This window comes from Notamacropus eugenii, chromosome 5 (genome assembly GCF_028372415.1).
Source record: "Notamacropus eugenii isolate mMacEug1 chromosome 5, mMacEug1.pri_v2, whole genome shotgun sequence".
Lineage (NCBI taxonomy): Eukaryota > Metazoa > Chordata > Mammalia > Diprotodontia > Macropodidae > Notamacropus > Notamacropus eugenii.
In genome coordinates this window covers 440,287,750-440,359,838 of record NC_092876.1, presented here as the reverse complement: position 1 = coordinate 440,359,838, position 72,089 = coordinate 440,287,750, and the positions used below count along the sequence as shown (strand labels likewise).

The following is a 72,089-nucleotide window of genomic DNA, read 5'->3' as shown; positions in this document are numbered from 1 at the left end:
AGGCTCTTTTCTTTTGATCAAGGCTTTCAGGTAGTCCCAAAATTTTTAAATTGTCTCTCCTGGATCTATTTTCCAAGTCAGTTGTTTTTTCCAATAAGATATTTCATATTATCTTCCATTTTTTCATTCTTTTCATTTTGTTTTGTGATTTCTTGGTTTCTCATAAAGTCATTAGCCTCCACATGTTCCATTCTAATTTTTAAAGAACTGTTTTCTTCAGTGAACTTTTGAAACTCCTTTTCCATTTGGCTAATTCTACTTTTTAAAACATTCTTCTCCTCATTGTCTTTTTGAACCTCTTTTGCCAATTGAGTTAGCCTATTTTTAAAGGTGTTATTTTCTTCAGCATTTTTTGGGTCTTCTTTAGCAAAGTGTTGACCTGCTTTTCATGCTTTTCTTGCATCTCTCTCATTTCTCTTCCCAGTTTTTCCTCCACCTCTCTTACTTGATTTTCAAAATCCTTTTTGAGCTCTTCCATGGCCTGAGACCACTGAATATTTATTTTGGATTTTTGGGATACAGAAGCCTTGACTTTTATATCTTTCCCTGATGGTAAGCATTGTTTTTCCTCATCCAAAAGGATGGGAGAAGATATCTGTTCACCATGAAAGTAAACTTCTGTGGTCTTATTTTTTTCCCTTTTTTTTGGCATTTTCCCAACCAGTTTCTTGACTTTTGGGTCCTTTAACAAGAGTAGGGTATACTCTGGGGACCCGTAAGATATCAGTTCCTCCAAGGTGGCACAATCAAGTGTGCACAGGTCTGAGTGCAGGGAGGGATTTTTGTGCACAGAATCTTAGCAGAGTTTCCTCTCCACAGGCACCTGACCTCCAGTTCCACCAAGCTAGCACTGGGGAGGTGGGATTCAGTCAAGCTGTGGGGGCAGTGCCACCAGTCAGCGTGAGATAAAGACCACCACCCTCACAGCCTTTACGCAGGGCTGAGGTAAGACTCAGCTCCTCAGTGCCCCCAGGGGTTTTTACAATCCAGCAATGGTCTCCAGGCTGCTGTAGGGGCTGCTGTGAGAACTGCTAATGTCTGCCCGATGTGGCCTCTGCAGCTGCTGCCTGAGGCCAGAGCTATGGGAAGGCCCTTCTCCCTTCCCAGACAACTGAGAAAACCCCATCACTGACCTTTGTAGGCTGTAGGTTGAGAGATCTGCGAACTGGGACTGGGGATTCAGACTGGAGATTCTGACCCCCCCCAGGGCTGTTCGCCTAGCTGTGCACCATGACCAAGGCTGGGCTGGATTGTGCTCCACGTTCAGTGCAACAGATGTTTCCTGTGGGCCTTTCAGGTCACCCTGGGCTGAAAATCTTCTCCATTCTGTTGTTCTTCAGTTCTGCTGCTCCACAATTTGTTGAGTGTCCCTCTCTACAGGTATTTTATGAGCTGTGTGGGGAGAGCCTGCATTTTTGTGTCTTTCTACTCTGCCGTCTTGGCTCCACCTCTAGAGTCATATTTTTACAGAATTTTTGAGGGGATTTTGGGGAAAGCTCTAGCAGGTTCCTGCCATTTTAGAGGTTCTGCCTCAAAAGTGAAATGACTCATAAGAAAAACAACATATGTAGAAAATAGATTAAGAAGTGAAAATACAAAAAACAATTGAACTAACTGAAAATTATGACAAAAAGAAAGAACCTTGATAAATTAATGCAAGAAGTAATTCCATTGTCCTGAAGCAGTGGAAGGGGTTGGGGGTAGAATTAGAAAAAAAAAATCCATCAATCACTACTTAAAAGGGATTCTATGAGGAAAATTCATAGGCATATCATAGTCAAATTTGAAACTCTGAGCTCAAGATTGAAATATTAAAAGCATCAAGTTATAAAGAATTTAAATATGATGGAGCCACAATTAGAATAAAACAAGACCTATCAGCAGAGACATTAAAGGACCACAAGTCTTGAAGCCCAATATATAAAGCAAAAGAACTGGGGTTCTGACCAATTATATCATACCCTGCAAAGTTATGTATTATCCTGAATTTTAAAAAAAATGAACATTTGATAAACTCTCAGACTTTCAAGACTTTTTAAAAATTCTTGAACTTAATAGAAGATTTGACATACAAGAATCAACATGTCTTGTAAATGACATTACAAGAGACTCATAAGGACTGACAGTTTGCTTTCATATATATATATTTATATATATATATATTTAGTGTATGTCTACGTTTCTTATTAGTTATTGGGTCACTCATAACAAAGACTGGGGTAAGGATGACGTTGATATTAATTTAAAAAGTGAAATAATTTAGGAATTATTAAAAACTGTAATTATTTTATATAGCTGAGGTTCAAGAGTTTAAGGGAAATACACACACACACACATACATATATATACATACATATGCATATATATTCATATATATATATATATATATATATATATATATATATACACATACCTACACAAAAATCTTCCAAATTCAGAGGAAATAAAATGGCAGGAGCATAGGGAGGGGAGATAAATGAAGAGTACTTGAGGGGAGGAGGAACAAATAAGTAAAAGGGGAGTATAGAAGGGTGTTTAGATTTATGAGAATGAGAGAATAGGGGAAGGATCCTTGGAGGGAGTAGGCAAATAATAGGAGGTCAAGGTAGGGGGTAGAAGTAAAGTAGAGGAGGCAGAAGGAATAAGAAGCAAGAGATATGCACAAACATAAAAACAAAGATCAGGAGTGGACTATTTTTAGGAAAGTTTGTGTTTATATATATATATGTATGCATATATGTATATGTGTAGGTGTATATCTATAGCTATAAAGAAACATATCTAAACTTTATGTAGTCTTCTCAAGGTGTGGGGGAGGGAAAAAAGAATAAAGTAATAAAAGTGCACAGGAGAGAACAAAAGAAAACTCACAAGGAAGGAAAGAAAAGACAGACACAATGGGTATTATTCACCAGACAGGCTTACTTTTTTTTTTTTTTAATGTTTAACAATCACTGCCATACAATTGTGATTTTATCCCCCCCACCGGCCCCCCACTCCCCCGTTCCCTCCCCACGACTGCATACAATTCTGTATAGATTCTACATATACTTTCCTATTGAGTATATTTTCACTATAGTCATGCTATGTAGTCAGACTAAGATAAATGAAAGAAATCGTATAACAAATCAGAACATGATACACAAACACATACACATACACAAACATGATCTGCTACATTATGTGAGTGACTTCCATATTTCTCTCTCTGAGTGTGGAAGGCATTTTGCCTTGAGAACCACCATTGGGATTTTTTTTTTTTGTAAGAAGTTGTTGTGTTATTACAAAAATCTAAGTCTACCAGAAAAAACTCTCACACACTGTGGTCGTTGCTGTGCATAAAATTCTCCTGGTTCTGCTCCTTTCACTCAGCATCAGGTCATATAAGTCCTTCCAGGCCTCTCTGAAGTCTTCTTGTTCCTCATTTCTTATGGCACAATAGTACTCCATTACATTCATATACCATAATTTATTCAGCCATTCCCCAATTGATGGACATCCCCTTGACTTCCAGTTTTTGGCAACTACATAGAGTGCTGCTATAAATATTTTTGTACATGTGGGACCCTTTCCCATTTTTATGATCTCTTGGGGATATAGTCCTAGTAGCGATATTGCTGGGTCAAAGGGTATGCACATTTTTGTAGCCCTTTGGGCATAGTTCCAAATTGCTCTCCAGAATGGTTGGATGCGCTCGCAGCTCCACCAACAATGAATTAGTGTTCCAACTCTCCCACATCCTCTCCAGCATTTATCATTTTCTTGTTCTGTCATGTTTGCCAATCTTATAGGTGTGATGTGGTACCTCAGAGTTGTTTTGATTTGCATCTCTCTAACCAATAGTGATTTAGAGCATTTTTTCATATGATTATAGATAGCTTTAATTTCTTCTTCTGAAAATTGCCTGTTCATATCCTTTGACCATTTATCAATTGGGGAATGACTTGTATGATTAGACATTTGAGTCAGTTCTCTATATATTCTAGAAATGAGGCCTTTATCCCCGAGCTTAGCTGTAAAAATTCTTTCCAAATTTACTACATCCCTCCGTATTTTGGTTGCATTGGGTTTGGTTGTGCAAAAACTTCTCAGTTTAATGTAATCAAAGTTATCCATTTTGTATTTCGTAATGCTTTCTATCTCTCCTTTAGTAAAAAATTCTTCCCTTCTCCATAGATCTGATAAATGCACTATTCCTTGCTTCTCCAGTTTATTCATGGTATCAATCTTTATACCTAAATCATGTACCCATTTGGACTTTATTCTTGTGTACGGTGTCAGGTATGGGTCTATGCCTAATTTCTGCCACACTGTTATCCAGTCTTCCCAGCAATTTTTGTCAAACAATGAGTTCTTATCCCAGAAGCTGGGGTCTTTAGGTTTATCAAACAGAAGGTTGCTATATTGCTTGCCTACTGCATCTTGAGTGCCAAGTCTATTCCACTTGTCTACCTCTCTGTTTCTTAGCCAATAACAAGTGGTTTTGATAATTGCTGCTTTATAGTAGAGTTTGAGGTCTGGTAACGCTAGGCCACCTTCCCAAGCATTTCTTTTCATTAGTCCCTTTGATATTCTGGACCTTTTGTTTTTCCAAATGAATTTTGATATTATTTTATCCAGCTCTAGAAAGTAATTGTCTGATAGTTTAATTGGTATGGCACTAAATAAGTATATTAATTTGGGTAGAACTGTCATTTTTATTATATTGGCACGGCCTATCCATGAGCAACTAATGTTTTTCCACTTACTTGAATCTGACTTTATTTGTGCAAAAAGTGTCTTGTAATTGTGTTCATATAATCTCTGGGTTTGTTTTGGCAGGTAGACTCCTAAGTATTTTATACTGTCTACCCTAGCTTTAAATGGGATTTCTCTTTCTATCTCTTGCTGTTGGACTTTGTTGCTAATATATAGGAATGCAGAAGATTTGTGTGGGTTTATTTTGTAACCTGCAACTTTGCCAAAGATGTTTATTAATTCAAGTAATTTTTTACTTGAATCTCTGGGATTCTCTAGGTAAATCATCATATCGTCTGCAAAGAGTGATAACTTAGTTTCTTCTTTGGCTATTCTTATTCCCTGAATATCTTTATCTTGTCTAATTGCTACAGTTAACATTTCTAGTACCATATTGAATAATAGTGGTGATAATGGACAACCTTGTTTCACCCCTGATCTTATTGGGAATGCATCTTGCTTATCCCCATTGCATATAATGCTTGCTGAAGGTTTTAGATAGATACTGCTTATTATTTTATGGAAAGTTCCCTTTATTCCTACATTCTCCAATGTTTTTAGTAGGAATGGATGTTGTATTTTGTCAAAAGCTTTTTCTGCATCTATTGAGATAATCATGTGGTTTTTGTTAGCTTTGTTGTTGATGTGATCGATAATGCTAATAGTTTTCCTAATATTGAACCAGCCCTGTAGTCCTGGTATGAATCCTACCTGATCATAATGTATTAATCTCGTGATAAGATGCTGTATTCGTTTTGCTAGAATCTTATTTAAAATTTTTGCATCTATGTTCATTAGGGAAATTGGTCTATAATTTTCTTTCTCTGTTTTGTCTCTTCCTGGTTTGGGTATCAAAACCATATTTGTATCATAGAAAGAATTTGGGAGGACTTTTTCTTCTGCGATTTTCAAAAATAGTGTATGTAGTATTAGAATTAGCTGTTCTTTAAATGTTTGATAGAATTCACTTGTGAATCCATCTGGCCCTGGAGATTTTTTCCTAGGGAGTTCATTGATGGCTTGGTCAATTTCTTTTTCTGAGATGGGGTTATTTAAGTATTCAACTTCCTCTTCTGTTAATCTGGGCAATTTGTATTTTTTAAAATATTCATCCATCTCATTTAGATAATCGAATTTGTGGGCATAAAGTTGGGCAAAGTAGTTTCTAATTATTGTTTTAATTTCCTCCTCATTGGAGGTAAGTTCACCCCTCTCATTTTTAATATTAGTAATTTGGTTTTCTTCTTTCTTTTTTTTTAATCAGATTGCCCAAAGGTTTATAAATTTTATTAGCTTTTTCATAAAACCAACTATTGGTTTTATTTATTAATTCAATAGTTTTCTTAATTTCAATTTTATTAATCTCTCCTTTGGTTTTCAGTATTTGTAATTTGGTATTTACTTGGGGATTTTCAATTTGTTCTTTTTCTAGCTTTTTCAACTGCAAGCCCAAGTCATTGATCTCCTCTTTCTCTATTTTATTTATGTAAGCATTCAAAGATATAAAACTTCCCCTAATAACTGCTTTTGCAGTATCCCATAAGTTTTGGTATGTTGTCTCACTATTGTCATTCTCTTGAATGTAATTGTTGATTGTTTCTATGATTTCTTCTTTAACCCAACCCTTCTTTAGAATTAGATTATTTAGTTTCCAATTGATTTTTGGTTTCTCTTTCCATGGCCTTTTATTACATGTAATTTTTAATGCATTATGATCTGAAAAGGATGCATTGATTATTTCTACCTTTCTGCACTGGATTGTGAGATTTTTATGTCCTAGTACATGGTCAATTTTTGTAAATGCTCCACGTACCACTGAGAAAAAGGTATATTCCTTTCTATTCCCATTTAATTTTCTCCAAAGATCTATCATATCTACCTTATCCAGAGTTTTATTTACCTCCTTAACCTCTTTCTTGTTTATTTTGAGGTTGGATTTATCGAGTTCAGAGAGGGGGAGGTTGAGGTCCCCCATTAGTATAGTTTTGCTATCAATTTCTTCCTTCAACTCCCCCAACCTCTCCTCTAAGAATCTGGATGCTATACCGCTTGGAGCATACATGTTTAGTAATGATATTGCTTCATTGTCTATGGTGCCTTTTAGCAGGATATAGTTTCCATCCTTATCCCTTTTGATTAGATCTATTTCTGCTTTTGCTTTGTCTGAGATTAGGATTGCTACTCCTGCCTTTCTTACATGAGCTGAAGCACAATATATTCTGCTCCATCCTTTGACCTTTATCCTATGTGTATCCCCCCGTTTCAAATGTGTTTCTTGTAAGCAGCATATTGTTGGATTATGGCTTTTAATCCATTCTGCTATCCATCTCCGTTTTATGGGAGAGTTCATTCCATTCACATTCACAGTTATGATTACAATCTGTGTATTTCCCTCCAACCACTTTCCCACCATTTGTGCTTTTAGCTCTCCCGTCTCCCTTCCCCTCCTCAATAGTATTCACTTTTCTCCCCCTCCTCCTGCAGCCTTCCCCTCCTTCTTTTAGCCCCCCTCCCTTTTACTCCCCTTTACTCTTATTGCTTCTTTCCTCCCTTTTAGCCACCCTCCCCTTTCTTCCCCCTTCCCCTCCTACTACCTATAGAGCTAGTTAGGATTATCTACTTAAGATTATTGTTCCCTCCTTTGAACAAATCAGATGAGAGTACCTCTCAAACAATGCTCATCTCCCTCCCCTCCTTCCCTCTACTATAGTTTTGTACTTCTTCCTGTGATATAATTTGCCATTTTCTGCTTCCCCCTTTCCACACCTCCTATTACATTCCCTTCTCATACTTAAATCATATTTTTGACATGACATCATTTACTTTATGCCCGTTCCCTCTACATATATCCCTTTTATCATAATAGCTGCACAGTTCTCAAGATTAACAGGTATCATCTTCCCTTATACAGAGGTAAACAGTTTGCCCTAATTGAGTAGCAAGTTTTTGTTTTTTCCCCTCTGTTTACCTTTTTATGATTCTCTGGAGACCTGCATTTGAAGATCAAATTGTCTATTGAGTTCTGGTGATTTGGTCAGGAATCTCTGGAAATCCCTTATTTCGTTGAATGACTTTCTCCTTGCCTGAAATGTTATGCTGAACTTTGCTGGGTAGTTGATCCTTGGTTGAAGTCCCAACTCCTTTGCCTTACGGAATATTGGGTTCCAGTTCTTTCGATCTTTTAATGTAGAAGCTGCAAGGTCCTGTGTGATCCTGACTGTGTGTCCTTGATATTTGAATTGTTTCTTTCTGGCTGCTTGTAGTATTTTCTCCTTCATTTGATAGCTCTGGAATTTGGCAACTATATTTCTTGGGGTTTTGAGTTTGGGATCCCTTTCGGGGGGGAACGGTGGATTCTTTCGATGACTATTTTGCCCTCTGAGTCTAGTACTTCTGGGCAGTTTTCCTTGATGATTTCCTGGAAGATGTTGTCCAGACTCTTTTCTTCATCATGGGTTTCTGGCAGGCCAATAATTCTTAAATTTTCTCTCCTGGTTCTATTTTCCAGGTCAGTTGTTTTTCCAATTAAATATTTTACATTTTCTTCTATCTTTTCATTCTTTAGATTTTGTTTGACTGATTCTTGTTGCCTCATTGAGTCATTAGTTTCTACTTGCCCAATTCTAATATTCATCGTATTGTTTTCTTCCGTTAGCTTTTGCATTTCCTTTTTCATCTGATCAATTTTCCCAATTAGGTTTTGGGTTTCCTTTTCCGTTTGATTAACTCTTCCTTTTAGGGAGTTATTCTCTCCAGTTAATTTTTGAACTTCCTTTTCTATTTCTTCAGTTTTCATTTTCAGAGTGATGTTCTCATCAGTGAATTCTTTTTTTATAATTTTAAAATCATTGGCCAGTTTTTCTTTTATAACCTTCTTCAGACGTTCCAGGTAATCTAGTTGTGCTTGCGAGAAATTCATAGTCCCATCTGAGGTTTCAGATGGAAGTACAGTCTCAGCTCTGACTTCTTTGGTGTTTGTGTTTTGGTCCTTATCCCCATAGAAAGATTCTATGGTTTTTTCACTTTTCGTCTGCTTTTTCCGATTCATGATGTTGGCTGAGTGTAGTAGCTTTTGGTTCTTTCAGTCAGAAGATACAGATCTTTTAAGTTGGGCTGCTGTGTGGCTAGGCTGAAAGCAGGCTTTTTTTTTTTTGTTTCCCAGATCAACCCTGGGGTTAGCTTGTTAGGTGTGTGGGAGGGGTGGTCTGGTCTCAGGAGATCTCCTCAGCTGACTTGAGGCAAAGGCAAGGTCAGGGGATGGTGATCCCAGCTTCCCTATTGTCTTCCCTTTTCCCCTGGAGGGCTGGGGTACGCCTAGAAGTTAATGCGTGTTCCCGCCCCTCCTGGAGCTTGTCTCCTGGCTCTGAGACTTGCCTGAGTCTCAGTGCGAATTTTCTCTGCCCTGGGTCGTCTGTCCCTCCAGATCGCCTCCTCCACAGTAGGAAGAATCCCCCCTTGCCACTTTTCCAGCCTCTGGTGTTGTGAGACCACCCGCCCCCTTCTACTGTTCCCGCTGATCCAGGATTAATCTGGGGAAGAATTTTATGGTTCCCTCACAGTCATCAGGGGGGAGGAGAGAGCACTTACTGATCACTCCACCATCCCAACTCCTGGAAGTTCAAGTAGCTGACCCACCAAAGTCCAGTCTTCAGGCTGAAGGTTTTAAGGGCTGCTGCGCTGATATCTGGCGCTCTGCGGCTCTCAGCGACTCGGCTTGGCTTATCTCCTGTTCCGCTGGTCTCGCTCGCCACTCTCGGGCCCCTCAGGTCCCCTCCACCCTGTTGCGGCCACCGCGCTGCGCTGTGCGCCGGGGTCTTACCCCTGTGGAACAGATCCCTCCCATGGACCCTCCAGTCCATCCTGGGCTCCGAATCCGTCAAAGTCCGTCACCCACTGGATTCTATACCTCCAAAGTCTGGTCAGACTCTCCCCCCAGAGATATCCAGAGGAGTTTTTCCAGGAGCTTGGGTGAGTCGTTGCTTTCACTTCGCCATCTTGGCTCCGCCCCCCAGACTTTCTTGAAATGAAAATTTCTTATTACCTATTTTCAATCCTCTCTTACCTTCTGCTATGCACATGACATACTTTCTTTCTTCCTTCCTTTCTTCCTTTCTTTCCTTCCTTTCTTCCTTTCTTTCCTTCCTTTCTTCCTTTCTTTCCTTCTTTCTTTCTTTCTTTCTTTCTTTCTTTCTTCCTTCCTTCCTTTCTTTCTTTCTTTCTTCCTTCCTTCCTTCCTTCCTTCCTTCCTTCCTTCCTTCCTTCCTTCCTTCCTTCCTTCCTTCCTTCCTTCCTTCCTTTCTTTCTTTCTTTCTTTCTTTCTTTCTTTCTTTCTTTCTTTCTTTCTTTCTTTCTTTCTTTCTTTCTTTGTTTTTAAGTTCCATTGTTTAAGTTTAGTATATGTTTTCATTTCTTTACTCTGCATTTGTGATTTTGTCTTTGACTGGAAAATTAATACAGTTTTTGATTTTGCAGTTATAAGTCCAAATTTAATTTGGCTGAGGTTGTCCTGTAACTAAATTGTGATGCAGTGAAACGTGCTTTTTATTAATTGTGGCACGAAATACGAAAAGAAAATGCCTGGATCTGGGAAATCTGAATTATATCCAATCTCAGAAATTTGTTAGTCATATGATCTTAATCAAGTTATCTTATCTCTGTTTAACTTGGTAGTAAAGAGAAAACAATAACGGTACCCAACTCCCAGGGTAGTTGTGAGGATTAGACGACATTATGATTGTGAAGTACTTCACAGGGTGACTAGCACATGGTAAACACTATATAAATGTTGACTTGTTATTATTGCTCTTTACTTTAATGTGATTGTTGCACAGTTGAGCCCTCTATACTGGGTTTAGATGTGATTAGTATAAAATGCCAGAGATGATAAAATGAATGATTTTCTATGTAAAATAATCTGAAACTGCATTCAGCTGAAATTGGCATCATCTGACTATTAGTGAGTTTTGTTTTATATTTTAAGTACATAATGTGTGTGTAGTTATTGCATTTCTAATTTTTCTTATTTTGTGTAATACAAGGAACCAGTATAAGAGAAGATATTAGATAAATAACTTTTCTTTTGATCTATACGCTGTTAGATTACGAATTTAGCATTCAAAAACGTCATAAAAATATGTATTTGAAAATAGCTCAATATTTGACTAGGTATATTTTGGTTTGAGGCAGAATAGCAACAACAATGATAACAATAACAATTTACTCTGTGAAGAAAAATTGTTGCCCAGACCCTTTATAATATCCTTATTGATAAGGTCCCTTGAGACTTTGTATTCAAGCAGGGTCATAAGACGTTACCAGCCCTTCTGACCATATGTTGTAAAATTCTAAAGTACAGCAATTTAAAAACAAGAACTGAGAAAAAAAGAATCCCCTCCCACAACTTGTCAAAGGGGAGGGGAGATGTGTAAATTTGCTATAATAAAGGGTAAGTGTTCATTTGAAAATTTTTGGCTGTCACATAAATATACATAAAATGTATTGGTATACAAAATATATCAACCACATGTATTTGACTTAGATAGGTATTTTTCAATATAATATAATGCAACAACTAGCATGTATTCTCTGTACATGTAATCTGAAGGCCCACAAAATATGGTCAGTTTCAGTTTACAAATAAAGGATAAAGTACATGTAACTCATCAGAAAATTAATAATACTCAAGCCTTATACTGTGATTAATGGAATTTTCCTATTTAAGGTAAGAAAAAATTAACTTTAGGAACTACAATTTTATGTTGTTTTGAGTTTTGATTACAGGAAGAATTACCTGAATTTTCATGAAGCCAATGTAAGAAAATAGCATGTGTCTCAGAGCTGCTACAGGTAGATATTTGTTCCTGGGACAAGTTGGATATATAACTTAGTTAACTATAACTTAACTTAGTTTTCCCATTGTTGTTTTTTCTTTTTGAACAAGAAAATTTTCCACTTTGATTATCCTAAACTTGACTTTTGAAAATCTGTGAATGACATGGACCTTTACTATGTGGTTGGTTGTAAAATATGATTCATGCCTGAAATCAAACAAAGCTAAAGGAGTTTATCCCCTGCTATAGTACATGTCAGGACAGAGAGGGTTTATTGCACCAGGTTAGAAGTGGAATGCAATTTGGTGTGAGCCGGACCAACCTGGACAGATCTAGAGCAAGCTTTAGGGAACTGCATCATTGATGACTACTGTGATTTCCAGACTTGTGAACCTACAAATGTCAAAGTCAGCTTCAAAGGTCATGGGAAGGGTCTCTCATGTGGCTGAGAAGGGAGCCTGGTCTGACCTCAGGTCCAGTTCCAGCTCCAGACCCAGGCCCAGTGCAGCAGCAGTCAGTGCTGAAGCACAGGTTGTTTCTGGAGCCCTCTACACAAAAAAGAGCTCAAAAGTCAAGTAATTGGGAATAAGGGGAAAAGGAACAGACTATAGATTCTTACTTTCTTGGTGAAGAGGTATTTTCTTACATCACTGGAGATGAGGAAGATCAAAATATACAACCAAAAGAATACAACAAATGCAAAATTCCTGTAACCAAAGGCTCCAAGAAAAATCTGAACTGGTCTCAAAAAGAGCTCAGAAAGAATTTTGAAAATCAAGTTAGAGAAGTAGAGTAAAAATTGTGAAGGTAATTGTCAGTGATACAACAAAGTCATGAAAAACGAGTAAAAAAAAATTGCTGAAGAAAACCTCCAAAATGCTGAAGAAGGTAACAGCTTTAAAATTAGACTAACCCAAATGGCAGGAGTTCCAAAAAGTAAATGAGGATAAGCATGTCTTAACAAGCCAAGTGGGCCGAATGAAAAAAAAGGTCCAAAAGCTCACTGAAGAAAATAATTCCTTAAAAATTAGAGTGGAGCAAATAGAAGCCAATATCTTTATGAAAACTCAAGAAATTATAAAACAACACCAAAAGAATGAAAAAAATAGAAAACAATGTGAACTATTTCACTGGAAAAAGAAAGTGACATGGAAAGTGGATACAAGAGAGATAACTTAAAAATTATTGGGCTATCTGAAAGCTATGATCAAAATGGAGGCTAGACATAATCTTTCAAGAAATTATCAAGGGAAACTGCCCTGATATTCAAAAACTAAAGGGTAAAATGTGTGTGGATTTGTCCTTTGTTGCTAAAGAGGATCATGCCATCAGAGAAATGATGACATGACTTGTACTTGACTATGTTTTGAGTGAGGGAGGGCTGTGCAGGTCACCAGCCTCACTTCTCCTCCAGAGCCATCTGAATCCAGTGACCAGATATTCATGAGGATGACTGGAGATGACCTAGGATGAGGCAATTGGGGTTAAGTGACTTGCCCAAGGTCACACAGCTAGTGAGTGTCAAGTGTCTGAGGTGAGATGGCCAAGATGTCTAAGGCACTGCGTTCAGGTTGCAGGCTCCCTTGGAGGCGTTGGTTCAAATCCCACTTCTGACAGAGAGTAAAATAGAAATGGAAAGAATCAACTGATCACCTTCTGAAAGAGATCCCAACAGGAAAACTCCTAGGATTATCATAGTAATATTCCAGAGTTCCCAACTCAAGGAGAAAATATTAAAAGTTGTCAGAAAGAAACAATTCAAGTATTGTGGAAGCACAATCAGGATAACACAAATTTTAGCTTCTTCTACCTTAAGGGATTAGAGGGCTTTTAATGTGATATTCCCATGGTCCAAGGAGATAGGATTAAAACCAAGAATCACCTACCCAGCATAATTGGGCATCATACTTCAGGGGAAAAAAATTGAACTTTAATGAAATAGAGGACTTCCAAGCATTCTTGCTGAAAATACTGCAGCTAAATAGAAAATTTGACTTTCCAATACAAGAATAAGAAACCATAAAGGACTTATTAAAGCTGAACTGTTTACTTTCTTGCATGGAAAGATGATATTTGCAACTCATGAGACCTTTCTCAGCATTAGGATAGCTAGAGGGAATATATGTATGTGTGTGTGTATACCTATATATATTTATATATGCACACACATGTATACATGCATGCATATATATCTGTATGTATATACACATACATATATACAGATACATATATATATATATGTGTATATATGTATGGAAAGAGAGAGACAGAGGGCATAGAGTGAATTGAATATGAAAGGATGATATCTAAAAAAGAAAATTAGTTGTAGAGAGTAATGTGCTAGGAGAAAGAGGAAGCAAAAGGTAGAATATAGTAAATTATCTCACATAAAAGAGGCAAGAAAGAACTTTTAGAATGGAGAGGAAGAAGGGGAAGATGAAAAGGAATACTGAACCTTTCTTTCAATGGATTTGGCTTCAGGAGGGAACAACATACACACTCAGTTGGGTATGGGAGTTTATCTTACCCTACAGGAAAGCAACACAGGAAGGGTATAAGAGAGAGGGGATAATAGAAGGGACAACAGACTGGGAGAAAGGGTAATTGGATACAAACATTTTGGTAGAGGGACAGGTGAAATAAGAAGAAAGAGAGAAATGTATGTAAAATCTTTCACAACGTGATTGTTATGGAAGTGTTTTCCATGACAACATATGTATAATCTATATTGAATTGTTTGCCTTCTCAATGAGGGTGGATGGGGAGGGTGGACTAGAGAGAATGTGGAGCTCAAAGTTTTAAAAATTGATGTTAAAATTGTTTTTGCCTGCAACCAGGAAATAATATGGAGTCAGTGGTGTGTAGAAATTTATCTTTCCCTACAAGAAAACAGAAGGGAAGGGAATGGGGGGGGATTGATAGAAGGGAGGATAGATAGAAAGAAAGGGTAATCAGAATACACACTGTCATATTAAGCTATATGAGAGAATGCTTCCCATTGTTCTTTTCTTGGTATGTAATATTAATGGTGAGCACAATCACTTGAAATCCTTAAAGATTTGACTGTACATAAATAATTCATGAGGGTGGGGGCTGGCCTCCTTCTGCAAGTATCAAGGTGTGGGGGGGATTGTTGGAAATGTGGAAACAGTGAACCGAACTGATCCATCTCGTGACTCACTTCTGATTCCAGCTCTGTTCTTTGTACTCAATTATAAATCTATTATAACTTCTGCTGTGAGGGAAAAAATAATCATGGAAACTGAGAAAATTTTATTGAATTATTTGAACCTAGCTCTGTACAGCTGAGAAGCTGGACCACCTTTATCAGAAACGCAGTTAGAGTGATGCAAGGAATTTTCTCACAATTATATATGCCAAGCAACCCATATGTCTTTTTTGAAAACTGACTCCATACTGGTCAGTCAGTCACTGCTTCCTTGTTCCTCTGATTGAATACAAACACTTGTTAGGGGTGCAGAGTGAGGCATCTCTTTTCCTGGTTTCAAAGAATTACACCTGTTAGCTTTCCTCCAATTAAAATCAGATTACCTAATCTTGTATCCTGAGTTATACTCTGTTAGCTATTTTAATGCATAAAAGCCTGTCATCCCCATATTTGGGGTCAAGTGCCAAGCTGAGTTTTATTCCTGATTTGTTATGCAATTAGTATGCATTGCTTAATAAACTGATATGCTAAAAATCTCAAACCTTTATTTCCTCAGTTATTTTATATTTCCCTTATTACATGAGCTGTATGCCTTAGACACCTCTGCTTTGGACAATGAAAGTGTCCTTCCTATGGCCAACTATTCTAATAGGTACTTATGGTCCTGTACATTTCCTACCAATCAGAATTATGCTGAGATCCATCAAAACCCTGATAAATTGCATTCTTGTACATACTTATACTACATTATTCAGAAACTAAAAGGAAAGTCTTTGACAGAAAAGTGGAAAGCAGACAATGCTTTTAACATTTTGTCAGTGAGAAGCACAGTATGAAGAACCCTGAATTTGCAGCCAAAAGACTTGGTTTAATTTCTGATTCTGCTATTGACTGCCTTTGTGAACCTGAGGAAGTCACGTAAAATTCTTTTGTGTGGCCAGGCCAGCAACAGTACATTTTGAAATTCATTTTGCAGAGTCTGGTTTGTGACTGTAATGAGCAGTCCTTTACTGCATATGAGAACATTCTTGCTATTTAATATTTTTTCAGCTGTGTATACCAATCTTCCTTTGGGGGAAAAACAAACAAACATTTTTTTTCAATAGAAAAGGTAAATATTTCTTAATAGAAAATGCATACATTCAGATGCGTGTTAGTAATCATCTGTTAGTCTGTTTCACAGGTATAAGACATCCTGATATCTAAATTACTGCACAAAAGTCACTGAAGGGATGCTTATTTGTTCCATCTCATGTATGATCTATACTGTCTAGACTGCTTCTGGAGAACCAAGAGTTAAACTAGAAAATTATGAACTAATTTTACATCACCTTTATTTTTTTTCTTTGAAACCCAGGGATTCTTATCTATTTTTGCATGTCACAGACCCCTTTGGAAATCTGGTGAAACCTTTTCACCCCTTTGCAGAATGTTATTTTTAAATCACTGAAGGAATTGCTAGATTTAAGCTATTAAAAGATCTCTTTTTTTCATCCAACTTCATGGACTCCAGCTTTAGCACCCTGTAACAGTAAGCACCTCAAAGTACACGGGGTGGGGGCGTCCTACCACAGATTCTTAGGTCTGTAGTCATAAAAATAAAGGCAACTTTTAAGGGATTGACAATCACTTTAATCAAGCACATGTATCAGTCCTTTAATCAAGCACATATATCATTTACCTAGTTCAGGGGAGTCAACACTGAATCCTAAAGTAAACAACAGAAATAACTGCCTCTGTCTGACCATAATTCAACAGACAGGTTCAGCTGTCTGATCAGTTACCAGAGAGGGAAGCACGACATCTGGGTTCTCAAAGGCAGGGGGCTCCTTAAAGTGGCTTCCTAGAGTCCTCATCTGCCCAAACAAGCACTTCTAGTCAGTAAGTCCCAAAGTGAAACCTCACTCTCAGAGTATTTACACACTTTTTAGAGCCAGAGGGCATAACCCTCTGACACAGTGCCCCATTAGATAGAACAAAAGGTACTTGGAATCCTCCTACAAAACAATTTCCCTAATCAAGATTTCCACGATGGGCAGGCATATCAATAAGTGGGAAAGATCCTCCTCAGTCACATTCAAAAAGGCATAGTTCTTGATTACACTAAAACAAAACATCAGAAAGATCATACTTTACTTGCCATTACTCACTCTTAATGTAATCTGTAATAAACTCATCTACGTTAACCTCTAGGCTCTGAAAACGTTTTCCAAAGTCCAGTCAAAGCCATGAGAGCCAAGACCTCCATCAATATAAAAAGAGCCCACAGGCAGCTATTAGGTCAATTCATTTTCAACTTCCTCCATTATCTATTGTTTCCACTTGGTCTGTTGACCATTTATCATGTCAAAGGTCTAAATGAATAATTTTGGGAGTAGAGGTAACATATAATACATTGCTTTCTGACCAATCAGCATTGAAGAACCTCTAGGAACCAGACAATTGATAAAAAATTTGCAAACCCCCATTGTATGCCAAAAACTATAGTAGATACTGGGATATAGAAAGAAAGAAGGAAGAGGTTTCACTCAAGGAGTTTACAATCTATCAGGAAAAAGAAATAAGGAAAGAAGAATTTATATAGCACCTGTGAAGTGCCAGGCACTGTACAAAGAATTTTGCAAATATTTCATCATTTTATTTGATTCTCATAACAATAATCTTCATTTTACAACTGAAGAAATTGAGACAAATATTAAGTGACTTACTCAGGATCACACATCTAATATGTGCCTGAAGCTTGATTTGAACTCAGGTCTTTCTCGCTTCAGACCCAGAGATCTATCCACTAAACCACCTAATTAAAGGATGAAATAAATAAGAACAGAGAATAAACAGAAAGGGAGCAAAAGCTGGTAATTCCAAGGTCCCTAAATGGAAGATAATTGAAGGAGGGCACTAGCAGCGAGGGGATCAGATATCCCTTTATTTGAGGGATAGCATTTTGTTGTTGATCAGTTGCTTCAGTCACGTCCAGCCCTTTGTGACTCCTTTGGGGTTTTCTTAGCAAAGGTACTGGAGTGGTTTGCCATTTCCTTCTCCAGGTTATTTTGCAGATAAGATAACTGAGGCAAATAGCATTAAGTGACTTGGCCAGGGTCACATAGCTAGTAAGTGCCTGAGGTCATATTTACACTTTGGTCTTCCTGACTCCAGACCTGGAGTTCTAACCACTGTGCCATGTATCCGCCAGGGTAGTATTTATACTGTATCATAAAGGAAAAGGTAGTTTTAATGAGGCAGAGGGGAGGACGGAGGACCGTGTACCTTCTATGTATGAAAGACAACCTTTGCAAAAGCATAGAGGTAAGAGATAAGGTGTCATATTTAAAGGTGCAGATAGAAGTCCAATTTGGTTTTTTCACAGGCTATGGGAAAGGAATGCATAAAACAAACATAATGAGTTCCTGCTGTGAAGGGAGTGCAAAGCTAACTAGATAAGCCAGGAAGATGTCCCTTATTGGCATAATAAAGATACAATTAAATTCATTTGAGAACTTCTTATCTTTTGCCTCCTAAGTTGTATTCCCTGTGCTTACTCTGATTCCACTTCTACTTTTCTTTGCATTTTTTTGTCAAATCCATAATAACTGCAAAATATTATTGGTCTTAAACTGGATGTAGTAATTTGTGCTTTAGCTGATATGGAAATCATCTCAACTGTGTTATGTATGCAACCCATCCAACTTATTATAACATATGGTGAGTCCAATGTTATATATTTTTCTTAATGAAACAAAAACAAAACTCTAATTCCGGAGCCTTTATTTAAGTAAAAGAATTCTTTCAACTAAAGCTAGTGCCAGAAGTCTCACCTACTTCCTCCTGTTTTGTACATTTGCAGAACATTTATGACTCAGAAATGGCATGATATATTATGCAAGTCTGGATTGTCATTTTTTGGACCACAATTCAATTTCTCCCAACTCAAATGTCAGGCTAAATATGTCCTAATGTTTGTTGATTTTCAGAGACAGATGGAAAAAAGACTAATTTTATCCCCGGTTATAACTCTAAGGGACAGTTTATTCAAGGTATTTCATGGCTTAGAAGTTGGCTAGAGACATGCGGGGTAAGGATTTCCTTTTCAGAACTTGCATATAGGGAAAAGTCTTTCTGAACTTTCTAATTTTAACATAGTCTTATTCTGAGCTCTTAAAATGTGTTTAGTTAAAAAGAAGTTCCCAGCAGCCATTGAGATCTTATAATACACTGAATGAATTATATGAAATCTAAAACCTCTCATTAAAAGATACCCCAATTCAGACTGAAGTGATGTTCTTGCCTTAAAGCTAGACATGATTCTCTTTTTCAAAACAGTTACAGAACTTTTGATTTAGCTCACTTTTAAATATACAACATCTTTCAAACTGTTAACACAATAGTAATAATAGTAAAGTGACAAGAAAAATAAGAGAGTCCTTTTAAAAGGCAAGAGCTGAAAATCATGCTCTCCATGTTTGAAACTGCCAAAAATTGGACTGTCATTCAGTGATAATGAGTTCAAAGGATTCCTTCTTTAAAAATATATATATATATATATAAAGCTATGATTTTGTAGAACTTGAAATGAAGTCCCCCTTGCCTTTGGTGATAGTATTAGTTATGTGCCTATGAGATAAAAACTATCAGTTACCATTGGAGTACTGACTCATTTCCAACTGGTACCTAGTTAAACTTACGGCACTGGATTAGCCTATTACCCTTCCAGACAGGCAGGTAGTCAGTAAACATCTCTTAAACATCTACTAAGTGACAAGCACTGTGCTAAGTGCTGGGGCTACACAGAAAGATACAAAATAGACTTGTCTAATAAGGGTGAAAGCATAAAAAAAAACCTATGTGCAATTAAGCTATATAGAGAAAGAAATGGAAATAATTAATGGAATCATGCCACTAGAATTAAGAGGGGGGCAAGAAAGGCTTTGTATAGAAGATAGAATTTTAGCTAGGTCTTGAAGGAATGCGGGGAAGTAAGGCAACAGAAATCAGGAGGAAAAGCATTCCAGGCATGGAGAACAGACAGAGAAATGTCTCAAAGTTTGTACAGAGTGTCTTATTTGAAGAACCTTAAGGAGTCTAATGTCAATGGATTAATAAAAATGTATATGGCAGAGTGTGGTAGGGATTTAATGTGTAAAAAATTGGAAATGTTGGAGAGGATAGATCATGAAAGACTTTTTAACAAATGAGAATTTTATATTTGATCCTTGAAGATCCAGGGAGCCACTAAAGTTTAATGAGTAGGGGAATGAAATGGTCTATCTGTGATCATTTGGGCAACTGAATGGAGGATGGATTCAAATAGGGAGAAATGTGTGTCAGGTAAACTAGCTAGCAGGTTATTTTATACATAGGCTACATCGAGGTGAGATGATGAGGGCGTGAAAGAAAATACTCCTCTCCAAAATTAAAAAAAAAATCTTCTTCTAGAAATTCTACTTATGAGTTGTTGTTTTTTAAAGGAAATGCCCTTAATGGAAAGTCAGCACAGAGATCATAGACATACTACTGAATTTTGAATCAGGGAGATGAGGTCAAATGCTGCCTAAGACATTTACTTCCCTTATGACCATGGAAAAGTCACTTAATCAATCTACCCCAGTCTCAATTTTTTCATCTGTAAAGCAGGTATAATGATAACACGTACCTTACATGGATATTGTGAGGACCCAATTAGATCTGATATGTATGTATATATGTGTGTGTGTATGTGTGAGTGTGTATGTACATGTCCCTTTGCAAATCTTAAAGTGCTATGTAATGCTAACTATTATGATGATGATGAAGGACACTATGAATGATAGAGAAGGCTTCCATACTTAATGTTCTAAATCTATGGTTCTCATTATGAATTAGAATGGACAAAAGACAAAATTTACCCTGGCCAAGGAAATATGATAATATTTTACTATTTTTGACCTTTATGTTATCTGACCTTTATATTATTTTCTCAAATTTCTCACATATTTTCCAAATGTTTTTCCAAGCAACTTTTTCAAATCATAACTAAAAATAAAATAAAATAATTTGGGAGTACTTCACTGCCAGAATTAAAATCTACTTGGTAGACATTATGCAACCCAGCTCTGGTATAATAAAGAAAACTGTTTATAAAGTTCTGATAACCTTGGCCTAGAGAGACAACATATTAGCCATCTCAGATGAACTGGGTTATATTATAAAAACTCTTAGGTTATTTTCACATATATACAACAGTTTTCATTTTGCAGAAAAGTTGGCTTGGGAACTCACACTTTTATACTTCCCCTTCCTTCTATAATTTGGGGAGGCATATAATTTTTCCAGACCACATTTTTCTCTTCTCAACTGACTGTCTTGGGATATAATATTCCCTTTTCTTCCCAACTCTACCCAGCAGCCTCCTCTTTATGCAGGAGAGCAGAGTTTTGCTTGGGATCCAGAGTTCAAAGACATCTAGCCTAGATTACAAGAAAGAGGTTTCTTCTAACCCGGGGCAAAGAAGGCTTTTGTCTTTGGAAGTTTATTATTAATAAAACCATAGCAACCTAAAAGAATCCTGAGAATTAAAAAGTTAGGAAGATACTCTAATTATAGAAGTACAGAATCTTAAACTAATGGATGGAGTGTTTCCATCTGGACAAGTTCCTGCTGGATGCAGTGGTGAGAGTGAGAGGAGAAAACAATCCTGTCTTGCCCCATTGTGGGTGAGGGGTGACAGAGAAAGTTATATGAATAGGGCGGTGTGGGGGAACAGGGGTATCTCTCTAACTACTCAGAGTTATGTGAGTTTCAGTTCTTCATCTGACTCATAGGGACAAATACCAACAGTAATACTTCCTGAATTGTTTCAAAACAAAATGAGATTATGAACAAAAAAATTTAAGTGCTTAAAAAGTGTCCCCAAAGTCGTATTACATTTTTAGCCAAAAACTTTTGGGATACCCTCCCTAAATGTGCTGCAGTGAAAAGAGCTTTGGATCTGGAGTCAGGAGACCTCATTCCAAATCTCAGTTCTCATACTTAGAACTTCTATGACCTTAGGAAAATTCCTTTGTTTCTCTTGGCATCAGCTTCCTTATTTGTAGAAAGAAAAGCCTAGACTAGATGGCCTCTAAAATCTCTACCATCTCTAAAATTAGAATTCTGTTTCAGCTATCACTTTTGCATTCATTCTGACACATCCGCCTTAGAACTAATGAAATTATTTAATGAGTGATGGTGACTTCTATAATTTTACTGTCAACAAAATTTGGTGCCCTTTCTAATTTTTTTTTTTTATTTTATTAGATTCAGTCACAATGTAGGATGTGTATCTGTCATATATAGAATATCAAAAAAAGACAAGTAAGTTGAACTAAAACAGTGCTTTCTATAGAAAAATTTCAAAACACAATAAAGTGAGCTCCAGACATGATCTCATTCCTTTGCCCTTCTATTTTAGTTTACATTTTTCAGGTCCTGCTTCAACAGAGCTAATAATAGGAAGTCATGAACTTTGAATAAAAAGTCAGAGTGAAAAATGCAATCTTTTTTTTTTTTCTATATGAGAACACATCGGGTTAAATTATACCTGCAATCAGGAAGACATATATTCAAATACTCCCTCTAATACCTTATAAATTTATACTAGCCAGATCATTTAAGAACTATGAGCCTCTACTATTTCCTAATGACTTCTCTATGAAATCATAGAGAGTTGTGATATCCTCTGTGGAGATAATTTCTTAAGCTGATCATTTCAATTTGCTGCAAAATTATTGGTTTAATTAATTTTCTGGACTTTGTTTCTTTTAAAATGAATTTACCAAATATTCTATCTAACATAATATTATGGCATCTGGTCAGGAATATACAATGTTAACTGATAACTAACCCATAATTCCTCTTCCACAAAGCATAGCGATAGATTTTCTAAAAGTAAGCAAATTTTCCATTGCCCATTCATAGAGTTGAAATTTACCTGTACTGACCTTGGAGAAGAGATATCAAGAACAACTGCCATTGAAAGGGAATATTTTTAACTTTGAAAATATATTTTGCTTTCATGAAAGGGCATTCTTCTCAGAAAATTTAAATTCCCATCCTGACTCTGACTTCCTTCTGGTTCTTCACCATGTGTTCTTGGATCAGTGAAAAGAGCTACATATTTAGAGTATTAACTGACCATTCACTAGTTGTCTGTACTTGTGTAAATCATTTCAAATGAATGCGCCTCTTTCCTTCAAAACTGGAATAATAATGCTAGCACTGTCACCTCCCCACGATCATGGTAAGAAAAACACCACATAAACCTAAATAATCTACAGAAATGTGGCTTCTGCTGAAGAGAGTACAGGACTGAGAACAAGGAAAGCTGAGGTCAGATTCCACATTCATCTCCAACTAGTTAAGTCAATTTCCCTTACTATGTATGTTTCTCATTACTAAAAGAGCATAGACTGAAAGAACCATGTCCTGATTAGAGAATCCAATGAAGTTGTCACATGAATTTGAATTCACGCTTTTGGAAGTTATAATTACGTAAATACAATAAATGACTGCGACCCATTGCTGTGAGAATTCACATAATATCACCATTTCATTGAATGCATTACTTGAATTAATCAGGACCTAGCATTACCATATTATTTCCAAGACTTTGAGACCCAGTTACCTTAAATATAAAACAATAAATAGGTGTTCTTCCCGCTTCATATGGCCTCTATGAAGATAAACAGGAAAAAAAAAAAACGTATTAAGATGCCTTTGTTGAATCCATTGCACTATAAAATGGAAATGTTTTATTTGATACAGCACTGATTTACAGCCACAAGGGACTTGAAAGATCATTTAGTTCAACACTGGCCTTTTATAGATGAGGAAAACAAGGTCCAAAGATCCTCCATCTTCTCCAAAGATGAGAAAATCTATTAAAAGTTATGCTATCTACTTGATCCTACGATACATCAATAGCTCAGAATCTTCTATTCAATCACATTGTCAGCCAAAGGTCAAAATCCCCATTATAATTTAAGTAACTGGAAAATGAAAGATGAAAACTACAGTGAATTGAAAACATATGTGCTTTAAATTCAAAAGTCAAAAGATAATCAATATGAAGAGGATGATTTAATATTAAGAAAATCATATTCATATTTTTAACTCAGTTTCATTCACCTCCAAAATGATGGGGCCAGACTAGATGATCTAAAAGTATTTCCTGGGAAAGGTTTCAGATATATCTGGCAAGACTTGTATTTTTAATGATACAGAGTGAAGTGAGCAGAACCAGGAAGACAGTTTATAAAATAGCAACATCACTGTAAATACAAACGATTTGAAAATACCTGAAAACTCTCACCAAAATAATGAGTAAACATGTTTCCAGAGGATTGAGTATAAAACATGCTACCTACCGACTGAGAGAGGTATAATGTACTCAGGGTGAAGAATGAGACATATATTTTCAGACATAGAAAATGAGGTAATTTGTTTTACTCGACTATGAATTTTTGTTACAAGGCTTTATTTTGTTTTGTTTTGTTTTCCCAGCTGCGTTGGAAGAATGGTTGAGAAAACAGATCTTTGTTCATTAAAAAATACAATTAAAACAATAAAAGTCCTTACTGGATCTAAATTTTAATTATTATATAAATTAATGAAATAAATTTTAATGCATAAATTTCTATTCCATAACAGATGAATAAATTTCTGATCTTAAAAGAAAACCTTACTTTTGCCCAAGTGAATTTTTATTATTGTAATAATTTTGATTTGATTCCAAGTATGCTCAGAAGTTATGAATACCCAGTTTTTCCTGTAGAAATTCTTATTTTAAGTCATTTAAAAAGAACAATTATAATTACTATAGGCAAGAGTACTTAAATGCTTTCTTGTAGCTACAATCTTCAAAAGAAAAGAAAAAAGTATAAAGAGTATTTGCTGTTGCTCCTCTTGTGTTGCTTTATATATGTATATGTATATATATGCATATGTATATATACATGTATATGAAACATAAATACACATGTATACACATGTATGTACAGATAATCTATGACCTCATAGGAAAAAAATGCAATTGACCCCTGCTTACTCACCCAGTGCAACCTCATTTTGTGGAGGTATAGCAAGACTGTAATGTAGGACAAAAATGCATGTATGTATGTGAATATTTATACCTGCATAAACACATATTTATATATTTTGTGCCCATGTGGATGATAGGCATATTGCATTACATATGTGCATACACACAGGAGAGATAGGTACATACATATATGTCGACGTGTGTGTATATATGCATATATATCTATATATACCACAAATTGCCCTGACATGAAACTTCTCTTTTTTTCTCCCTGACAAAGTTAAAATCACTTTCTAAGACTTTAATTTTTCTTTCCATTGCCATTCACTCACAGATAATAAAGAAAAAAAATGAAAACGAATTGACATGAGAGCCCAAAAATAATCATTGTGAAGAAAAAATCAAGACACATTTTTAAAATTTATTAAAAATATCCATCTATCTATCTATCTATCTATCTATCTATCTATCTATCTATCTATCTAATATCTATACATCTAGTTTAAAAGTAGCAAATGCACTGTGGACCATAAAAGGCCAGAAGTCCGGACAGTGCAGGACACAATAGGTTATCAATTTGATCAATTTTTATCTTTATTTTTTCTCATAGAGATAATGTCATGTCAGCTACAAAAGTTGAGAAATGCTTAATTAGATATATATTATCAAATTAAAACCATAGTAGAGAAGAGATAAGCAGTTCTCTGAGTTTTTTAAATGTTACCATGAATTCACATATAATAAGCACACCATACATTTGAACAAAATAAATACAAAACAACAGTAGAGAAACTAATACCATTAACAGCATGAAATAAATTTAATTTTTTTAAAGACAGATGAAATCTCTAGGCACAGTTTTAGGCTTTAAAGAGGACACAGAGGCAATAGGTTAGTGTGCACAGTTCTGTACAAAAATACCGTCTGAATAAATTACATTGCTAGTCATAAGATTAGACTTCACTTACCAGTCATTTCATTGCATGTTTAATAATATACAGTTACATGCTAATCCATATATATCATTTATATTTCAAATACATAAGTCTCTCTATAATTATGTCTTTAAAATTTACATGTTGAACTTACAAAAGCTAAAACATAATTGTGCAAGAAATCCAAGAGAGGTGCTTGGTACAGGTCAGCACCGGACGGAATAGGCTAAGCTTCAGAAATACAAACAACTAAACTAGCCCTGCTTGATGTGTGTGTGTGTGTGTCTGTGTGTATGCGTGTGTCTGTGTCTGTGTGTGTTTGCGTGTGTGAGCCCTGCTTGATGTGTGTGTGTGTCTGTGTGTATGCGTGTGTCTGTGTCTGTGTGTGTTTGCGTGTGTGAGCCCTGCTTGATGTGTGTGTGTGTGCCTGTGTCTGTGTTTGTGTCTGTCTGTCTGTCTGTGTGTGTTTGCGTGTGTGAGCCCTGCTTGATGTCTGTGTCTGTGTGTGTGCATGCACACGCACACTCATTTAACTAACTGGAAGATAAACAATGAATTTGTGCAAGGGAAATAATTCTGCTTCTAAGAAAATAAGACTACAGTAGAGCAGACATAATATGAATAATGTAGATAAGCAATTTTGTTGTATTTACTCTGAAACATAAGCATATTATATTGGGTGCACAGAATCCTTAAGGTTTTCTATTTTGCACCCAACTGGTGGGTCAATACGAAAACATTTCCAAATGTTGGTAGTGGTAGAAATAGAATACAGGGCTTCTCACTAGGAAGATAAATTTTTAAAATTCATATTAGAAAACTCTTTACCAAGTAACTTGAAACTATGCGTGCCTTCGCCCACAACCCATTTTCTCTGTCATTTTTTTTGCTTGTCATATTGACAGAGAATGAACTCTTGATAAGAATTGTAGATGTGATATTGGCGTAACAGCACACTGTATCCTCTTGGATGGCTAATTGCCCTACTGATTGATGCCAGCACCACAGAACTATTCTTCCATTATTTGAGAATAAAAAGGCATCCTCTCATAATATAGAGTGTTGTTGTTCTGAGTAGCCTGAATATGGCTACACAGTATGTTCTTCATGCTGTTCAATGATGATACCTAATTAGCTAGAAAGCTGCCTCTGCCAGAGATTAGTAGTATTTCTGAGAAAACTGGTTCAAAAGATTTTTGAATGCCTTTCATGGAAATCAAATTAAATTTTCCTCCCATCTCTAAAAATCCTCCCCAGAACCACATATTTTCCAAAGAATGACATCCTCAGGCACTTTTAACCAGTTTGGTTGAGTTTGCTGAAGCTAAGACTGAGCTTTTCATTTCTTATTTCATTTGTGTTTCTACAAGATAGAAAATTCAACAAACAGAAGTTCTATATTTAAATAAGAAAGTAGAGTGCTGTGGTGGGTGGGGTTTTTGTTGTTTTGGCAACAGTGTTTAAACAATGCTTAGAAGCAGGGGCCCTGGTTTGGAGCTGTGACCAATGCATTTAATACTAGAGATGTAGTTACGCTGTTAATGGATTCTGCAGTCCCTCCATGGAACACAACAGCACACTGGAGCATTTTAAAGGATTTTCCTTGTCTCTTCCTGCAAAAGGGCCAACTAGCATATATCATTTCCATGTCTTTTTTAACAAAAATAAGTATTTTAACTTTTATATTAGAACTGTATATGTGCTATAAAAATATGTTTATAATTAATTTAAGTACCCACGTTAGAAAGCATTAAACAGAAATAAACATAGCAGTTTGCAACATGAATTTTGTTGCAAATCTACACTTCCTTCTGTTGGCACTTCCCTTACCTTAAACAGTCTATGAAGGATTGAAATTGGGGCACTTTTAAACACGTTAGAATAGTTGAAGGCATGAAATCATCAGCCAATTGTTTACATTCAGAGGACAACACAAGTATCAGATGAACCGTAGTCCTCTATTCTTAGCCTATATATAATTCTCTCTGCTTTTTAAGAAACAAAAGCACCTAGATATTTGAGGTTCCTGAAATTAAAAGAGCAGTTTCTATCTTTAAGGGCTTCAAAGAAAAAAAAAATTATAATCCTAATACCTACTCTTGCTTAGGACCTCATTTTAGAATTCACCCCATGTGGGTTTAACATTCTGTTTATACATCTCAGTGAACAATCCTCTGATAATGACATCCCGAAAGGGAGCATACAGCAAATGACTTAAGTAAATGTATTTTGGCATGTCAGCTAAAAGGGGGGTACCAGTCTAATATGCTTAACAAGGTGCACAAGGTCAGTGCTCAAACCACTTTGCTACAGGAAATATTGGATTTTATATGTAATAGATGTCGTGTGCAAGGGAGTTGGGATATGTATCTTTGTGATTTGTACTAAACGATCACTTTCTATAAAAAAAAATAATCTTATTACATGTGCACAATTCTTTACTGCGATGTTTGTAAAATGATTTTAAAAATATTTAGGACAAATGCAACTCATGCATTTTTTTCTTTCTTCTTGCCTGGGGAGAAAGGAGAGGCCCTCCATTTTCCCCTTATGCTAGTTATGGCAGAGTTACAACTTCTAACCACATAATTAAAAGCAAATGTCTCCAAATCTTGACTTCACTTCTCTGCAACGACTAGCAGGGAGCTGCTGATTGCCAGTGCATAAACTTCCATCACTTAGAGGATTCTTGAATGTGGAATTTGAGTCATTAACCAGTCAAATTCACTACTCCCATTAGATACTAAAGGGAAGCTCATTCTTCAAGAAATTATTAAGCAAGTGACCAAGGACCAATGCAGTGACTGGATAGGATAAGCTTGTTAAAGAAGACTATTGACAGCCAAATCCTTACCCTTGTTAAGAAACTTTGAAATGGAGCCTATGCCAGCTGTTCACCTGCAGGCAAGAGGAGATGTGGGCATTTTTTTCCCCCACTATTTTTCAGGCAATGGTCTGTCGGATCCTCAGCTTGTCAAGTGAAATGACATTAACATATTGGAAGCTTGCAGCATTTGCTTAAGTTTAATCAGCTCTCTTAATTTCTGCAGGTCCTCAAAATATATGGAAAAGCTGTTTATAATGTCAGCAGCCAAAGGGCAGAAAATTGTAAGTCAATAGATCAAACTGTTTTGATGCTCCACAAATGTTCTAGAAAACCATAAGTTAGAAAAGATGTAATAATCCTTTGTTTATATTTTCTTTGGAGATTCTTGTTTCTAGTAATAGTCTTCATAGTTCTTTGGGTTCAGGCAATAAAGGATGGCACCCCCAAATGAAAATATAGTTGCACCCCAAGCCAGACCATAACCCCAGTTGAACTCATGGTAAATTTTCAGGCTCACAGTTTCAATGAACTTGATTGGGTAGAGGACAAGGCTGCATACCTGTAGAACAACTGAAAGAAAACCAATCTGAATTAGGACAAGGTGTTATAAACTTCCAAGTAATATTTTTAAAAAATAGAAAAAAAGTTGAACTATTGTACATTTCATCCAATAGAACACTGGGATTTATTACACAAATTTATCTGATGTTAACAAACACCAAAATATGTGACTTAATCAAGCTGGTGAATTATGTGATATTAACCATTATGTCATACTTAACATGAAATTATTTGTCTTCAATGAAAAAATATCTGTTGTTCTTATTCAGTAAGTGTTATGGGGTTTTCTTAGAAAGATACTGAATTCATTTGCCATCGTGTTCTCCAGCTCATGGAGAAGATGAGGAAAATGAGGCAAACAAGGTTAAGTGACTTGCTAAGGTCACACAACTAGTAAGTGTCTGTGGTCAAATTTGAATTCAGATATTCCTGAATCCAGGTCCAGTGCTCTATCTACTGCACCACCTAGCTGCCTAAAAAATATTTAATAAAAAAAGAATAATAGCAAGCATTAATATAGCATTTCAGAGATTGCAAAATGCTTTACAGACATTGTCATTTTATCCTAAAAATAACTCCAAGGAGTGAGTGTTATTGTATTTCCCATTTTATAGATGAAAAAACTGATTTCTCACCTGCTAGTGCTTGCTCTCCCAAAATATGTCATATTTAACTACTTTTCATTTATTCTTTTTTAGTCATTTATACAGTCTTTATATACATACATATGAATATATGTGCGTATTTTTTTCTCATTATCTTCCCCATTAGTATGTAAGCTCCTTATAAGTAGAGATTGTTTCACTCATTGAATTTGTAACCATAGAGCCAACACAGTGACAGGAATGAAAGAGAAACTTAACAAATACTGACCTGATTTTTAAGGGATAGAGTCCAGCAAAAATTCCTGCCCTTATTTTATGCTACTTAGAAATGAAGGAGCTCAAATTCATTCTCTGGGAACAAACCCAAACTGCTCAGCCTATCATATAACTTTCTATTATTTCTCATTTAAACCTCTCTCATCTCCTCTTTTGAAGCTACCTCTGCATTTAAAACCAAGACAATCCATTTAACTGGTTTCCCAACATGCATGATTTGCAAAATTCCCACCAAAATGTCCTTCTCTATGTCGTTCTCCTTCCTTGAAATGTCCTTTCCTTTTCTCTTTATAATTTTTGCCTCTTACCTACCTCAAAACCAGGCTCCAAAACCACCTTCTGAGGAAACCTCTCTGATGTCATAACTCCACCTTCTTTCTTATGTTAAACATTACTTTGTTCTGGTTGATTTTTATTAATTATACTTAAATGGAAAAGGCAGATTATTTCTTCATGGAAAATGAGAACCCATCTCTAGTCTAAGCATTTACTGAAAGCACAAATCAAGTATTATTTGTGTTAATGAAATGCTCTGACACAAGTGTTAAATTTTCTATATGCTACCATGATATAAGATCATTCTTTACATAATTCTAGTAAGAGTATGTAAAAATAAAAAAAAAATAAGGGGCAATTTTAAGCCAAAAAATTGCTTCATGTGTTTTACATTATGTACTAAAACCTAACTTCCTCCTAGGCTATATGTGTATATTTTCTTTCTTTCTTAGTCAATTGAATTCAATGTGTACTTAAATGTGCACATTTTACTATGGTCCAAGCTTTGTGCTAAAAAAAAATAATAATGGAGGAACAGAACTTCCTGATACAGTTTCTGCCCTCCTAAGGATTATGTTCATCTCCCTAAAAAAAGATGAGATGATGGCAATAAATCCCTTGAGAGATATTATCAGGCTCAAACATCCTCATCACTAAGGGTCCCATTTTAATACAGCAACTACTTCATAAGATAGGAAATAGGGTGTGGAAGAGGGAAAGTAAGAACCTTTTTGTTCTTTGCTGTTTTAGATGTGAATGAGGATTCTTTTCTGAAAACTCTTAGAGATGCAAAATTATGGGTTCATTGTGAAATTGAAACCACATGCTCTGGAATAGCTGCTTTCTATCCTGTCCTATTTCTCACACCAAATAGGTCACCTCTCTCACAAGAACCATTTCTGTTCTTGAATGCTGACTCTGTCCCATTAGACTTCTCTGGGGGTATATTCTCTTGAAAGCCACAAAGAGCTGAAATCTATGGCTTCTGCCAGGAAGTTCTGTGCGCTGACCATTGCAATAGCTTGCATAAGTATTGTAATTGCTAGTATACTTTTATTGTAAAGGGATCTTTGTACCACGTGTGTGAAAATCACACTTGTTTCAGATTTTTAAAGAGACACAAACCTTTCTGAAATAAATTTACAATGTAAGTATTCAAAAAATCCTTGTTAACTGTTTCTTTTGAGAGCCTATAAATCTCAGGAAAGTAAAACACACACACACACACACACACACACACACACACACACACAAGAATTGCATTGAAAGAGAGTACAACAGGAAAGCAAACTGTAATCTAGCAATGTTCGCAGTTCATTACCCTTTACAGAAGGGACAATATTATGAGAGAAAATCTGTTTAATCATATGAAAGTGCTGAATATTCTATTCAATCAAACTGTCAGCAAAAGGTCATCATTCTCATTGTGATTTATGTTCTTGGAAAGTCTACAATAAAACTCCAAAATGAGTTGTCAAAAAGTGGCAATGCTTCTTATAATCAGTCAGCCATTTTTTAGTGTGTGTGCTGAAAAAAAATAAATTCAAAACTTTCTCTTCTATCACTAAGAAAAAATGGGTGGAACAGATTAAATTGTTGAAGAAAGGAATACTTAAAATCCATTACTTTCTTTAAAGCATAGCCTTGGGTCACCAAAAGATTTATATTGAACTAGATATGCACTATTCTAAACAAGCCAGCAGGCAACTCACTATGGGTCAATGGAAGATTTCAACCTGACCCCTCAGATGCCTTCAAACTTAAGTGAAATGGGCAAATTTCTTCCTGGAAAATAAGACTCTCTTTTTTCAAGTTCAAGTAATTATCAAAAATACAAATCAAACCTTGCCTGTGCTTATGAAATAATCTGGCACAAATTTTAGATTTCATTTGTGCTAACATGCTGGACTATTATTCCAGCAAAAAGGTATTAACATGGAAAAAAAAAGATTTTTTTTTTTTCAGAATTTTCCAACTGCCTTTGTGCCTCTGTATGAAAGAGGGCAATTTCACAGCCTACGGTCTTAAATTTAGCAAAGAATTAATTTTAATCAAATTTTAATTAGAATCATGATGATGATGAGCTGACATATAGGAAGACTTGAACTCAGTTGCTGATTCTGACACATATAGTTTACATAAGCCTGTAGTAACACAATAAAACTCTTTTAGACTAATACTTGAGTTGTTCGTCTGAACCCATGAAGATAACTTCTCATACCAGAAAACTGCTCCATACTAATGAAATCACATACTGGCTACCACTACTACATTTGAAACAAAACAAAACAAAATTTTATAACAAAGATATATTTTTTTAATTATCTATTATCCAAAAGAAATGGAATTCAAATGAATAAGTACATCCCACATAGACCTATAAAAAATCTTTGATGAAAATCCTCACAGATATTATATGGTTATTGACATACGTGGGCATGGAATAGGGATAATGATACGAAATTTTATATCCCGTTTTCTTTTCTGTGAACCATCTACTCCCTAGAGTGAGGTGTTTACAGTGATTATTTTTAACATCCATCTCAGTGTGTTTTAATTTACTTAAGCAAATATTTGGCCTCCTAGGCACAGTAATGTAGTCATACAAGTTTCCTCTTGTGGAAAAGAGGGAACACACTTACAAGAAGCTCAACTGGTATTAATGCTTTATAAAGCTATTCAGGGATAAACTTTTATTATATTACTGCCAGATTAAAATTATATTAAAAAATCTTTATTGCCCTGAATTGTTCTACTCTCTCTGAAATCATAGAGAAAAATGCACATAATAAAATGGATCCTTAAAAAAATAATCTTCTAGTTATGAAATGTTTTTTCCCCTCTTAATATAAGTAATTTAGATTTAGGTGTCCCTTCCCCCCCATTTTGCTTATATAAACTGTCACATAAATTTCTTCAAAGATTTTAGAAATAGGATGGGTCAAGGCAAAATAGAGCTTAAAAAGGGCAGTGTTCTTTCCCATGGAAAGGCCCTAATAGCATCAACATTTTTTTTATCTTATTATCAAATCATTGAAGCATAACAGATATCAGTTGCAATTCTCAGGGCTGGAGATAGTTCAAATAGGCTCATAAGAGCTGGGTATTAAATTTCCAGTGTGAAAACTGACACCTTAGCAAATACTACAAATCAGAGCTTCATTTATTATTTTGTTTATTACCAAGACTTAAGAAAATGACATAGGAAATGTCAATAATGATTAAACTTAAAAGCATGTTGTTTCTACAATTCACAGTTTTATTTTTTGAGATCCCATTGTTAAACACTTACTAGCACACTACTGACTATAATATTTTATATATTTAAATAATCCTGCCTTATAAGGACAGAACCATTTCATGAAAAATCTTATTCATTTGCTTAACTTTATGATTTAAAGAGCTTTTAATTATCATTCAGCCCAAACTAAATTTGCTGCTAGGTAAATAGATTCAAATAGCTGAGACTTATACAGAGTAGAATTCAGATTAAATTCTATGACTGTTGATGTTTCAACCCAACCTTTAGTTATTTTTGACACCAGTTGGTAGAGGAGAATTCAGAAAAGGACACTGAGAAGGAGCAGTCTGATAGTTAGAAGGAGAATCAGGAGAGAGTGGTATCCTAAAACACTCAGGAGAAGGGAATATTACAGAGAAGAGGGTGAGCAAATGTCAAAGGTTGAAGAGAAGTCAAAAAAAGTAAAGACTGAGACAAAGAGCAGGGCAGTTGTCAATTAAGAGAACATTGGGTATTTAGGAGGATATAATGGTAATTTAAATGGGAAGACCTTTCCTGTTCATTAAAAGGCCTATGTGACCTGCTTAAATCACATGGAAGCCTAAGTCATATGTTGTGGGAAAGCTTGTTGAATGTATGAAACAGGAAGAATGGAGCAGCACTGGGAGGAAGTTGGTGAGAGCAGTTAGAGTGGAGGAGAGAGGACACAGGTAGGCACAGCTGGTCTTGTGAGTGTTTGTTTGTGGGAAGGCCCTCAGCAGAGGTATTGAAGGGGTAAAGGCTCGGGAATGGCTTTTTCCCTTGCAGTGCTAATGTGTATTGAATCCTTGGTTACTATGACAAATTTGGCTTTCTGATGTTGAGATCTGGCTTTCTACTCTGTGAATAAATGTTTTTCTTTTGCCTTCTACATGGAGAGTGTGTTATACTTTGTAATTTGGATATACTATGCCAGCATATTCATAGTCACCATCAGTGCTGTGAATTTTTCCTTGGTGATACATTTACTGTCATGAATAGGATTGCAGAAAGGCTTTAGAAATTAATATGCCAGGATGGGAGGATTTACCTTATTCCTGGACCCTGTGAAACCTGAAAACTGAGGTTACAGAAGGGAGAACCTAGCTAATTGGAAAGATGTTTGCAAAAATTACCAATAAAACCAGGGAAAGAACTGTCAGGGGTGTGTAGGAGAAGCTGGATTTTATTAATAGGTTACCATATTATGTGTAAAAGAAGAGAGGAGGTGCTGAAGGAAAAATTCAGATGGAACAAAAAGTTAGCTAGTTTGTATGGGAATTCTCAGTATTTGGACTCTCCTTTAAAAAGAGCAAACTGGAGGGTCTCAGGTGGTAGAAAAAAAAGCTGTTCATTTAGGTCAGAAGAGAAAAGCAGTCAAAAGAAATATATTTACAGCCTTTGTACAGATCCAGGCTAGTTGCCATGGCTATGCCTGCCAGGAGAGTGTGTGGGAGGAAAATGTAACAAAGTCAGAACTGGAAAATAAAACAATGTTAGAGGGAGAGGTATCTCAGGAAGAAGCAGATCCAATACTAAAGTACAAGCAGAAGAACCAGGGGGGCAACATAGTGTTTAGGGAGATAATTGAGGATTTTACTCAGCAGAAGGTCACAAATATTTTGAATTGGTTCATCCAAAGGATGAGAGAATCATTAATAACTTGGATGGTGAATATCAGTGATCCAGGGGCCAGAAGAATATCCACAGATGGTGTGTGGTTTGCTTGAAATTTCTAGGTATTAGTCAGAATCCTTTTGTACAGCAAGCTTTTAGAGATTATTCTATGCAAATAAGTAACAATATGACCAATCTACTAGCTTTGTATGCAGAAGAATGCAGTAAGCAGTATCCTACTGACTCTATATGAGCTAGTGATGATAGACCCCCATATTCACTTAGAAGTTGTATAAGAAAATTAAAGGAGGAGGTAATGAAGACTGTCACAACGGTCAGAAAACACAGATGCATACTATGATACACCCTTAGCAGTATATGTGTATAGGGAAGGGAATGAAGAGGGTAGGTAGAAGTGAAGTGGTTCACCAAAAGTTCAAGATAGGAGAAAGAAAAGAAAGTGACTCATATAGGGGAGATGGCTTGAGAGAGAATTAAGGGGTCAAGGGACTGAAGATGACATTCTGGGCAGTGAATAAGATTTAATAAGGGAAAGAAGAAAGAGAAGAGGAAAGCCAAGAAATTATGGTCGGGTAAGCATAGTTTGGAATTCTTGAATATGATCATGGTGCATTATTGGATGATGGAACTCTCAAAGGTTTTTCCACATTTATGTGTGTGGCTGAGGGGGAGTGGAGGTGAACAGGTTGAGGAATTGAGTGATTAGGGTGTTTGAAGGAGAATTGTCAATATGCTGAAGACCCCCAGTATGAGAGCAGGGGAGAGCAAATGAAAATGTAGGGAGTCAAGAGATGAAGCATCCTTCAGGGTTGGGTAATTAGTTCAATCACTTCATTTTGACATTAAGGTATCAAAGACAGAAAAGTTAAGTGACCCATCCATGGTCACACAGCTAGGAAGAGACAGACAGGATTCTGATCAAGCGCTGCAAACCTAATACTTTCCATGTTGAAGTAACATCCATATTAACAGGTATATTACTTTAGTGCATTTAGAATAAAGCCTTTTCTGGTCAGTGCCTGATTTTTAGTGAGCAAATTTTCTAATTCTCTCCATTTTGCCATAGGAACATGATGGATGTATTTCAATGAATATAATTTCCAGGAATCAGCTATAAGGACTTTTAATAAAATTTTCCAAATAGAAAAGGAAAAACTGACCTCCTGTTACAAATAACCATGAAGTTCTACCCTGTTTAAATGCATAATGAGCTTGAAGTTAATGATTCTTTCAAGAACTCATATATTCACAGCATGTCAAAAGAGACTGAGTTAAATGAAGTGACAGCATTAGAAAGATACTGTGCTTGAATGATGTTATTATAATTTTAATTTGGGGTTACAATAGTTTGAAAACTGCTAGGTGCATTTACAAAAATCCCAGGACTTAACAAATCATTAAATTTTGTTTTTGTGGATGCATCTAGTTTCAAGTTCTGGTTCTCACACAACTTGATCAAATATTTTTTAAAGAGATTCATTTTCCTATTAGTTCACAGCTATCTAATCCTTTTAGACATTCACAGCACTTGTTTTATTCATGAAAACTTTGCTGAGTTAGGGAAACTAAAGTATAAAGAAGGAAACTACTTTGTCCTGTTAAAAATCTACTAAATGTTACAAGCTGGGATTCCAACCCAGGTCTCCTGACCCCATAGTCAGTATACTTTCCTCTAGCCCATGTGGTATGCCATAGTAGTAGCTTTTTTGTGGTTGTTTAGTCATTTCAGTCATGTAGGACTCTGTGACCCTATTTGGGTTTTCTTTGGCAGAGCTCTCGAGTAGTTTGCCATTTTCTTCTCTGGATCATTTTATAGATCAAGAAACTAAGATAAACAAAGTTAAGTGACTTCTCCAGTATCCCAGAGCTTGTAAGAGTCTGAGGCCGGATTTGAACTAATAAAGGTGAGTCTTCCTAACTCCAGGTCCAGAGCTCTATCAACTGTATCACATAGCTTCCCTTCCATTTATCTGCACCTAAGTTGTAGCTTATTTGGTAACAAAGCTACACGAAGCAAAGAAAAGCAATATTATATCTTAAGCTGCATATTAAAAAAACATGAACTTTTCTTTGAAAGAAAACTTGAAAATTCTAATTGCTATGACAAACCATTCTGGTTCATGCATGTGATGGATTTTTTCCCTCCACCAGATCTTTAGAGCTATCACAAAGGTATTAAAGATGAGGTCAATGGCTAACAAAGTCACAAGAAGAAATACAATTTTATTACTTTGGTAAAATGATAAATAGAAAAATAATTCTCCTTGTATCTCTGTCTGTCTCTGTCTATCCATCTCTCCTCCCTCCCTCCCTCTACATATGTATATAGACACATAAATATATGTATACATAGAGGCACACATATGTATCACATACGTGTGTAACATATACCCAAATAAAAACACTTTAATATATATTGCTATATCATTAATTGTGTCAATAACTTTTTCTAAATACTTAGGCAAGCAAGCCATAGTTATGAAAATCAAATTCAGTTAAAATGGAATTCCAAGGAGATTCAAGTTATTTCATTTTACTCAATACTCCTGAAGCAAGAATAAGACTGAAAGCCAAAATTAAGCTGCAGTTCTAGGGACTGTGAGGGACTATTAATGTTTCATTAAAATAGTCATAAGAGAATTTTGTTTCCAGGGACTTAGAAATGCTTTTTTTCCACAACTTGGAATGTTGCTACAGTAATATTTGTTTAGTGAAATAGAATCTGTTTTTGAAAAATAATAATTAAATTATCATCATTATAATAACAATTGATAGTAAAAATAATATAATAAAACTGAAAATTACAATATTAAAATTAACTAACAACCAACTTCCCTGATTGGGAGTTGAGTTCTGGAGGACTTGGCATCCAATCCTTACTCTACTACATATCGCTTGTGTGACCTTGGTTAAGTCACTCCACGTCTTTAGAATTCAATTTCTTAAATTCCAAATAAGGAATTTGACTAGGTTACCTTTGAGTTCCCTTCTAGACTGAAGTCAATGACATCATGAGCCTCTTATTTTTATTCTTCCATTCTTATGATGACTTTACATCTCTGGGCCCCAGTTTTTTAGCCGTAAAGTGTGGTGGTTTCACTGTATTATCTTCTATAGCAATCTTTCCTGACCTAAGAGATCTTTCTGTCTAGTTATCGAAGTAAAAACATGAACATAAACAGTAGGGGGCAGCAGAACACTTTATCATTTTTTCCCTTTCTTCTTTTTTATTCTTAATACCCTTCAAATTCAATAACCACCGATCTATTACTATCATTTTAATGACTTTTAAAAATCCATCTAGAAGCTAACATGGTTCTAACATTCTATTCATTATTCACTATTGGATAGGCGATACTGCTGGCTTTGACATAAATGTGATTGACAGAATGAATGGAATTCACCTCAAGATACAAATGTATATATTTCAGATCAAGTCATAATATTTAACAAAGTAATTGTTAATAGGAGTTACTAATCTCATTAAAGAAATGGCTCACCTTTTTCTTAGTCAGTGAGGCACTTTCTGAATGTCTCCCTGTGATTTTAAACATCTATTTCATTGGTGTTGCTTTAAATCTGCAGACTTTCATATTGTGAGAGTTGTTCAATCAAGAAGCATATATTAACTGACATTTCACAACTGACTTATTGGTGGCACAGGACAGAAATCAAAAATTTTAAAATTTATCAGATTTATTTTCACACTGAATTACATATGATGGTACAGAGTTTGGAATTAACTTCCTAGCTTCAAGTTGTAGGAGAAAAAAAAAAGAAAGAAAACTGATTTATTAAGATTTCAATAAGACTAAAAGGGAAGTTCCAGAAATAAAACCCTCTTTGAGGAAAAAAAGGGGGCACTGTTAGTAAATAAATCTGTTACAGTTACTAAGGCAAGTGGTACATTCAAGTGGTACTATTTATTCATATTTGGTCTAGAAGTTTTGAACTTTTGACTTTTAAAATATTAAACACACCAGAAAAACTAATAATCTGCTAATATCTAATCCAATTTACTTGAAACATAGCAAATGTCACGAAATTTGTATGGGATACAATATAGATGTACTACCTCTGCATGGACAATGAAGACTTAGAGAGTCTCATGAATTTTTAACGCAGACATGGGAAATATGAATATATTTACCTGCTGCAAAAAGCATAACTGCAACTGGTCTATAGAAACGTCTCCGAGATCCCACACAAATCGATATCAAGCCAACCAGGAAGGCAATGAGAATGATGGCAGCACCCCCCAAGAGTAATGCCAGCGTAGCAATCTGCCAGTCTAAGAGGAAAAGAAAATAAACGATGTTAAGCTGCAACTCTATAAAGTAAAAAGAAGGATAACAGTGCACAGTTCATAGCAAGGTGTAGTTAAATGGAACCAACTAAATGAAAAGTGGAGTAAGAAAAATCTCTTACAGATATTCAGTGTGGTATAGTGGAACATGCACTGGTTCTTCTATGAGAGGACCTGGTTTCAAATCACATCTGAGGATTACTATGTGTGTTTGAATTCGAGTAAGTCATTGAATATCCATGATATTCAGTGTTCTTATCTGTGCAATGAGAGGGAAAAAATTAATGTCCTCTAAGTTTGCTTCTTGTTCCAGATCTATGATTATATATCCCTTTGTACTGTTTGGATAATTTAACTCACCAAGGTTCCTCTGACCTTCAGGACAAAGGTTTTCCCCATTTTTTTTTATACTTCTAAGGAGTTCACTAACATACATCTATGCTAAGTCTATTCAAAGGGCCATGTAAAAGATACATGGCAGATATAAGCAAGTTGCACCAAATTATTAATGATAATTTGCATATAAAAATTATCCTAAAATGTAGAATCATGAAAATTGATCACTGGTAAAGAGAAGTGGCTCAGCCATATAGTGGATAGTAAAGGGTACCAGATGGACAGTTTGAATATTATATCAATCTACACATAATATTAAAAGATCAACAGAAAGCTCCCTAGTGTGTTACCTTGCTCCTTTCTTCAAGATTGACAGAAGAACCTGGACAAGAATCCTGCAGGATGAGAAGGAATGGAAGGGATGCAATCTGCATTTATGGGGTGAGAGGCCATTCTAATAATCATAAATCCACTAAAGTTCTGAAGTATGAATCATCCCCATTCCTGGATTTCATTTTTAAAATATTTCCTATTTTCTTGAATCTCAAAGGAGGTGACTTTATCTTTATGATATTCTTCCATCATTTTCCTCCTGTTAGAAATATTTATAAAATGCCTGACACAGTGTTTGGCAGATGGCAAGTGCTATACACATGGTAATCATTATTAAAATAAAAGTTATGTGGTTTCTTTTAGGTTCTGGGAATCTCTCTCTCTCTCTCTCTGTCTCTCTCTCTCTCTCTCTCTGTCTCTCTCTCTTTCTGTCTCTCTGTCTTTCTCCCTCTCTCTGTGTCTCTCTGTCTTTCTCCCTCTCTCTGTCTCTGTGTCTCTCTGTCTCTCCCTCCCTCCTTCATCCCAGTCCTAATAGCTGCATCACCACCTGAGAAATATATTCTAAGATTGGATTTGTACAGTGAGTCAGGGGAAAAAATGCCATATTGCTGTTCAATCTACTTTTCATTCACTCATTCAACATTTATTGAGTTCTTTCCATGGACAAAGCACAGTGCTTAGATAGTTTCAGATTTTTTTCAAATTAACTGTGAAAGTTACTGAGAAATTTCTTCCATTTGGCATAAAAAGGAAAAAAAAAATAGAAATGGTACGGTCAGACCCTTGTCTCATGCACATTTTCAATTATCTTAGAGACAGAATGAATAATTTGAGGAAATGAATGGCTACATAAAAGCATTTAAAAGTTAAAAGTACGGTGTAAATGTAGCAAATTGTTCATATAATTTATTTTTTAATCCTAACCCTTATATCCAACACATTTCTAAGCTGCTTTTCTAACACTAACAGTTATAATATTTGAACTGTCAAGGACTTTAGATGTCAGCTTGTCTATCAACTTCATTTGATGGATGAGGGAACTGAAAACCAGACAGAGAACATCCCTTGTGCAAATGTATACAGATCTGTAATATACAAAGAGAAGCAGAACTTAGGTTACCTGACTTCCACTCTAGGGCTTTTTGTTGTACCATTATTCATGTAATAAATGAAAATGAATTTACATATCATCTAGAATTGGAACCTGAATTCATTTTGGATAACAACATTATGGATCCCTCCCTTTGCAGATGGTTTGTTTTTATTTTCTGATTTAAAAAAAAAAAAACAACATATTGCCAATATTTTAATGAGTCCTCTATTTAAGACAGTATTTTTGGAGAATGAAATGCATGGGAGTGAGAGACGACTGATTTCATTTAGCCATGGTGCTGAGAAAAATTCTTCATTTGGAGGACTTACTGAGTACACTTTAAAAAAATTCAGTCTTATGCTGCTAAGTCATCTCACATCTTTTCTCTTATACATCAAAAATCTTTCTTGGTGTCCTGGTTTTATGCAGACTCTTTTACTTGAAGGATGCATCAATGAGATACTTGGAATATTCCCCTTCAAACTACAGACCTTGGTATGGATAACAATGACAAATTTCAGATTTTTTTTGGTTGTTTTGTTTTGTTTCACTTTTCTACAGAGGAACAAGGTGGATAGTAAGAAATCCAGCTACATGTAATAAATTACTAGCCATTTGCTTCAGGAGAACTACTTGCTTGACTCAATGGTGGCCAAAGGATGATCAAAACTGGCCTGGGACTGATAAGAGCTTTATCCTTGCATACTGAATGAAAGACTCTGTGCCATTACAACAGCTTGCAAGGTACACCCTCGGTATGATAACTAGGAATTTTGCAATTTTAATCCTTCAAGTATTTCAATTCATATCACCACCTCCAGGCTTTAAAGAAGAAGGAAATTTCTTTTATTTCCTTTCAATTTTGGGTATATTTCCTGTTTGTACCTAGCTTTCTTGAGGAAAACAAAACAATAAAATAAAACAAACCTGAGTCAAACTTATCAAAATAAGAGCCATTCCCTGATTCATAAATGATCAAAAGATATGAATAGTCATTTTTCAGATGAAGTAATCAAAGCTATTTATAGCCATTTGAAAAAATACTCTAAATCACTACTGATTGGAGAAATGCAAATTAAATCAATTCTGAGGTACTACCTCACATCATTAGACTGGTTAATAGGACAAAAATGGAAAATGACAAATGTTGGAGGTAATATGGGAAAATTGAGACACTAAAGCAGTGTTAATGGAGTTGTAAACTTTTAGCCTGTTTAGGGCTCTGATCGCAAAGCTTTCCAGAATTGAGGTCACTCATTTTTATTCATGTAGTTTTTTTTTTTCCTTTTTCATCCACTATCTTTAGAGAAGGGGAAAAAAAAATTAACATCTGGGCTTATGGTCTGTTCAGTTCACTTCTAATTTTTGAGATCTTATGTTTTTGAGATACTAAAGTACAACAGAGATAACAACAGAACTACTTCTTAAACTTTCTTTTACATTAGGTACCTTCTTCTTTACTTGTGTTTTTACTTGTTTTGTTATTGCTTAATTGAATTATTAAAGAATGGATGTCCCTACTTGGCTCAGGCTAGAAGTACAGAAGTCACTTTACAAAGACTAATTGGTATGGAATTTTTACCTGCTAGCTTTTTCCCACCTTGGCTAATCCAGCCTTACTTAAGAAGCCTCTGCTCCCTGTGGCTCAACACAAAAGTGACAGTCTGAGAATATCCCATTACAAGGTCCACTACTACTAGACTATTAAGCTTAAGTGATCTACCATCCTCAGCCTCCCAAGAGCAGGAGAGAATATAAGTACATTCTACTTGGCCTCACCTCCACCAAAAAAAAAAAAAAAAGAAAAAGAAAAGAAAAAGAAAAGAAAAGAAAAAATTAAAAGAAAAAATAGAATAAAGTTGGTAAAACAAACAAAAAGGTGTATCTAACCAAATGACATGATTTTAAATATACACATGTGGTTCACTTTTTTAAAAAAATGACATAACTTCAAACAAAAGAACAGATCTACTACAAATTAAAGGGACATTTTTAAAGTGGCTTTTATGTGCTATAACAGCATTACAGACCTTGAATCAAAATCTATACCAAAAATATGCTTACAATTAATTCCAAATATATTTTTGAAAACATATGTATAGAATAAATATCTCGGCTGACAGAAGAGATGTGTTCCTGAAAGTTTGTGTATACATCAGCATTTTAAATGAAGTATTAGAGTATGTTTTTTAATTTAAGGCAACCTAAAAAATAAGAATGTGATATTAAATAAATGTGATTTTACATGTTGGATTTGCTCAAATGTAGCCATTACACTTGTAGAAAAAAGATTTCAAATAAATGCTTTTTCTTGTGTTTTGTCTCAAAAGCATGTTTTTATGTGAAGAACTACAGATGTCACTTTTGTAAAGATAGCAGTATAATGACTTACTAAAGAAGGACTAGAAATTTGCTTATAGAACATAGAAGATAAGTGACTTGTCCAGAGTCACACAAACTAATGTCTGATTTGGGATTTGAACTTGCCTTTCTGACTCCAGGAACCGTTTTTCACCACATCAGGCTGCTTTAAGTATGTTAGCTTGCATAAAATCCCATGTCTATATGGAATAGAAGAATTCAAGTGTGAATTTTAATGGTCAAGATTTCTTTTTTAGCAAATGAGTTGTTTCATGATTTTGTGTAGCTCTATAAAATATACCCTTGATAATTTGATTTGTATAGAACTGAGTCTATATATTAAATAAGGCTACCCTTTCTGGCTGATTATTTCTCATAAATAAGCTATAGAAACAATGTATGTCAGTGCTATGTAGTGTTTTGTTTTGTGTTTAATATCGCATCAGGTAAGGCACTATCACAAATTTTGATTGCTTATGGAAGTATAACTTGGGTACTCTGAAGAAGAAGAAAAAAAAGTTGCTTAGTATCCTCAATTTGGGGAGGGGCTGGAGGCCCTTCTGCTTCTTGAGCCAACATGATACCCAGAGAGCATGCTCCATGAGTTTTTGTCTCTGTCGTATCTAGGCTTTTCCTAATTTAGGTGAAGGAGGAGTTGAGAGGCAGAGAGATAGACAGACAGACAGAGACAGAGAGACAGAAAGATACAGAAAGAGAGAGGGAGAGTTAGAGAGACAGAGACAGATACAGAGAGAAAAAGACAGAGAGACTGGTTAATCCCCTCTGTGTATTTTGTGATGGGAATTAAGACAATAGTGGGTAGCACTGCAGTCTTGGTTTCAGTAGCCATGGCTTGTCCTTGCTGGAAAAAAATGATGGGAGACGTTGGAACAGTCAGAAATAATAGGCTTTTGTCACTCCATGAGTTTATTGAAAGAAGAGTGAAGATTTAACTACCATTCCCCTTTGCCTTTGTTTGCAGTTGTTAAACATTCCTAAATGATTTCTTTATTTATCTGAGCTGTTTCTAATTCCTTGCTGTGTTGTACATAAAAGTGTGCCTACAAGTGATTTGTGTCTTTTAATTTAATTGTGTACAAATGGATTATAATGGAAGAAGCTAATGAATAGCTTGGAACAAATGAAATTAAATAGGACAGAGGTTTAAACCTTGTTCTAAAGTAACTAGGGTCTCATTCTAACTTTAGGGAAACTGGTTTATAATCGTTAGACTCTTATTTGTTGGTCTTTTTCGATTGTGTGTGTGTGTGTGTGTGTGTGTGTGTGTGTGTGTTTATGTATTTGGTACATTACCAACACTTACTTAAATCTCATCAGGAAGTGTTATGCTGAAAGTCAGCCTTGGTTGGCTTTGTTCATGTAGTTCCATAGCAACACTCCTTGTAGCTATGGCTTTAAATATAGTCCCACTTGTGACTGACTAAAGGCAACTAACTATCCAGGACAGTTAGGAAACTGGCCAAGATTCAAGTGGCCCAAACCTGACATCTGATAAGAGATAAGAAAAGGCATCTCCCTTCCTTCATCTCAGTGGTTGGGTACTTTGGATACATAATACTGAATACATTATCGGAAATAGTCAATGTGTTAATTATCAAGTTAAGTCATATGTTTTTTCTTTTTAAATTGCTGTTACATGAGATGGTTTGCTGGGAAGAGAAGAGAAAGGGTATATTTAGAATCAAATATGCTATAAAATCAAGAGATTAAAAAGATTATATATGCATAGAGATACACATATAAAAAGATATGTATATATATCATATAAATATGTTGAGATACAAGATGTATATGCATATCTATACATTATACTCACACACTGACATGTATACATGTGTGTTTATGTATGTGTCTGTATTCAAGTTGTCCTAAGATACAGTGTTATGTGATTTTATGGAACTCCTAATACTGGTCAGGTCCACAGTTCTACTTCAACTTTTAGTTACTTTCCTGAGTCCAAAGCATATAAAGAGGTGCCATTTCTGAGGCCATAAATGCTGCATATCTCATTTAATTGTCCAGTTGCAATTTCTTTCATACTCACTTTTAAATGCCTGGCAAGAAGAGTGTAGTGCCCAACCACAATGGAATGAAAACTAGAGCCTACTTGAAACATGAATGACAAAGAAACCTTAAAATGAGAAGTTTAAGTGTTAAAAGACATCTTTGCAACATATTAAAAATGTTTTGTGATACAGCCGTGAAATTTATGATAGTCAAAATACTGGATTCCAATCTAAAGTAGTGGACATTTTCAACTAATCTTTTGACTTAAAGAGTCTTACATCTTATAAATATTTAATACCATATAATTAGTGCTCACTAATACAAGAAAATAAATATTATGAAATTGCTTGTATTCACTTTCATTAATTTTAAAATGATGGATGAATTTTAAATAATTAAAATCAGTTCAATTCTGTATCAAACTTAAGTCACCAATTACTAGTATTATAGTATGTTTTAATACATGAAATGCGAATTCTTGAAGACTACTTTTTAAAATTAAATTTATGTATTTACAAACATATGTCATTTGCAAACATTATACAGTAGTAGAAGAATGATCCAAGTTACCAAATAATCTTAATAAGTATAGTACTCTTAAAACTAATAGTTGTTAACCACTAGCTTGCCTCATTGAAAATTTGAATTTTGTTGATTTGACTGCAGTGAACATATGGTGATCTATTTGGGGAAAGTAATATGAGCCCCTGCAGCAGTTAAACTATGCCATTAAACTGGTTAGGGTAAGAATGTCCTAAGAAGATCCTTCAGAAGCTGGGAACCAATTCTAAAACTAAGCTCTCATTCTCTGAAACAAATTTCACTGTAAATACTTCTAGAAAGGTTCAGGGGCAAAGTAGAGACACTGACATTGTTAGAAAGAAGGAAAACCAGGCACTTCTCTTCTAGAACAATGCTACAAAAACCTCTTCCCTGGTCTAGTAGAAAATGAGATAAGTGAATAAACACATAAATAGATAAATCAAGAAATAAAGAACTGAAAGAAGAAAGAAATGATGGATGGATCAATGAACAAATAAAGATGGGACTGAATAAATGAGCAAATGAATGAACAAATATTGTGTTCGTCCTTTGTTGCCAAAGAAGACCACACCATCAGAGAAATGATGACATGACCAGCACTTGACTTTGTTTTTTTTTAGTGGAGGGCTGTGCAAGGTCACCAGCCTCACTTCTCCTCCAGAGCCATTTGAATGCAGTGACCAGATATTCCTTAGGATGACGGGAAATGACCCAAGATGCACTGGGAGACCTTGGGCCCTTTAGGTCAAGGTCTTTGCAGGCACTCACTTAGGGTGAGGCAATGCCCATTCATTGAATAGTCCTCCTCCTCTCCTGTCTGTCTCCTCCTTCCCTTCCTTCTCCTCTTCAGAAGGAGTTTGGTGATATTTGGGTCATATTTCCAAACTGCCAAGTCATCATTTCTCTGATGGCATGGTCTTCTTCGACAATGAAGAAGAAACACAACATGTGTGTGTAGAACACAGCTGCCTGAATAGGGACCCAACTAGCTGCGTAACTCAGCTCCTCCTGTCCTGTCTGTTTCCCCCTCCTGTTCCTTCTCCTTTCCAGAGAAAGATAAATTTGGATGGCCAGAAGATGCCCAGTTAACTTGGGTTTTACTACTTAGATTCCTCTCCTCTCCTCTCCTTTCTCAAAACCTTAAATCTACTGCACTCTAAGGCTCATACATTGGAGGACACTCTAGGCCCCTGCCGAAGCACTGGCTTCTGGACCATCCTGGCTTAACAGTGATGATCAGTAGCAACTGTTGCTGTTTCCCTCCTAGTCTGATGTGTTTTTGTCTAGGCCTCACTAAAGGGACCATCCCCTGGCTACTTCTTAAAGAGGCCTATTCACTCAATGGGTGTTACCTCACTCTAAGTGAGTTCCTGAATAGAGCTTGGCCTAAAGGGGTCAAGGTCTCCCATTGCATCCTGGGTTATCTCCAGTCATCCTGAGGAATATCTGGTCGCTGGATTTAGATTGCTGTGGAGGAGAAGTGAGGCTGGTGACCCTCCCTCACTCAAAACAAATTCAAGTGCAAGTCATGTCATCATTTCTCTGATGGCATGGTCTTCTTCGGTAACAAAGGATGAACATAACAACTACATCTTAGATGGCACAAGAAAATTAGATGTTTGTTGATATTTCTGAAAATGAAAGGAAGTTATCATTGATTTTTTAAAGCAATTTAACCCACTGTCAGATCCTATCTAAAGACTACAAGTTCTGTGCAGTCACTTCCTAAAGGCTCAACAGAAGAATGTACTTTTGATTGTAGAATTCATTGGGAAAAAGTTGTTTGGGGTTTTCAGTTAGCATTAAAGTCCCTAAAGGATCCCCTTCCACACTTTTAGACCAGTGTCACAGAGTCAATGGTAATTTAAGAGCAGTGCTTATCCCAGAGATTTTGGTACTTCTCTATTACTTTTCAATCTCTATGAAAGTTCCCTTAGGCACATTTCTAATTAAGCTTCATCTACAGGGTATCACTGTAGGTGAATGTCTGATAATAGTAAGCTCCTGACTGGGAACTATAATCAGACATCAATAAAGAATCAGATTTTTATCTCATTATTTTATTCACACTGTTTAGCTTAGTTATTTAAAACCAGTATATATGTTTTCCTTTTCTTTTACAAATGTTTTAATGACCCAATTTGGAAGTCATATATGCTTTCCCTGGTGTATCTTAAATACAACATTGATTCTAAATGATATTCTCAATATAGGAGCATGTCCTTTCTAAAAATTGCCAGGTAAAACATCATTTTAAATGGCCTTCATATGTAAAATGCTTTGTGACCCTTAAAGAATTATAGAAATATTAGCTCTCATTGTCATTGTCTTGAAACAATCAAGCAGAACACGTAAACAAAAACGATGTCCCTAAAAGGATCATTGTGCTTCATTTAATAAAATAAAGTTACGTTTCCTGTCTATTTGTAATGTCTCCCTTTAGTTATCTATATATAGTCAGTTTAGTCTTTCTAAAACTATTTAGGCACTGCAGACTCTAAGCACAGAAATTAATCATTCCTGTACTCAGTAAAGACTTCAGGTTTCCTGTGTATTTTATTCATTCTTAGTGCAAAGAGTTTATTTTTTTTAGTTATCATGAAGATAAATTAATATTGCTTTTCTAATCCCATTTTCTTCATAAAGAATTACAGATGCAGGAGGTTAAGTATCTTATTTAATTCAGAAAGTTGGTTCAACAAGTTTCAAAAATTCTCAGATCCTGTATTATGTCTCTGTGGATAAATACACTTTAATTGAAGAACTTCTTTTTCTCCCAATCCATAATTGGATTGAATGCTATCCTAACAAGTAATATGAGATGTCTAATGATACATATGTTTAAGCTGGAATGGAAAGATCCCATTTTCGTTCATGACTTTCATCATAAAGAAATGAAAATCTTTACCAAGTGGTACCAGAACTATTCTGTTTCATCAAAATTTGCTTTTAATACTATTATCTTCCCTTTACAGATAACAATAATAATTGATATTTTGTTACTCAAAGTTTTAAATATGATATTTAACTTGTAAAACTGCATACACACAGAAAATTAAGTAGATAAGAGAGATGTTTAATGAGGTAATTTGGTCTCACTTTCCTGAGTTATTTGACCATAAGAGGGATTTCTGGACTATATTAGCTAGCTAACTTTCTTCCTGCTGGACAGGTAGTTACCAAAATGTTATTACAGAAACAACAAGCAAATTCCCATTTTGTTTTGTGCATGGATAGCCACAGATAAGATAAAAAAACACAAAACTATAGCACAGAACCAAATTGGTCACAGCATGATCACTTGACTTTTAGTCTCCTCATAATCATTTAGATAATTAATGTAGCAATACAAGTTAGCTGCTAAATAATCATAAAAGTCTGAAGGAACCAAGTTTTATGTTTTTGAGAAAAAATACACAAATAAATATGTTATTCCACTTTTGTCACCATGGGAAGAATCAAAAATGATAATAAGGAATGTAAAGATGCAGATATTTTAATTGAGGAAAACACTGACTTCACATAATTCTGCCTCATGGAAAAGTGGTGAAATTGAGATTTGTAAACTACTGTCAGCTTTGCCATATTCTAGTCCCATAAACTTGAGCAGTCACCAACCTCTGTGGGATGCAGCTTTCTCATCTATCAAAGGAAGAGTTTGGACTAAATGTCTTCGAAGTTTGTGTCTAGCTTGATATTTATAAGCTTATGACCAGGAGGTATTGCTATATAATAATTGTTTTGCATGGTACTTAACAAAATGTTAATTGAATAAAGCAGGATAATAACTTCAAAATATTATAATAACATATTTGAAGGGGTGGGGCATCTTCGAATATATGCTTTTCTCAAGGTAGCATGACCAAATATATGAAAATCAATGGTCTTATATAGTTTCTTATATAGGATTTCAACAATTTCTAGATTAAACTGGATCCTTTACAGTAAGCCAAATTTTTCAAATACATTAAACATCTAGGTAAGAAGTGAAAAAATCATAGTGAATGACCTAGGCATTTTAGCTATAAAAATTGCAGAAAGTTTATATTGGTGTTACACCAAAGAAGATATCATCTTTTTAGGAATATAAAGTATATTTGACATAGCATTTGCCTATTCATGTATAGTTAAAGAAGAGAGATAAAAGGTGTAGAAATGAAGTATCTTACAACCTCTCAAAAATTTTCCTTTATAAGACTGTTTGGAGCAGGAGATGTGCCAAATATTAATGTCCATTTGTCTAATTCATACAAATATAGGAGAAACAAAAAAAAATGGTACTCAGGAAAGATAGGAATTAGCCTTCTTTCTCTTACAAATTCAGGGAATGAAACTGCAATTTAAAATTTCATCTTTATCAGCCTTGAGCCAAATAATTACCTTGTAAGTAATTACAGTGTAATCAAGTAATCAAGTACAGCGATCTCACTCATATGAATATTCCCCCCATTAAGGCAGGTAAGAACCCATTGCTGCTTTCCCAATTTGTGAAAATCTTTTACAATTCTTCTTACAGAAGAGGAAGAGAGAGAGAGAGAGAGAGAGAGAGAGAGAGAGACAGAGACAGAGACAGAGACAGAGACAGAGAGAGACAGAGAGAGACAGAGAGAGACAGAGACAGAGAAACTGAGAGAGAGAGAGAGAGAGAGACAGAGAGAGAGAGAGACAGAGAGAGAGACAGAGACAGAGACAGAGAATTTTTTTGTTTAGTATTTTTTCTTCCAATATTTTGATTGGCATCATTCTATAAGTACTACAAAGATTCCATTAACATGAAACAAAGAAAAAATCAAGTTTCAGTGCAAGACTAAAGGAGAGGAGGAGGTTTGTTGATACATTTCCTGTCAGCTTCTGAAAAACATTTTTCACAGAGTATGAGGATGTTGAAAATAATTATATTGATGGAGGGCATGAGAGATAGACCACCAATAAGAAGAAGGGATATCCTAGTGTAACTGAAGGCATGGATACAATAGACAAATCATTTCTGAATGTGTTGGAGAAGAGAAGGAGGAGGAGGAGAAGAAGAAGAAATAGGAGAAGAAGAAATAGAAGAAGAAGAAGAAGAAGAAGAAGAAGAAGAAGAAGAAGAAGAAGAAGAAGAAGAAGAAGAAGAAGAAGAAGAAGAAGAAGAAAGAAAGAAAGAAAGAAAGAAAGAAAGAAAGAAAGAAAGAAAGAAAGAAAGAAAGAAAGAAAAGAAAGAAAGAAAGAAAGAAAGAAAGAAAGAAAGAAAGAAAGAAAGAAAGAAAGAAAGAAAGAAAGAAAATGGGAAGAGGAAGAAGGAGAAGAATGAGGAGGAGGAAGAGAAGAAGATGAAGAAGGAGGAGGAGGAGAAGAAAAAGGAGGAGGAGAAGAAAAAGGAGGAAGAAGAAGAGGAAGAAGGAAAAGGAGGAAGAGAAGAAGGAGAAGAAGATGAAGAAGAAGGAGGTAGAGAAGGACGAGGAGAAGAAGGCGGAGGAGAAGTAAGAGGAGGAGGAGGCTTGAGATAGCAAGATTAGTTTCTTCCTTCAAGCTTTTCAATTGTTCATTGAGATAAGAGAACTCAAGTTTCCCAAATTCTCAACTGAAGTCTAGATGCAGGGACTGCAAGGAACTACTGACAAATATTTTGTTAAATAAACTATTTTGGGAGCACTTGGCAGAAACAATAACTGCTTCGACAACAAATTATTCTTTCTGAGTTGACTCTTTTGCACATAGATAATGTTGTAGAAAACTGAAAAATAATTACTCTGGGAGTCAGAAAACTTAGGATCTACTCCAAACTGTTAAAACTCTGCTTGTGATCCTGGACAGAATGTTTGCTTTTAATGGCTTTCAGTTTCCTCACCTGTAAAATAAGGAGGTCAGACTAGTTATTCTTCAAGGCACCTTTCAACTCTGAAATTCTAAAATGTTATACTTTATTTCAGTGGCACCATCTTACTTATTCCAAATAGCTTGTGAAAATAGTGACACTATTGTGAAGGTCTTACAAAATTCATTGCAAATATTTTATTGACTGGGCACTTAAACAATCAATCAGCAAGTAATTATTAAGCATCTACTACATATGAGTCGCTGTCCTTGATGATAATAATACAACGACCAAAAATGAAGCAAATCATTTTGCATCTAGATTTCCTGTCTTCCATCACTGTTAATTCTTTTAATCCTCTTGAGAGTCCCACAACTTCTGACTTCTAGTGTCCAGTGATCTGATAGAGTGATTCTAGAAGGAATAAGAAGTTGGTGGGCAGGGTAAAAGGAGAGCACAGTTCAGCACACGCAGTGTCCAGGTAAGCCAGGAGGAGCCTCTAACACACAGCACAAATCATCAATCAAAGCCCTTCGGCCAAGGCTCAGCAAGAGGCCAGGGCTGAGTCCTCCAGCCCCAGAACAGCCAGCAAATTGCCAAACCCAGAACTCAGAGCACAACACACCCAACAAGGTCAGGCTACTGTAGAACAGTGGGCAAGCTGCCAGCCCCAGAGGCCCAAATACAGAAACCCAGTGATTTAAAAAATATTTTAAAAAATCATGTAAGATAGATAGAACAAAAATTAGGAAAAGAACTGAGAGTCATGCAAAAGATTTGCTAAAAAAAGAGTAAACAGCTTGGAAAGGTAAGCACAAAAATTGACTGGAGAAAAAAAGCTCCTTTAAAAAATAGAATTGGCCAAATGGAAAAGGAGTTATAAAAGTTAATTGAAGAAAATAATTCCTTAAAAACTTTAACTGGGGGAGTGGAAACTAATAACTCTACGAGATCTTAAGAATTATTCAAACATACTATTCTACAATAAAGAATGATGAACAGGCAGATCAGAAAAACCTAGAAAGATTTATATGAACTGGTGTTGAGTGAAGTGGGCAGAACCAGGAGAACATTGTAGATAGTAACAGCCACAGTCTCCAATGACTGATTTTGATAGAATTAGCCCTTCTCAGAAATGCAAGGACCTAAAACAAGTCCAAAGGACTCATGATGGAAAATGGCATCCATATCCTGAGAAAGAACTATGGAGTGTGAATGCAGAGCAAAGCAGACTATTTTGTTTTTTGTTGTTGTTGCTCTATTTTGTTTTAGCTTTTCTTTCCCTTGATTTATCCCATTTTCACATTATTCTACATAACATGAAAAATGTGAAAATATGTTTAATAGGAATGTATATGTAAAGCCTATATAAGATTGAAGATCATCTTGGGGAGGGGTGGACAGAGAGGGAGAAAATTAAAATTTATCGAGAAAAATGTTGAAAAATAAAAATAAAAAATAAATTTAAATAGTATTATTCAAATAAAATTTTTAAAAAGAAAAATATAGAAGAAAATGTAAAATACCTAATTGTAAAAACAACTTACCTGGGAGAAAAGATCCATAAGATATAATTTTAGAAAGATCTGATGAAAAAAAAAAAGACCCTGGAAAGCATCTTTCAAGAGATTATCAAGTAAAATTGCCCTGATATCCTCTAAGTAGAGAATAAAATAATCATTGAAAGAATCTACTGATCACTTCCTGAAATAGATCCCCAAATGAAAATTCCAAGGAATATTGTAGGCAAATTGCAGAACTATCAGGTCAAGGAGAAAATATTGCAAGCAGCAAAAAAAAAATTCAAATATCAAGAAGCCACAGTCAGGATCACAGAGGACGTATTGGGCTCTATATTAGAGGACTAGAGAATGTCATATTCTGGAATATAAAAGAGATTAGATTATATTTGAGAATCAACTACCCACCATACTTGAACATGATCTTTCAGGGGAAAAGATGGACTTTCAATGAAATAGGGCAGTTTCAAAATTTCCTGATGAAAAGACCAGAGTTGAACAGAAACTGTGATCTTTGAATATGACTCAAGAGAAGCATGAAAAGGTAAACAGAAAAGAAAAACAAACATCATATTCAATAAAGTTAAACTTGTTTCCCAACAAGGAAAAATAATACTTGTAAATCTTCAGGACTGTATCTGTCTTTGGGGAGTTAGAGGAAGTATATTTGAAGGGTAGGGGTATATTGATATGATGATAAAAAGAATTAACAAAGGGGTGAAGAAAAGGATTGCATTGGATGAAGAAGAAAGGGGGAGGCAGAACATGAAGAAGTATGACAAATCTAGAGGGAAAGAAGGGAGGAGGTGAACACTGTTTGAACTTTACTCTCATCAGATTTGGTTCAAAGACAAAACATATACACTCAGTTGCATAAAGAAATCTGTCTTACCCTATAGGGAAGTAAGAGGAAAGCAGGAAAAGCAAAAGGGTAGGATAGGGCTGATGGAAGGGAGGGCAGATTGAGGGTGGTGGTAGTCAAAAGCAAAACACCAGTTTTGCTTTAAGAGTGAGAAGTAAAATAGAGAAAATAGGATGGAGGGAAATTCACAATTAGTAATTATCACTCCAAATGTGAATGAGATGAACTCTCTCAAAAAAAAAGGAAGAGGAGACAAAGAGAATGACAATACTGAGACTTCATACCAAAATTTATGGGATGCAGTCAAAGCAGTACTTAGGAGAAATTTTATCTCTCTGAATGTTTACATGAATAAAACAGAGAAAAAGCATATCAATGAATTAAACATGAAATTTAAGAAGCTAAAAAAAGAGCAAATTAAAAATCTTCAATTAAATATTGAATTTGAATTCAGAAACTCAAAGGAGAGATTAATAAAATTGAAAGCAAGTAAACAATTGAACTAATAAATAAAGCTAAGAGATGGTTTTGTGAAAAAAGTAAAATAGAGAAACCTATGGTTAATTTATATTTTAAAGAAGAAAAAAACAAATTAGCATTATCAAAAGTGAAAAGTGTGAATTTACTACCAATGAAGAGGAAATTAAAGCAACAATTAGGAGATATTTTGCCCAATCATATGCCAAAAAATGTGACAAAGTGAAATAATGAATATTTACAAAAAAATATAAATTTCCCAGATTAACAGAAGAAGAAATAAAATACTTAAAAAATCCCATTGAAGAAAAAAAAAATTGAACTCCGTCAATGAACTCCATAAGAAAAAATGTCCAGGGCTAGATGGATTTACAAGTGAATTCAACCAAAGGTTTATATATTATTTTCTATAGTATTCCCAACACTATAGAAACTATTTGGAAAAAAAAATAGGTGAAGAAGGAATCTTACAAAATTCCTTTTATGACACAAATATTGTACTCAGAAAGAGCAAAGACAAAGAAAATTATAGACCAATTTTTCTAATGAGTATTGATGCAAAATTTTAAATAAAATATTAGCAAAGAGATGACAGTAATTTATCACCAAGACCACACACTGTGAGCAGGTGGGATTTATACCAGGAATGCAGATTCAGTATTAGAGAAGCTATTAGCATAATTGAACAAATCACACCAAAACCAACAGAATATGATTATCTTAATAGATGCAGAAAATAAGCTTTTTGACAAAATAGAGAATCCATTCTTATTAAAAACACTAGATAGCTTAAGACTAAAGAAACTTTCTTTAAAATAATAAGTAATATCTATCTAAAACCATCAGAAAGCATTATATGTAATGGGGATAAACTACAAGCCTTCACAATAAGACTGGGGGTGAAACAAGGATGCCAATTTTCACCACTATTTTTCAATACTGTACTAAAAATGCTAGCTTTAGTAATAAGAGAAGAACAAGAAATTGATAGAATTTGAATAGGCAAAAAGGAGACAAAACTCTTTGCAGATGATAAAATGACATACTTAGAGAATTCTATGTAATCAATACTTCACAAGTTTAGCAAAGGTGCAGGATATAAAGTTAAACCCAAATAAGTCATCAACATTTCTATATACTACCAACAAATCTCAGTACCAAAAGAGAAATTTCATTTTAAATAACTGTAAATAATATAAAATATTTGGAAGTCTATTTGCCAAGACAAACCAAGGTACTATATGAACACAATTACAAAACACTTTTCACACAAAATCATATCTAAACAAATGGGAAAGTATCAATTGTTCATGGATAGGTCAAACTGATATGATAAAAATGACAGTTCTACTTGAATTAATTACTTATTCAGTGCCATAATAATCAATTTACCAAAAAAAATATTTTATATGGGTAGAACAAATAATAATAAAATTCATCTGGAGGAACAGGTTAAAAATATCAAGGGAATTAATGGAAAAAAAGCAAAGGAAGGTAGACTAAGCATACCAGATCTAAAACAATATTGTAAAGCAGAAATCATCATAACTATTTGCTACTGGATAAGAAATAGAGTGGTGGATCAGTGGAACAGGTTAGGTATACAAGACACAGTAGTAAATGACTATAGTATTCTACTGTTAGATACACCCAAAGACTCCAGCTTCTGGAATAGGAACTCGCTATTTGGCAAAAACTACTGGGAAAACTGAAAAATAATATGGAAGAAACTAGACACAGACCAGCATCTCACACCTTATACCAAGATAAAGTCAAAATTCATTCATGATTTAGACATAAAAGGTGATATTATAAGCAAATTAGGTAAGTAAGGAATCATTTGCTGGACAGATCTATAGAGAAGGAAAAAATATCTGACCAATGAAGAGATAGAAAACATTATGAAATGAAAAATGGATAATTTTGATCACATTAAATTAAAAAGTTTTTGCACAAACATAACCAATGCAACCAAGATTAGAAGGAAAACATAAAACTGGGAAGCAATTTTTACTGCCAGTGTTTCTGATAAAGGCAGCATTTCTCTAACATATAGAGAATGGAAGTCTTCCTCAAGTTGATAAATGGTCAAAGGATATGAACTGACAGTTTTCAGATGAAGAAATTAAAGCTATCTATAGTCATATGAAAAAATGTTCTAAACCACTCTTGATTAGAGAAATGCAAATTAAAAGACCTCACAGCTATCAGATTGGCTAATACAACAGATAGGGGAAATGATAAATGTTGAAGAAGATGTGGGAAAATTGGGACATTAGTGTGTTGTTGGTGGAGTTGTGAACCATTCTGGAGAGCAATTTGGAACTATCAAACTGTGCTTACCTTTGATCCAGCAATACCACTACTAAATCTTTGTCTCAAAGAGATCATAATAAAGGGGAAAGGCTCTTTTTGTGGTGGCAAAGAAATAGAAATAGAGGACATGCCCATCAATTAGGAATGGCTGAAAAAGTTGTGGTACATGGATATAATGAAATATTGTTGTTCTACAATAATAGTGAGCATGTGATCTTTAGAAAAATGACTGGAAAGACCTACCTGAACTGATGCTGAGTGAAGGGAGCAGAACTAGGAGAACCCTATACTTTATAACAGCAACACTTTGCAAAAATTAACTATGATTGACTTAGCTCTTGTTGGCAATACAATGATCCAAGGCAATTCCCAAAGACTCATGAGGGGAAATGCTATGCAAAACCAGAGGAAGAACTATGGAGTGTGAACGTATATTAAAGTATATTATTTTCACTTTTTTTGTGACTTTTCCTTTTTGTTCATTTCTTCTTTCACATTATGACTTCTGTGGAAATATGTTTCCATGACTGTATACGTGTGATGTGTATCAGATTGTTTGCTGTCTTGGAAAGGGGGAAGGGAAAAGAGGAAGGAAGAAAAAATTTGGAACCAAACAGCTTTTCAAAAGTGAATATTGAAAACTATATATGTAATTAGAAAAAAATATTTCCCTCTGAAAAAAATTAAAAAGTTGCTCAGAAGATGTTATTAAAGATTTACAAAAGTCACATTTATTTTTGAAATTTACTTTTTTTCATTATATTTTATTTTCAAATGAATATTCATCTTCTCCCCCTCTCCCTTTCTTTTTCATTGAGATAGCTAGGAAAAAATAAAAATCTTATGGATCTTTAACAGAGATGCTTCACACCCATATCCTTCCCTCTTCTGTATACCTAAGATTTACACAGTTCTGTAAGTCTTATAATGCAAGACTCCCTAGGAGACATGCATAACCCTGGGGAACACTGGCTAAAACACTTTACAATAATGGGTTTCCAAAGTCACACTTATTTTTTGGCCTATAAAATATTTCACTTAGATCATTGCATTTTTCTTAGTCTAAGTAAGTCAGCTCTGCCACAAAAGAAAAATTGGCCATCCTTGTAAATATCAGCCCAGAGACTCTGATTCTTCCTGTTTTTATCTTCTGGCCAACATTAAGAGAGCAGCTGCTTCTTAGAACAGGAGTCTACCATTAATCAATTGGTAGCAAGCATAGAAGTCTATTCTGGAGTGGGGGTTGACCTGGGGTGAGGGACTTCAAAATCAGTTTCTTTGAATTACTATTGCTAAATCTCCAGTTTCTGTGAACATGGTTAACGATGAATAAAACACCACCTCAATGATTTTTGATGGTGGGGGTTTTTTTAACCCCCTTTCAAAATATTTTTGAGTTGTTATTTGGTAATCGCCTGCATCATCACTATTTGGGTCTACTTTTAGAGTAAATTGCTTTACTTCATACAAAATTTACAGTGGCAATCAGAATAGTGTTTCAGAAGAAAAATTTAGAGTTGTATGAACTACATTTCAGTTCTAAGTATATGCATATAAATGTTTGCATGACCACAGATTTTAAAAATTGATTTCTAAAAATAACAGAATTATTATTATTAGAAGATAATTTAGAGTTTTTTGAACCATACAGATATTACATTGTAATAATTTACTCTATTGAAAATAGAAATAGATGTATTCTTTCATAAATCTGTTCTTCCCTGACTGTCCCTATTTTTTGGGCAATGACATAACACCATGCACTCAGTCACACTGACATAAAAATTTAGCATTATCTTACAGCTGTCCATCTCCCTAAGGCCACCTCCATAGAGGCAATTTGTGGTTCAGGAGATAGAGTGTTGTCCTTAAAGTGAGGAAGTTTTGAGGTCAAATCCAACCTCAATCACTTTACTAGATCACTCAACCTCTAGTTGCTTTAATCAATTCAGCTGTAAAGTGGTGATACTTAAAACACCTTTCTTACAGGATTCTTGTGAAGATCAAGTGTAAAATCACTGAACACCTGATTCACAATAGGCACTGTCTATATTACACACACATACACACACACTCACACACGTGCACACATGTACGCGCATTTCCCTACGTTTCCCTTTCCCTACTACATTCAATTTAGTTGCCTAGTCCTGTCAATTATCCCTTAACAATGTCTCCCACGTGAATGACTTCTTTTCCATTTCCCTGTGACTACCTTACTTCATACCTTTATTCTTTCTTTCCCAGATCTCATCAACTTTTTGTTGAATTTCTTTGAGTGTATTCTTTCCATTTTCTAATTCACAAAGTCCTGTAGAATTAATTTTTTTAAATGTATAGTTGCAATCATGGGTGCTTCAATATCTTCATTGTCTCCCCATGGTCTGCTAAATTGTGCCCCTACTTCTTAGCATGGTATTCAGGACTCTCAATGGTCTACTAAATTGTGCCCCTACTTCTTAGCATGGTATTCAGGACTCTCAATGACCTAAAAGCAGTCTACTTTGCAGCTTAATTTTGCAGTATTCTTTTTCCCACACTCTATGATCTTGTTCCTTACATGAAATCTATCACTTAGACAAATCAGACTATTCACTGTTTTTCCAAAATTTCTCATTTTCTTATATTTGAGTCACACCATTTCACTTCTTGATCACTGAAAATTGTGATAAATTGAAACTGTGATGTCATGTTTTTGAGAAGTCAAAAAAGAAGTAAAATAAACAAATACACACCATCTTCAAGTACCATATATCTAATAAAATGACAATTCAAATGCCAACTCTTCTTTGAAACTTTCCCTCATTTTTCCAATCCCAGGTGTTCTCTCCTTTCTTCAAACTCCTATACCATGTGATTTATTTCTCTTGTTATATTCATTACTTTATAGCCTTTTGCTTATATAAGTAAATCAATCAAATTACCTCGCCAAACAGAAAATGGATCATAAAACTGAATATTATGGTACCTTAATCAGATGGGGATATATCTGCTATCAATATCTTCACAGATGCTATACCATGCCTAAGTGGAATTTCTTGAGCATCTTTCAAAGGGGCGAAAAGGACAGTGGGGAGATACATTTGTTGAGATACATGAACTATGACATATTAGAAACAAGACCATCCTAACCACCCAAGGCAACCCAAGATCCCTGAGGGGAAATAGTAGCCTACCATCATTTTAAATAGTTGCCTAAGAACATGTGTTACCTTTATAATTATCAACATTTCATATTTCACAAGATTCTAATTTCTCAGATGTAGGGTTCATGACTTATTCAGCTCTTTATGACTCACAGCACCTATTTCAATTATTTGAACAAAACTGGTATTCACCAAATGTTAGATTACGTAATATTAAGAGTTCTTATATTGGTGGTGAGAGAGAACAGTCTGCTTTGTTAAATATATTTGTATGCTTTCCTAAGAGAGGCTGTGATAGCTTTAGTTTGGACTCCCTGTATCTTTCATTCTCTGTATCTGGTTATGTCTCTGTTTGTGTGTCCCTCTTGTGATTGACTTCCAATTACCTGAAGATACTGCTCATTCTATAGTGAAAATAGTGTAGCAAAGTTTCCCATAATAGAATAAGTAAAAAGAAAGGAGGAATTTTGATTTTTATACACAAGTGCACACATTGTGTTTATACAGTACTACATATTGGAAGCTTTTGGTAGAGACAGTTAAAATGAATAATAAACTTGTACAACTAAAGTTGATCCTTTATAAAACAGAATCTGTTTAATATATTGAGCAAGAAGTTTAAAATTCATGTAGGACTTCATTTGAAGAATGAGGGGATATGTTTTCTTGCAAAAGAAAAATGATTACTTGTTATACAATGTTTAACTTCCCTACTAACGGTAATAGACCATATTATCCATACACCATACTGTCCAAACTTCTGTCTACCAAGGGATATCAGTATTCACAAATATTGACAAGAAAGGAAATGCAGTGGAGACTTGGGAATCACTAAATTGAGTATTGAACTTTGTGTTGTCATTCATATAATATATGTGTATATACATATAAGCACATACAAATATATATGCATACACACATATATGTATATACACATGCGAATATATACACATACATATATGTACATATAAATATACATATATATATATATACACATACACACATATATCTTAAGTAATCTACTCTCTGCTCAAAGTTGAGGTGATAAAATCTCATTTGCTCCAAAGAAATATCCTCTGTTTCCAAATAGGTGATATGATGCTTAGACGATTACCTAGAAATATTTTCAAAAAATAGTTAATCAGGTAGTTTCCGCATAATCTGACAGCAGTTTCAACTACTTTCAAACATTCCTATGTATGTGCTTTTCTTATCATATGAAAATTTGTTTGTTTTACCATGGTCTACCAGTGCTTTACACAGAGTAGGAAATTAATACTCATTTGCATAGTGAATAAAAACTACTTGACATAGACAACATTGTCACTCCTACCCTCTTGCTTTTGCACATTTATACATTTTGTAATGGCTCTTCACTTCGCAGTCATAGATTCTCTTAGCTTCTGTTAAAAACTCCCCGCTTATTTGAAGTATTTCTTGTTCCCCATATTATTAGTATTCTCTTTTGAAATTCCTTTGTATTTTTTATATTTACTTTGTACATTTTATATCCTTCACCCCATCAGAAAGGAAGCTACTGGGGAGCATGAGTTATTTTAGTGTTCTGTTTATATGTCTAGCACTTAAGATAAATGCCCAGCATTTAATAGATGCTCAATAAATGCTTTGTAAATTGAATTTTCGTTAAAATTTTTTGGAACCCCAAGAATATGTTTCCACAAATAGAATCTTATCATTTTGGAAATTTTAAGTACTTGAGTCTACAAATGGGGAGATGAACTACAGTTGTGGTTTTATTGGTTCTGTATAAAAAATCTTGCAATAAAAAAAAAACATGAATAATATTAATAGAACAGGGCAAAATACAAACATTTTAGCCTACCACTTAAAGTCATTCACAACATCTCTCCTGTGTTTCCATTATTTCTACCTACATTTTATATATTACAACCAAATTTATTTCAGTTTTCCATCTTCATCTCTATACATTCATGTACTCTTCCCCCATACCTAAATTAATAGAATCATAGAATTATAATTTTGGAGCATGAAGAAGTTAACTTAGGCGTAGAGAAGATCAAACACTTGTGTAGGTTCATGTAAGTACTAAGTGGTAGAGTCAGGTTTCAAACGCAAGTCTTCCAACGTCACATTCAACTCTTTCCACTAAACCATACCACCTTATGCATTTTTTCAATCTTCTACAGCTAAATTAGTTTTTCTTTTCCTTCGGTCAGTGTTCAGCTTAGGATCTCTTTACTCCAGAGAGTCTGCCCTGATGCCTATAATTGGAAGTGGTCTTTTCCTCCCCAAATTTTCCCAAGGTAATGTTTCTCTATTTCTCCTGTACATCATCATATGCTACAATTATCATAAATTGTGTATATTCCCTGGATTACTGTATAGTCCTCTAAATGGAAATAAAACATCTTTTTCACCTTTGCTGCCCTACTACCTTAATAGTGTGTAATATTACCTTAATATGTGCATGTTAAACTGTAGATATTACAATGCCAAGGAAAGTAATCCTCAAAGGTAATTATGTAGCTAAAAATGGACCATGGAGTTTAAGGAAAAGAAATTATTATTTTAAAACACTCTAAACATTTCTATTTAAGAAAGGAGGCTTAAATTACTTGCCCCAAAGATCTACCTCTCATTTGATTTATGTTACAGAAAACACAATGGAACTCTTTCATAAGCTGCTGTTGGAAAACTAGCTGAAAATCCAGTTTACAAGGGCACTATGTTATACAAAATCTCCATGGTTTTTACTGGAGATATGATAGTTTGGAAAACCCTATTTCTGTGTGTGAGTATACACACACACACACACACACACACACACACACACACATATCTAAAATATATAATGAGTAATGTAAATTATGTTACCTTATAGTGGAATTATACTAAATTAAAACTGATCATGATCTAAAACATATTTTCTAAATTTCTAAAAGTTTCTAAAATAAGCACCAACCATAAATTATTGGAAAAAATGACTAATGATGGGCCTTTTTTTAAACAGTATGCTTTTGGATATGGATGTTTCTATAAACTTCCCAATTGGTCCTGTTCATTCAGCTTTAACTTGTAACACACTGTTGAAATGTATCTCACTTTTTAATATCTCACTCTGAGATTGGCAAAGTTCTTTACAAATATTAACTCATTTTCTCCTCATAACCCTGACAGGTAGATGCTCTTATTATCCCCATATTATAGATGAAGAAACTGATGCAAACAGAAGTTAAATGACTTGCCCAGGGTCACAAGGTTAATAAGTATCTAGATTTGAAGTGAGATCTTGCTAACTTCCTATCTAGAACTCCACGAATTACACTATCTAGTTGTCTCACATTGACTAACCTAATTCAACAAAGGCCTTGCTGGAACTGAAAATGAAGGTTTCTGAAGAAAATATACCCCCCAAAAGTTTCCATCTGTTTTCTCAATAAATTATAGGAAGACATGCAATATGGTAGAGGGAAGAAAGCAACCAGTTCAAAGGAAATGAATTCAAGTTGTTCACTTGTGTGACATTGTTCAAACTAATTAGCTTCTCTGAGTCTCACAATTTTCTCCTGCAAGGAAGTTTGGACTAGGATACTACTGTCCTTTTTAAACTCATAATCTTATTGCACTTCTGCAATAAATTAATGAATGCATTTGGAAACTTGAGAAACTGGGATGAAAATGTTCCAGTGAAGTTGAAATGAACTATTTGATTTTCTTTGGCTCATAATATAATATTTTAAAATTGCTTTAGATATATAATTGATTTCAAAGTATTTGATATTAAATGAAATTGTTATCAATTTTTCACAAGTTTGATTGTTTTTGGATTTAACAAAATTGCATTTCTTCTGTTTATGGTACTTTCCAGTAGAAGAGTATATATTACAGTACCCACCAATCTTGCTGAGCTACTTGTAAACACTAGTCAATATCAACTCATTTAAAGCAATGAGCTGCAGCTTCCCTGGAGGAAGACACCTTCTGAGCCGACAATTTTGTTTCACAAGGATGCTTTAGATTCCAAGCCTGCATAGATATTGCATTTATAGACAGGGGGCAACCAAATCTAAAGAGTTGAGAAACTCAGTGGTTGAACATTCCCTAATATTCTACCACTGAAACTAGATTTTTGATGTCATGGTTGGGAAAAAAAGATTATTATGCAAACTTACATCTCACATTACATTTAAAAGTACTTTTTCAAATAGCCTTGTTTTATAGATGGAAAATAAAATGCATTTTTCCTGTAACTGATATGTACTTTATGAAACTTTCAAAACTATGTTAGTGAGTCACAGGAAAAAAAAGTGGCTATTTTTAGAATTCCTCAGAAATGCTTATAACTATGCTCCTGAGGTGGGGTGGGGGCTCAACATATTAAAATCAACCCATAGGCTGTGAATAGGTCATAGAGCGATGTACTCCATGTATCACAGGAGGCACTATAGGGGTTAACCATGTTGATTGGGTCTTTTGTTGATTTTTGCTTACTCAATAGGTCACTCTGACCTGAAAAGAACAGTCTAGTCTGGGTTTGTTTCTTTTAAAGTCATTTAAAATAGCACATGAACGCAATATACATATTTTCCCAAAAGTCACAATATAAAACTTTTATGATTTAATAAGCTACCAGGCTAGAAATTTATGGCTACTTTGTATGCATGCATGTGCTTGTACACACATAGAATATATACTTAGTTGGCATAGCAATTTCTTTTCACTTTAAGTCTGTGATAAACCTTAACTATGCAGTTTTAAGAAAGTATCAAAATAGAATGATCAAGAACATGGATTAGCTGTTATTGCTATTCTGCATAAGGACATATTAAAAATGTTGCCAAAAGACTACCTACAAACAAGAGGTCTGCCACATTACACTTCTGAAGAGATCCAGTGAGTCACGTCCATGTGATTATAACATCTTGTGTTATATTATGAGCAAATATGTGAACGGTTCCAAGTTTGTAGATTTGAAACGATTTTCATCTCCATACTGAACTTGATACTAAATTATCCATTTTCCTAATCTGATCTTTGGAACAGTTACACACACACACACACATATATAAATGGAGAGAGAGATACAATACACATATATGTATGTATGTATGTATGTATATAAACAGATATTCTCAGATCAGAAAAAGATATGAGTGAAGAAGATTATGGCTGATTAACCCACTCCTTGGATTAATAGAGTTCATACTACAAATGTGGAAGCTGATTTTAACAGGCCCATGCAAACAGGGATGGAGCTATGCTCAGTTAGAATTACAAAATGGATTATAAAGAGCAAAGGGTGCACATTTTGTATCAAAATTAAAACACTGCATTGGAATGGAAGGGATTTGCAGAGGAGGCAGAGCAGAAACAGGGCATGTTGCAGACAGCAGAAACAGTCTTGAAAATTTCCTGCTCAAAAGAACATGAACTTGCCATTTCATGGAAGGTCTAATTCCAATTAAGACAAAGGTTTTTAATTAAACCTTGAAGATGCTGTTAAGGGCCTTTAGGAAAACTCTGTCCTTGCTAGTGCCTCCCGAGGTAATCCACTTCAAGGGACAATGAAATCCTTCTCTTCAAGGCACCAGGAAAGATGTTTTATCCCTGCTTTCTGCAGTTTCTCACAGCCAACCAGCTGAAATGTAGCTTGCTATAGAACACAAACAAAAACGCAAAGGACTGCCAGCTTCTGTGCTGGCTCTATTTCTTTTCATATAGCTAGATACGTTTTTCCCCCATACTCAAAAGTTCACTTGAAATTTAAACACACACACACACACACACACACACATACTATAACATTTTCGAGAGGAGAAGGGGATAGGGCAATTTTCTGTATCCTTCCTCCCCCATACTAGTAAAGAAAGAATAGTAGACTACAGACATAAAGAGCTTGTCCAACTATCCTTAAAATAAAACAATCATCATTTCTTTTCCAGGAGCTTGTTAACTCTAGCTCTTCTGGGATTTATTTTTTTTTTAATTAAAATAAAGCTAAGTTGATACTTAAGAACCCTAACAGAAATGAATGCAACGGTAGGAAATTCTTTTGGGAGCCAGAAGAAGGAGAATCAAACAGGACAATTGTGTTCTCCCTTGGATTTTTACCTTGAAGTGTTCCATTTACCTACATTTCCATTATACTTAGGTCTTCCTATTTCCTGCCCTCTTTTTAATTTTTTTTTAAATTAAAGTATAGATACTGTTGAGGCAATTAAGGAAAGATTAACCAACATTACATACTGTTCAACAAGCCCAATCTGGCTGCTCTCCATTTCCCACATTCTTTGGAAGGATAAAGGGAGAAGAATCGGATTCTAAAAGAAAGAGGGGATTTGAAACCGTTATTATTTTTACCTATCTGAAAAGTCTTTATGCAATCAGGGGATATTATTTCAGGAGACAGAAAGAAAGGGGCAAAAGAGTCACGTTGCTAAGGAAACATGTTGAAGCTGACATTCCTACATAAATTTCCATTTATATGGGACAGAAGAAAGAAGAGGTATTTTCTCCCAAAGTTTGTCTGGATACCCCGTTGATTGTATACAGACTTTTTAAAGAACCAATCTGTGTTTTCAGTTGTAAACATGTAACCTCCAACGAAATGAAGGCGCTATATATTGTCCTCCTGCCAGTCAACTTGATGGTGAATTAAACAACCACCACCAAGAAATTGTTACTGTTTCTTCTGAGAAGATAATTTCTGGGCCCCGAGTGAAAGGGAAAGACTAAGTCAAGAAACTCGACCAATTAAAACTACTTTCTTCCATGCCAAGGAAAGGAGAACAAAGACAAATCCGAGCAAGTTCGTTTTTAGTGCTGGTGTGAGTTTGGATATAACTCGCCAACATGACTAGGGAAGCTTCACAAGTTGTCTCAAGAAAGCCTAAACTAACCTATGTATAATGAAATCCAACGAGTTTCATCCCATATCAGTGCTTAGTGTTTTATTTTTTAACCGTAAAATCTTTTTATTTTCACTATACTATTTCTTAGGGCTAAAATCACAGTCAAAGAATCCAGAATGGTAACAATAGTATAGCGACAAGAAAGTAGGAGGAGGCTGAGGAGGCCAGCAATCCGTGGCAGAGAGAATACACCCCAGGTTCCGGAGAGGGGGGCCAGTAGGCTCGCGTGGTGGAGGTGGTGGGAAACTAGGGAGTGGGTGGAGGCTGGCATTGGTGGGTGTGGAGGCATGGAAGTCAGAGTTCCCGAGGCAGAGAGGTGTGTTTGTTTAGTACTGGAGGAGAGGGTAAACCCCTGACTCTAGCTCTCCTCTCTGCCACCTCCTACCCCATAAAGGAGGATGATCATCGCAACCTAAACATAAAACGGACGGTAGAAGTCACAACTTTTAGCCATCTATGAGCAGTTCACCCAGGAGAAAGAAAGAGGATTTTTAGCGATGATGAGCGGAAGATACAGAAAGGAGACAAGAAGATGGGGATCCGGAAAAATCACTTACTGTAACACCAAAAAAGGAAATTCAAACCATTCGCTCTACTCTATTATCCCTCCAAACCTACAGGAATAAAATCTCAAACAAAAACTGGCCTGCAAAAATCCAGACAGGATAGAGTTGGACACAGAAGAAAAATAATTCGAAAAATTGCTCTCTCAGAGTAAGAAAGGGGGTGGAGTAGGACACAGGATCTTGAAGACTACTTGGGTCTTGGCGGGGGGGGGGGGGGTGCTTTCTCACCTTTTAAAAAATGGGAGTGGGGAAGGCGTTATGTTTTTAAAACCTCCACATGGTCCTTGTCGCAAATTATGCCAATTACAGAAAGTAACATGTGTTAGTGGTGAGCTAGAGGAATGGCTAAATGAGCAGAGCAGTAGGGATTGGGGCGGGTTGGGCAGTGCTCGAAGGCGAGTTTAGGGTGAAGGGGTTTGGCCCAGGGCCTGAGGTGGAAAAGGCGTTTGAGATATGCCAAGGAGGAAGCCTGAGACCAAGGGCTTGAATTGGGAAGGGTTGCAGACACTAGTTGGGAGAATCACACGGGAGGCAGCAGGAGTTAACTTGCCAGAAACCACATACCAATTGGGAAGAAGCGGGGTTAGGCGGGGGCAGCACTTGGCGGCTAACAGAAGTAGGAGAAGGAGCAGAGGGAGCCAAAGCGCGGTGGCTTGGGGACAGCTAGGAGCACAGGGAGGAGCGCGGGGCGGGCGGGGAGGAGGAGGTATGTTACAGAAGAGCTCTCACCGCTACTCAGAGTGGACTCGCAGTGCCAGATGTCTACGTTGGCGGGTTTCCGGCAGCACTCCCACAGGGACAGGTAATATTGATGATCCGCTGTGACCCAGGCCGGGCTCAGTACCGCTCCCAGATCCAGACACAGCGCCAGGAAGATGCATACCAGCCCCACTAGCTTCAGAGGGGTCAGCACCGATACACGCACCTCCTCCATCCCGCTACCAGCTGAAGCCATGCCCAGGGGAGCCGCTACCAGATCTGGTCCCCAGAAACTCTGGCCCCCTCTGGGGTTAGGAGACGATGCAACAAAGCTTCCCGGGAGATGTTGGGCGAAAACACGCACAAAATAAAAGTCCAGTAAAATAATTATAAAAAAAATAACAAGCCAATCCTGTAAGAGTTTCTGCCTCCCTTACCCCACCCCCCTAAAATCAGGCTGCTTGGTAGGGAAGAACGGTCAGGAACGCAGCAGCTGCGAAAGGTGATAAAAGGGGGAGAAGTGGCCTTTCGCGTTTGTTTCAGGTGTTGCAGACTCGGAAGGCAGCAGCGGCATCGGCAGCTCCGAGCATTGGCTGCCCAGCTCCCCAGCGCTCAGCTCTCTTGCTCCCTCACTGTGTGCAGTGCCCAGTTTCCAGCTCTGCCCAGCTCGCTTACTCCTCCCATCTCCCCTCCTCCTGTCTGCAGGGAGGCGGGGAGGAAAAAGGAGGGCGAGAGGGAGGAAAGGGCGGCGGCGTCACTGTCCTGGCTTTGCCAAGGATAGATTAGAGAAAGGCAGATAACTCTTGTCTCCCCCCAACCGGCAAGCCAAGCAACAGCCGGTGGGGTGGGGTCCCGGACACAAACTCTTTCTCGCTGGTTTACTGGGCTCCTTACTGAGCTGTTAGTGGACAATTCCTAGAAGATTCATTGCCCATCCCCCACCAACCCTTTACTTTCTCTGTCACCTCGCCCTCCCCCAAACCGTGTCATGTGGTTTTTCTTTTTATAGCAGGGAAGGAGGGGTCCTTTTCTAGAAGGCGTCAGATTTTTAACTCCTCCTAGGTTTCCTATCCGCAGCTGTTGCTGCCAAGAGATTTATCAGCTACACTGTCAGGATTCAGTTATCCCGCTTGTCCTCTAGTGTGATGGAGAGGTATTAGTATGTGAAAAAAAAGTTAGTAACGTTTTTTTCTTCACTTTTTCAACCCAGGACTCAATCTTGTTTTCCCAAGCCCCATCCCCTCTGTTTCCCCCTGCATATGTCTCCCCCGCTTTTGATCTGATGCTCTTTCTTCTTTTGACTTGCCTTTTCTTAGGCACCTAGCTACAACAGATGTCCCGGTTGCTTTTGAAAAGAAACAAAGAAGGGTGTCCTTACACAGCATAAAGTTCCATATGGGAGCTAGTCTGCGAAGTTCATTTACTCCACAGAATTTACTAAATTCAACTTGTAAAGGAAACAGGGGGTGGGGGCTAGGTATAAAGAGAGCTTTGCCCTCAGGGAGTCAAAAATGTGGCAAAACATTTGCAAATTAACTATAATACCAATTAGATAATAAGTACATAAGTTCCAAGAACAATCCGTATCTACAGAGGAAGATCATTCGCTAAGGCGCATCACTGAAGGCTTTGAAGAAGATAGCATTCAAGGTAGGCTTGGGAAGATGGCTAGAATACTAGTAAGTTATGAGGGAGAGAGCGTTTTGGGTTTTGGAAAGGAGTGAAACAAACCAAACTGCAAGTGTCTGAGCTTGGAAAGTAGCCCCATATGGCTAGATTTAGAGTGCTTGAGGAGTGAGATAAAGTCTTTAGCCTGTGGAGAATCATGAAGGCTAGAAGAGTTTGAATTTTATTTGCTAGGTGATGGGGAGCCACTGCAAGTATTTGAGTAATGGATTGTGTTTTTTTCGAACATGCACACAATCTTCTGTTTTAAACAGTGCAGTGACATTTTCTTTAAAGTATCTTTTCTCCTCTTTTCTGATTGATTGATTCTGATTGATCCTACTCTACTTGATAATCCTATATGCCATATCACCTTGTCTCACTCCTTTTCTGTCTGATCTCCATGAGTCACCTGCCTGGTTTCCAGTCTTAGGTAGGAGTAAGAGGAAGAGGTGAGTGCCATACTGTTGTGATCCTCACATCTGTTTCCAGATTTCTAGCCTCTGAAAGAGCACCTAACCTGCTTTTTCATTCTCTGCTTTTCTGCCTGATCTCCATGAATCTGATTTACATCCTTCTGAAGAGACAGGGGAAGCACCATTACAGCATACCAGCCTCCTGTCACAGATGCTAAGTACTTATACTAGGGACCTTCAACATATTGATATATATATATATATATATATATATATATATATACACACACACACACACACACATACGGGTATATATTACATATAGATAGATTTAGATATAGATAGATAGATAGATAGATAGATAGATAGATAGATAGATAGATAGACTGACTGGTAGATATTCCCTCAAACACTCTAATTCCCAAATTCCTCAGCTTACTTTTTGTTCATCTTCTACCCCACTTCAGTCATGCACAAAGATGTCCTTTATATCACCCGTAAATGCACGACTTCCATATTCATAAAATTTTGAAATTCTTTTACCAGAAAGAAAATATATAGACCTTAAACTGCTCCCAATGCCCTTCAAGTCCAAACTTTGCTTTTCATCCATAAAGTGACTTCCAGTCCCTTGACCCCACACTTCTCTTCCAGGCCATCAACCCTGTACTAGCAACACTATCCTCCTTTTCTCATCTTTATCTCTTGGTGAACCACTTCAATGATGTCTTAAGTCCTTTTCCTCCTTATCATATTGTATATTGTGTCTTGTCAAGCCTCTGCCTTGGATCACTGCCACCATTAGCTGCCTGAACTCCTACACACTTGCTGCTAAATGAAAGTGGAAAAAATTAGACAACTGTTCTGATGCCAGTATAAATTTAATTAACAAAACTTCAGCTGGGCCCTCTCTGCTACCAGGCAATTAAAAAAAATTCCCTAATTAATTCACTATATGTTCAGCACATCAGCTTCTCCAAATGATTTTATCCATTGTCAATCCTTTCATCTCTCCCCCTCAATCTCAAGTAAGAACTGTATCTCATATTTTACTAAAAAGTAAATGAACTCAGAAGTAGGATTAGGGGCAAGGTGAAGATGGCAGTTGAGAAGCAGCCACCCCGTCTAACTCTCCCAATATTCACCTCTAAGCATCTTTAAAATAATCCCCCAAATCCAATTTTGTAGTGGCAGAGCCAACAAAAGGTTGGAAAATTTAAGAAGTAGATAGGAGAAGTCTATTACAAGGGGACAGAGTTCTGTCTAGAGCCCACACATCTGGTAGCAGCAGCAACTGCTGCCGCTGCTGCTTCAGGAGCTCTCAGTCCAGAGACTGTAAGAGAGTAAAACAACTGGTCAAAAAATGATTACAGGGGACCCTTTGTTGAAACTGAGTCTATTTGTTGGTGATTGACAACTCTCTTTCCCACACACAGTTCTGGATCACATTTTCATGACAGAAAGGAGCACTGGTGGTTGATCACCGGGAAGCAGAGGCCCTGGTCAAGTTCTAAAGCAAAGAGAAGCATTAGCATTTGCAGTAGTAGGGGAGCAGAGGAACTTCC

At 35.8% G+C, this 72,089-nt stretch overlaps 1 protein-coding gene across 1 annotated transcript; it reads right to left on the bottom strand.

Moving 5' to 3' along the window:
• Window positions 1-27,366: 27,366 nt before the first annotated feature.
• TMEM47 (transmembrane protein 47) lies at window positions 27,367-69,309 on the bottom strand. The gene is made up of 3 exons (XM_072615196.1): window positions 68,474-69,309; window positions 39,318-39,458; window positions 27,367-29,122 (listed from the first exon to the last, which is right to left on the bottom strand). Exons 1-3 carry the CDS (start codon window positions 68,697-68,699, stop codon window positions 28,944-28,946), a joined length of 546 nt encoding a protein of 181 aa, XP_072471297.1. The 5' UTR covers window positions 68,700-69,309; the 3' UTR covers window positions 27,367-28,943.
• Between the last annotated feature and the right edge of the window lie 2,780 nt (window positions 69,310-72,089).

What these genes read in the sequence shown, in the direction of transcription:
- TMEM47 (XM_072615196.1), bottom strand. Translation starts at nt 68,699, where the DNA reads ATGGCTTCAGCTGGTAGCGGGATGGAGGAGGTGCGTGTATCGGTGCTG. An exon ending in CGAGTCCACTCTGAGTAGCG is followed by an intron (nt 39,459 to 68,473) that starts GTGAGAGCTCTT and finishes TTTTCCTCTTAG; the next exon opens with ACTGGCAGATTGCTACGCTG. An exon ending in AGTTATGCTTTTTGCAGCAG is followed by an intron (nt 29,123 to 39,317) that starts GTAAATATATTC and finishes GTTTTCTTTCAG; the next exon opens with TTGTTCTACAGGTATGCAGC.